A 72,089-nucleotide genomic window follows, 5' to 3' on the forward strand; every position below is an offset into this window, starting at 1 on the left:
CTAATTACGGCTTCGCAGTAACGCAACTTAGCTTTGAACAAAACTTCGTGTATATGTTGTGCTTATAAAATACCGACACGAAAGTTGTATTAATCATTTTACACATCGGTAAGAAGCCACACTTGGTTTCTACTGCAGAAATTAAAGACTACACATCGAAAGGTGGAAAAAATCTGCCCTTGCATGTTGACCTGAGACTGCAGTGGCGTTCCCAGGATTTTCGAAAGGGAGGGGTTACGTACACTATTTTTGTCATCCCTCATTTTGCCATCTTTTCCTACATTTGACGTTCTTTCTTTTTAGGAATACTGGGCCAACGGGAAGGGTTGGGCACGCCAATGCCTGTGAGAATGAAATATTACTTTATGCCAAGTTTGCGTGAAAGCAAAGTTGTACAATATTACATTTCATGTTAGGCAGACTTTGATATATTCGCGGAAACATGTTGTGCACTGAAGAAAAAATACAAGTGCATTGCCTAGTGTAAATATAGCGTACGTAAATGCTCATTTGAACTTTTCTTTTCTGGTATACACAGTACATTATGTTCAACGTACTTGGAAGATGTATCTTGTAATAAATAATAATAACAAGTGGTGTGCGGTATCTAGAAAAGTCGGGACCGGGATAGGAAAGAAAAATCCCGTCCCTATTCCGACTACAGCAAATGACTTCCCTACTTTTCTGGATCCCGAGCAGTCGGGAAATACCGAATGGTCATTTCAAAACGGTATTAATTCTTTTCTTTTCTACATTGCAAGTGCCTGGAACTTATCGGAAATTGTTAGTTTTCATTCCAGAAATACAAAGACAATCACTTAAGGTGAAAATGACATGTAGAATTTGAAATTTCCAGAGCCTCGGAAAATTTCGGAAATTTCCCGTCCCGGAAATTTCCCGACTAGTCGAGAAATTGCGAATATTTCCCGTTCCGAATGACGGGATTTAAAAAAATCCCGTTCCGATCAATAATATTCTGTCGCACATAACAATAAGTACTTATCGATATTTATTTGCAATTTGTCTAAAGCCACAAAATGTAAATTGGTGGAAATGCTCATTTGTGTACTCGATTTCGTGTGTTCAGTTTCTGGTATGGTTTTCCTATCTGCATAGTGCAACACTAGCGCATAGATTTGGAATTCATTTCATTGATAAATTCACTTCTTACCGTCGTTTCGTCATCACGAGTAAACAACGGATTGGCCCAACCTATACTTCTAATATTTATTTATTTACATTTTACTTGGGATTACCGCTAAGCAGTTTTTCCCATATCTATATACATATGTACTGTACATAAACTTACATTTTTTAGTACATTATTATTAAAGGATACTATGAACAATTTTTTTTTCTATTAAATAGTTAAGCCACATTTTCTAAAAAAGATAACAATATATATCCAACTGTAAGGTTAGGTTCACAAATCAAAGATTCCAAACACTGAGGAAAAGGAATTTCACAGTTTATAAGAGTTTTATAGAATGTCTCTCTTTCTTGTGTGTATCTATTACACTCAAATAGGATATGGTGTATATCTTCCTTGTTGCCACATGTACAGTTTGGGTTTTGTACAATCCGGATCTTTTGTAAATGACTTTTAGTAGTTGTATGTCCTGACCTAATACGATTTAGTAATACTATCACATTCCGTGAACCTTGAACTTTTGTAAACCAAGGTCTCATTCTATTGAAATTAGCTATCCTCTGATAAAAGCTGCCTGCATTTTGAAATTCACCTTTGCACCATTCCGTCCAGTTTTCCTTCAACTTTTTCTTCACCCTCGGTAGAAGGTCTGTGTACCAGGTTTTCAGCTCCAGTACAGGTTGAATTACCCTAGCTTGTTTTGCATACAAATCTGCCATATCATTTCCTAAATTTTGACAATGTGCTTTAACCCAGGTTAAATTAATTATCTTTCCCCTGCTCCTTAAATTTTGTAAAGTTTTTACACAGTTTATAATGTATGGGGAGCATTTAAATAATAAATCATAATTGGACTGAATTGAATATAATACACTTTTGGAATCCGTTAATATTAATATATTTTTTTCTTGCAATTTATATGTATATATTAGTGCTTGGTAAATTGCATAAGCTTCAGCTGTAAAAATGGAAAAATCTTCCGGTAAATGTACCATAATTGACTCCTTCTTCTGTACATCATAAACAGCACATCCTACATTTTGACTACTTTTTGAACCGTCTGTATATATAAAGTAATAATCTTTCCATCTTTCCATGTAATCATATTTTGTATATTGTTCAGGAAAATAAATATCTCTATATTCACAAACAGGAAAATCTAGAGTATATATGGGCTTACTCCTTACTTTCAATAATTTTTGATGATCCTCATAGTACTCATTATATAATTGCACCCATCCTATATCTTCGCAGTTATTAATTTTTCCTGTATCATATAATTCAACCAAGTCGAATAGAATGTCGTTAAACGGATGATTAACTTCTGACATTGTTTTCAACAGATATTTAATAGACATTTCTCTTTTCCTATAACTTAAGTTCCATTCGCATGCTTCCATGTATACAGCAACATTGGGAGTACTCTTCATCAGTCCTAGACACTTTCGTAGAACTTTCCTCTGCATTACTTCCAAAGGTCGAAATACACGTTCCGAAATTGTATTAAAGACTATAATCCCGTATTCTATTGTATACTTCTAATAACCTTGTTGAGACATACATGAGAGAAGCAATACACAGACTGATGACAAACAACGTTCAATAACCAGGTCTGGCGTTCACTGCTGACGCAGAACAAGTCCGCCGTATATGTTCAATTGGTATACGACAGAAAGACAGAGAGCAATCAATGTATGCAACATTCACACTCAGACTTCTTCTTTGTATGTGTTTCTCATATTATTCTTAGTAAAGTATGTAAGTCAAAACTAATTGCTTATTTTTATTGTTATAACACAAACTCTTCCCCTCAGAAAATTTTGATGGGGGGTGGATTTTAATAGAACAAGATCATTGGCGGGAAAGTGTGAGATCCCCCCATCCGTCATGGGAATTCGTACCCTGGATGTGACCACCAACTATGGTACTGCAGCTGGATATACAATTGTAGTGGTGCAATGTTATGGACCAACATAACGGGAAAAAAATCAACTCTCTACCTGACCCGACAATCAACAATGCAGTCGCTTACAGAAAAAGGTTGTCACATGGCATACAGCTCAGTGCTTATTGCTTACATTCCATTCTCAAAAGTTTTCGAATAATACAATATTCCTAAATTAAAAATGTTTTCATTTTTCTTATACCACCACCATTTAGCAGCCATGATTTGATTTGTAATAAAGATAATCTATGGTTACGAAGTAATATATTTGTAAATTAAATAGCATGTATTAAGATGATTCTTATAATGAAGAATATATCTGAATGTGAATTAACAAAAAAAATGACATTTTCTCATCAAGACTGCAGTTCGAAAAAATCAGGACAGGAATTAAAAATACTGCACTGTCCCGACCAAATTGGAACGTTTTGTAACTTTGCATCAATGATTATAAAACTTAAATTGATAAATATACTACACTGCAGACTTCTGGAGTCTACCTCTCTCCAGAAACAAGCCATTCATTTATGCAAGAAGAAAATTGATATTCCTGTAAAATCTGTAAAATCGTCATTATTATTTTTATGTTTGCATTAAAATATTTCATGGCCCGAGGGGGGCATGGCCCACTTGCCCCCCCCCCCCCCCCTTGGGTACGGGCATGGCTCCACGCCTGTAATACAAGTTCGGAAGCTGGACGCGAACATTCCCGTCTTGCAGAGGTTGTTATTGCTCACCAGCTTAAATAAAGTTCCCCGTGCCATAAAGGCACATTTGGAGGATGTGGGGGTTAGGGCCTTACACATTCTCGATCTCTGCCATTATGCAGGTGGTGTAATGAGCAGCGAATGGGTACGGGTGGGGGGGGGGGTAAAGGCGGTCTGAGCGTGGTGGTGATTGGTAAATTAAATAGCACTGGCGAGATGGAATTTTCTATTTATGGCCTGTGAAAACTGAACGAAAGGCAATCTTACCAGGTGGCTTCCAGCTCGGGCTGCAAGACGCAAAGTTCAGAAGATTCTCTCGGTGCCTGGTACTGGGTCGCGGCCCGGTAGTTGAGACGGGGGTAAAGGCGGTCTTAGCGCGGTGGTGATTGGTAAATTAAATAGCACTGGCGAGATAGAATTTTCTATTTATGGCCTGTGAAAACTGAACGAAAGGTAATCTTACCAGGTGGCTTCCAGCTCTGGCTGGAAGATTCTCTCGGTACTGGGTCGCGGCCCGGTAGTTAAGAAACGCTGTTAGGTGGCATTATGGCGATATTATTCTTCCTTAGTTTTGGAATTTATTTATTCATTACAAGATAAATAGTACTCGTAAGTTAGTTTTTTTTTAATTAAAGACTTTGGTGTTTTCTTTGAGGTATGGGTAACACACTGGAGGTTTTCTGCTACTTCGATTATCTAGCTTTATTATTTCACAATTAAATTTTCTAATTCCATGTCTAAAGTGAAATTTATATTTCACTTTGGACGTTGAGAGACATTACAATACACACGATTTGATGTTATTACAATTAATCCAACATTGTCTGCAAAGAGAATAGGTTGGGTTGTCTGCTGCTTTACGAAAATGTTTTTTCTACAGCGCTACATGACAGAAATTATTTTCCAGTGTGCTTTCTTCCAGATTTATTTATCGATCTTTGCGAAACAGGGTGATTAGATTTAAGACAAATTATGAACTAGTGTATTTTAATGAGTATTTGCGTTTATATTAAATTTCCCAGATGCACATAATCGTGTACCTTTCACGATGTATGCTATTCGATTTAAAAGATCACAAATTGTGCTCCGGTGTTTTCTTCCTGCGGGTGAGTAAAGTAAGATTATTGTGAATGATAAATTAAAAACTTAATTCGGGCAACCTTCTTTTTTAATATTTTCATTTCTTTTTAGCAAACACAGCCGTGTGTAATTTTCAGATACTTTTTTTCCGTTGCAGATCATAAAAAACAACAGTGTATTAATACAGTCAGCGAAATGATGGTAAATGACAGTTTACATTATTAGATCCTCATAGCAGAAGACACTGTATCAAGTCTCGCCCTCCAGTAAGACCATAAAAAATCTATTATGTATAACTTTCTGTTGATTTCTGAATTAAACATTGATTCTTGAATGCATATTAATTAATTACAAAATGAAGTCATGTGTTATATTTACGACCGGCATCCCTGCTATGTAATTTAGCTCAGCTTCTTGAGAAAGCAAGGCAGGAATATTTGGGATTGTCCTTTCGTCATGGGTCATCTACATCAATATAATTAATGAGAGCGGTGTAAGTACGTATGCTCTGTAAAACTTGTGCAGTATTTTGACCACATAATTATTTATATTATTGTCATCATCATATTGTGTGTATTTGGATATAACAACTATCCCGTCGCTGTACCCTATTTGAAATAATATTTTCATAAATTTCGAGATTTGTTATCTTCTATCTCTTCAGGTTAAATTCTATGATGAGAATGATCAGTGTTGTATGAAATACGTGAAAACAAACACACCCAATCTCCATGAAGGATTCGAACCAAGGTATCAAAGGAGAAAAATATTAAATTGTCCCCCTCAGAAAATCTTTAAGTTCATATTATATTGCAAAACTGTTAGGTATTATTCTAGTTTTCATCTAAATATTCATTGCATTTGAGCAATTTATCATTGTCCATGATAATATGGAGAAGCAAGATAAGATTAAACTCATTCACTCACTCAAGATTGTTACAAATGCTAGTAAACACCTTTTCCATTAACATGCAGTTTTATATACATATCCATTACTAATATCCCCAATTCTAACAATGTATTTTGAGATAGCACACCTTTTATCATAGTTGGAATTAATTTGGGGGGAGTGGTGTAGTTAGTTGTTACTACACTGCATCAGTAAGAAGTCTTTGGCCACTTGTAGTTTTATTCTCTACCAGCAGGACAAATTAAGGCCCAAGTTCCTTTTGTTTTATTTTGATTTTATCATGCTACAAATGCAATTTTTACATGGATCAATTTCAATTTACGTCTGTTAACACATACTGCGGAGTTTTAGCGATTTCTTAATATTTTGTTCAATATATGCTTTCATGGTCAGGTTAGGCAGGTCAGGTTTGGTTCTCATAGCATTGAAGGTATAATTTAACAATACAGGGAATTTCTCCAATTTGTTTGAAATTTCGGATACTTACTAATTTGGGTCTCCTAATCACGAATCTGCACTTAAAATTTGGCACTCACGTATAGAAATTCCTGAATTATGGCTAGCCCCACGGACCATTGGCACTAGCCCCACGAACCATTGGCGCGTGGTTAGGTTAGGTTAGGTTAGGAAACATAGTTAAATTTTAGGGTCGTAGTAATATCAGGAATATATATATATTTCGTTCTTTAAGTATTTGAAACGGAATATCTTGCGATAATAATGAGCAATTGTGCATTGTCAGTTGCGATGACTGACCCTCTTATTTTGCAAGTTTGACATGTGAGCACCAAATTTTAACTTCAGATTCGTGATTAGGAGCCCTAATTTAGTGAGTATGCCGAATTTCAAACAAAATGGAGAAATTCCCGGTATTGTAAAATCGCTTCGCATTGAAATAAAGTCCCAAAATATGCTCTACAAAGGTTCCAATTTACTTCTACATTCATTCCCACTAGTCAATGATACTTACTGTCGCTTGTCAACAGAGAATACCTTGTCCATGGGAAGTGCTTGCGTAAGGTAATTTTTAACTTTATTTTTTCAAGATAAATTACTTTTTTTTTCGAATCCAAACAGTGCCCATTACTTTAAGGAAGGTTCAAATTTCGTGTAACAATGATTTCCAAAATTCAATGATAATTAGTCTTTCTGCTACGAGAGTTTGAAAAAAAAAATAATCATAAAACAATCGGAACCGTTACCGGTTGACCCCCAACAACTTCTCTTTGGCATGCCACTGTGTGCTGTGCTAGTTAATTCACTTCATCTGTGCTCTTTGAAACCATTTTAAGCAGAAGAAAATTGCTTACTTGAGTGTGAGAGATGGAATAAGATAAAAATCACACTGAGGGTTATGCCCCTTTGTCTGGTGGGGAGGGTCAGTACACTTTTCGAAAGAAGTAGTAGATTGCTTGATAGTTTATATAGCTCTGCTTCATAAGAGTATACAACCAGGTGTGCCCAGGATTTTCAAAAGTTGGGGTGTTACGCATATTTTCTTTAATGGTCAGCCCCATTTTGCCCATCTTTTTTCTTGCCTGTGGCTTTTTTGGGGGAATACTAGGCCAAGGGAGGTTATACCCCCCCCCCCCCTTTGGGCATGCCACTGAACTCTGTACCCACATTTGTATAGGACTTGCTATTCTCACTATTACATAATTATTGGTGTTGTAATATATTTTTTAAAAATTTGGATTAACTTATCTATAATGTTCTTCTTTCAGATTATGCAGTTGTAAATATTTCTATTCAACACCCTATAGATGGATTTCACATATCAGAAGTAACAATATTGAATCAATTGTAGGAGCTACTTATCTTTTCAACAATGGAAGGTTCTAAAGAAGATGAAATAATAGTACCAACTGGTACAAAATTAGGAGATCAGGTTGATCCTATGGAATTTGTTGAAATAAAGATAAAAGAAGAACCTGTTTCAGAGTCAGAATGTGATGATGACATTTTAACCGATAGATTGAGTTTGCATATTCATGTAGATATCGAAGAAAGTGACGATAAATCTTCAGTGCATAATAATGTGTTAACTAAAGATGAAGCTTATGTATCAGACACACGAGTATGTGAACCAGAGTGTACAATCACTGAATGCATGTTACCCAGTGTGAAAGTAGAGTGCGAGCCAGAATGCATTGTTCCGGATGAATGTAATTTGTCTGCTGTGAAGGAAGAACCAGATTGCATAATACCAGACAGATATACATTCACTAGCTTTAAAGATGAATCAGAAAAACACAGTTCATGTCTTTACGAACGTTCCAGCTCTTCACACCAAAGTAAAAGTGGCATCGAGGGTGATGTAAAGGAAAATTGGGATTCTGATTCACATTTCCAGGTGAAACAGGAATCCGATTCTTTGACAGGAAAGATTAAAACCTGCAAGGATGATGAATGTGTACAAAGTAGTGCCGATGAAGCAGATATTACACTGTGCTTTGAATGTAAATTTGAAGAAGTAGATGAACCATATCAGATAAAATCCACTGATGATGAAGACGAACGGAATTCCATCTCAAGGTGAGTGTGGCCATATTCATCAGTAATCTTGATGTAGTATTAATGTTAATATTTTTTTCTTCAGTAGCTGAAATTCTTTAGTTAACTTAATTTTGATGTACAAGTATATTTTTCAAGAGTCAAGATTCATTGAAATCTGCAGTATCTTTTTGTCTTAAGTGTTTGCACATCCTTGTCAAATGTATCAATTTTAATTTACTTAGAAATGCTTATAATCTTCCTAATGATTTATCATTATTGTTGGGAGATGATGACAATATTTTAGCTAATGTTTTTAGCTTTTTGAGAAGAGCTGGCCTTTTCCACTGTTTCTGAGGAAGTTTTTAGTATATCCTTACCTTTTCAATGTGTTGTGTATGTCCTGTGCAGTTTCCTTAATTACACCCCATTTTTTAAACTTTGAAGGATGCAAAATGCCAATAGTGCAAAGACACCAAACAATTTTAACTCATTCATTCATTTAACTCATACATTGAAATTTAATGTCAGGTACAAAAGGTATGGAAGATACAGGACTAATAGGGTGGAGGCACTAGTTATGGCCATCTTAAGGAAAATTTACAATAGTATACAACTTTTAACATGATAATAATTTTACTGATGGCTTACAAAAATTATGAGCACTGGTACAGAGTCTGTACATTATGACTAAGCATTAACAAATACAAACAAGTTAGTCAGAAAAAAGTTTTAAAAATATTAACCAAACGTGACACTATTCTTCAGTTATGTCCACTTAAATTCACTTATGGCCACCTTGTCTATGAACAAATAGTGAAGTAATACAGACGAAACACAATATGTTAAAGGTAAATAACATAGTTTTCAATAAATGAACATAGTGTAAATGTAGTTAAACAACATAAATCAACATTTCCAGACTTCTCAGGTCACTCCGTAGTTAACAAAACAACAAAATGTCAGTTCCAAAAATAAAAATAAGAAGAAAAAGGTTTTCACACATTAGATAGTAGCTTCATATCACATGGAAATTATATGTTTAATGCAAGTTCACTGGCAATAATGTTATACAGAAAATTACTTTTTTTTCCAGTGTGTTAACAGGACCAGGAAATTTTGTTATCAAGTGTCACACCTCTTGCATTAGGATAGGCTCCGGCAGTTTTCCCATAATGTCATTCACATTTATTGTTGAAATATCATTTTCTATATAATCAAAGCAATCATTTTCTGCAGTGGCCATAATCAAAGAATCTTTACAAACCTACATCTAGTAATGGCCATGTGGTCTACACATACTGTTTTGTGGTTATTTCTATTTCAGGATATAAATACTGCAATTCTAACATTTAAACTTACCTCTGAACAAATTATATGTTCCTAACATATATAACAACTGTGGAAAACATTATTGTAGCTCTCTCTTTTCTTATGAGAATGCATAAGAAATTCTACTCTAACAAGCAGTTTCTTCCTTACAACAAGAAAGAAAAACATGGATATCCAATTGGAAAGCTTATTTTACACTGATTTACGTAAGCTGTTCTCTGATTGGCTTTAGATCACCTGGTAGCTACTAATTAAATATGAACAGCAAAGTGGCCATAAGTAGGGTAGTGGCCAAAACTAATGCCTCCACCCTAATATGTAAATGTAAATTGCCAACAATAATTTCTTTCTCGTGTTTCAGGAGTTGTTGGTTTAAATGTACTAATCTTTTTCCTACAGCGATGAGAGATAAATCAGTACAGTTTGGTAGGCATGCACAGTGCATCTACTAAGTCTTAAGACAGTTGGCACTGTGTAACTGTCAGGCCGGCCATCTACCGGCCAAGTACGGAAGCGTTCAATAGACATTTTTTTTAGTTTTGTCTACCCCTGGTTGTAATTATGTATATTTTTTCTTGTATGTACACATTGCTTGCATTGTAGAATTATTTCTCGTGTAGTCTACGGTTATTGCAACCATAAATACAGTTTTTCCTTGTGACGTTTCAGAACACATGCTGCTTCCTTCATCAGACATTTATTTTTAGTTTGATTAAAGATACAGTTATAAGAATGGTTAAAAATATTTAACAAAAAAGAATCAGTTATACAATGGATGTTGTCAATATTACATTGTTGTAATATAGCAACTTAACTTGAAACAAGCAGTCAGTTTTATTTTTATTTCAGTTAAAAAAATTGATCACATTTTTTTAAAAATTATGAATCCCAAATATCATCAGGCAATTCAAAATCATCATTGCTATCACAGATGTTCTTGATGTTTTCTATTACATTAAATTTTAAAGATGGCGCCCTACTCCACTTGTGAAAAAGGAAACTTCATAATGGGTCTACGTTACCATTTTCATTATGCTGGGTGATTTTTTTAACCTGAATCATTTGAATATCTTGAAAAAAAATCATCCTACAAAAAAATGTTCCAAATAAAAAGTTGATAGTTTGGAGGGGGAAGTTTAGTGGTGCAACAGAAGAACACCCCTCTTGTAGGTGGGGCAGGGGGCAACTTCGAAATTTCAAATATAAACCCTTATTTTTTATTACAGATTCGGATTTTACGGAAAAAAATACATAAGTTTTGTCTGAAACATTTTTTTCGATTCGTGATAGATGGTGCTATAATCGACAAATTTTCATTTCTTGAATGTTTACACTTTAAAACCAATGTATTTCATTTCGCAATTTATTTAAATTAAAAAAATAAAACATTCTCGTGCATGAACTTTGTACTAATTCTTGACAAATCTTTTGAGATTTCATTAAGCTGGTAATTCGCCTATTTACAACATTTAAAAGTTAGATTCAATATTTGTTTAATTTTTTTTTTATTGTTGTGTCAAAGATGCTTAACAAAGCTACAACAGAAAAATAAAATAAAAAAATAAAACAATTTCAAGAAACAGTTCCTTTTTAGACTTTTCCTGTTAAATCATTGTTTGTTTTTCTTTGTTTTTTAGATCACAAGAATGCTCCGAGCGATTAATTTGACTAAGCTGTTGATACTTTTTAATATCAATGGATGTATTAACTGTAGAATAGAAAATTGAAATGGTTCTCGTGTATGGAGAATCTGGCAGGAATCTCCGTCAAGCTGTCATTGTTTATGCTGAGCGTTTTCCAGGCAGGCTGCGTTCTTTCGCTTCATTTCAACGTACAGTCAGTAAATTTACTACTGAAGGAAGTGTTAAACCTAAGCAAAGGAATTTGTTTTACAATAATTTCAAGTCCTGGAACAAAAATGTTTTATTTTTTGAATTTAAATGAATTGCGAAATGAAATACATTGGTTTTAAAGTGTAAACATTCAAGAAATGAAAATTTGTCGATTCTAGCGCCAACTATCACGAATCGAAAAAAATGTTTCAGACAAAACTTATGTATTTTTTTCCGTAAAATCCGAATCTGTAATAAAAAATAAGGGTTTATATTTGAAATTTCGAAGTTGCCCCCTGCCCCACCTACAAGAGGGGGAGGGGGTGTTCTTCTGTTGCACCCCTAAACTTCCCCCTCCAAACGATGAACTTTTTATTTGGAACATTTTTTTGTAGGATGATTTTTTTTCAAGATATTCAAATGATTCAGGTTAAAAAAATCATCCAGTATAATTTATTCCTTCGCCTTTTAATCAAGGATTCCCGGGTTTGATACCCGGTGGAGGCACAAGTGGTTCGGATCCCACTTTAAACTGTAGGTCCAGTCCCGATTAGCCTTACTGTGCATAAAGTGGACTTAAAACAACAAATCAACCAACCATATAATTTATTCCAATCTTCTTCCGCAATGATCGAAGCTTCCCAGACATTCAAATCTACGCTATGTGATCAGAACAGGGTGGCTACTCACCGGAAATTCCTTGAATTCCAGGAATTATGCATGAATTATTGGGTCCGGGAATTATGCATGAATTATTGGGTCCGGGAATTATGCTTGAATTCTACTTGAATTTTTCTCCGTAGACGTGAAAAATTACAACTTTTTCTAATCCAAATCCTATTCACATTTTATGCAAATAAAAATTATTTTTGTAAAATTTTCTTGCTTGCTTCGCTCGCAATTGCTGCTCTTCTTAGTCTTGTCAAGTTTATAACCATAGCTAGGAGGTGGCGGGAGTCGGCCCTGGGCACTGAACTATCTAAATGAAAAACTGATTGATTGATTTGTGGTTTTAAGTCCACTTTATGCACAGAAAGGCTAATCGGGACTGGGCCTTCAGTTTGAAGTGAGATCCGAGCTACTGTGCCGTGTGGAGAAAAAATAATTGAAATCGTTTGTTCAAACACAAATGCTTTAGCACCAACATCTACCCCCATTTTGCATGATTTACGAGGATAATAACGTCTTTGATACTACTACTACTAATAATAATAACAACAATGTTGGTCCCAGCGGATTCAAATCCTGGCTTAGGCATGGATGTTTGTTACTGTCCATTCATCAATTTCATCATATCACTCATCCCCATCTTTGCAAATTAGCCAAACGTGGCACAAGAAGCGAAGTAAAATAAAACAAATCAATAATAATAATGTTATAATAATATTATTATTAACACTATTATTATTATTATTATTAGTATTAGTACGTTTATCCTGGCACTTTCTACCCGCCCACTCAGACGAAAATTCGTGGTTGAGCCTCGGAATTTGTAAATAAACTCTGCACCTGAAATTAAATATTTTAATTATATTATGTATACCGTTTAATTGAATCAGAATTTTTGGATGTTGGAATCACATAGACCCTTTACATTATTAAGATATTTGTGTGTGGATGTTGAGAGGCGGTAATACGTAAGGTTGAAATAGAGAAAACATCTGCTTGAATTTTTGGAAAGTTTGCCTTGAAAATCGGGAATTATACTTGAATTTTATCATGGTCCTAGAGTAGCCACCCTGTCAGAAGTATCTGGACACACAGCTGAAAATGAAGTACAAGTTGGAGCCACCCTCCATTGGGAACCCTGGCAGTCAATACGGTGTTGGCCCACCCTTAACCTTGATGACAACCTTCACTCTGGCAGGTATACTTTCAATCAGGTGGCAGAAGATTTCCTGTGGAATGGCAGTCCATTCCTCTCAGAGCGCCAAAATAAGAAGAGGTATCGGTGTGGTCTAGCACGAAGTCGGCGTTCTAAAACATCCTAGAGATGTTCTGTGGGATTCAAATCAGGACTCTGCGCAGGTCAGTTCATTAGTGATACGACGTCGTCAAACCACTCACCCACAAGCCCTGCAGTATGGAAGGGTGCTCTGTCATGTTGAAAGACACAATGGTCATCCCCGAACTCGTCTTCGAAAGCAGTTAAAATGTCAACGTAAGCTTGTGCCGTGACATTGCCACATAAAGCAAAAAGAGGGGGGCGGGGCAAGCCCCCTCCAAAAGAAACATGACCACACTGTAACCCCGACGCCCCTGAATTTCACTGTTGGCACTGCGCAGGCTGGTAGATGTCATTCACCAGGCATTTGCCACACCCACACCCTACCATTGTTATCGCCACATTGTGTACCGTGATTCATCACTCCACACAACAGTTGTCCACTGTTCTATGATCCAGTTTTGATGCTCCTTGCACCACGCAAGGTGGCATTTTGCAGTTGCCTGTGCGATGTTTGACTTATAGGCGGCTGCTCGTCCGTGGAAATAAAGTTGCTGCACCTCGCGCAGAACAGTCATGGTGCTTGGAGTAGATCCTGATGCAGTTCGGAATTCCTGTATGATGGTGGCGATGGATGATTGACCATTACGCTGTACGACCCTCTTCAACACTCGACGGTCTCTGGAGCTCAATATGGGACGTCAGCCTGCACACTTTTGGGTTGTACATATCCCTTCACATTTCCACTTCACTATAACATCAGGAACAGTGGACATGGAGATGTTTAGGAGGGTGGAAAGTTGCACCCAACCACGTTAAAAGTCCGCGAGTTCCTCAGACCGTCCCACACTGCTGTCTCACGCTTCTGCAGAGTACTGAGATTGCTGACCATGTGTTCCACATGGTAGATTTGCCGGACCCTGTAACTGAGTGGTTAGCACATTGTGCTGCGAAGCCAAGGGTCCCGGGTTCGAATCCGACTCGGGCTTGGTTGTTTGTGAATGTCCATTCATCAATTTCATCATTTCATCACTCATTCCCAACTTCGCAAATTAGCCCAGAGGCACAAAACGCGAAGTAAAATAAAATCAATCAATCACATGGTAGATGGCAGTACTGTGTCGCCCTCTATGATAAACACATGTTTCGAGGTGTATCCGGATACTTTTGATCTCAGAGTATATTTCCTGTCACTCTTTTTAAAACCCTTTTCTTTTTAATCATATGCTTCTCCTTGATGATGTGAGGTGACAAACCTGTTCATGGGTATAAATTCATAATGTCCAAACCGTGTTTGTTCCATCTTATTGCCATTTTCCTTTGAACATAGACAACTTATATTATATATTCCTGGTACAGATTTTCTCATTTTGTATTAATTAAATGTACATTCCAAACTCCTTGGTGATCTAAAAACAATTTTGAAATTATTTTTTTTAAAAATTTTTGCGATTTTATGTGAGAATTTCCTGTGGAATGGAATACAAACAAATTTCTTTTCAACAGATTTCTCATCTTTGTCCACTTTTTTCTTTTCCTTTAGTTTTCTTTTGACTTGTTTTTTGATTTGGTTTATTCTGTTAGTGTGAAAACCATTTTCTTTTGCTATATTAAAAAGCTTCTCTTCTTCATTTTTGATATCCTTATTAATAGAACATACGAGGGTTATTTTTTAAGTAAGGTCTGTTTTGCAATAAAAACGAAGTAAGTAAATCTTTTTTTTAAAAAAAAGATTTATTTTCTGAATTTACATACACTTCTCTATTTTTCTACACAATTTCCTTGCTGGTTTACACATTTATCATAACGAACTTAGAGTTTTTGAATACCCTCCTCATAGAACTCTGCTGCCTGTGATGATAGCCAGTTACTCACAGTCGTTTTCACTTCTTCATTAATGTCTAAACGCTTGCTGCCCAGGAAGGTCTTCAGATGGCGGAAGAGGTGGTATTCGCTAGGTGCAAGGTCTGTTTGTGAATACCATTTGAAATTGCGCATGAGCGTGGGAATGAGTGCGTGCGCAGGCTCCCGGCATTCTTTGAACAACATCATGGCAACTGTGTTTTGGAACACGCAGGGTGTTTTGTTAGTGGACTTCATGAGTAACTGGCTATCATCACAGGCGGGAGAGTTCTACGAGTTGGGTATCCAACAAACTCTTAGTTTGTTACGATAAATGTTTAAACCGGCAAGGAAATTATGTAGAAAAAAAGAGAAGTGCATGTAAATTCAGAAAATAAATGGTTTCTTGAAAAACATTTACATACTTCCTTTTTATCGCAAAATGGACCTTACTTAAAAAATAACCCTCGTAGTTTTTGTGCTCTTAGGAAAAAAAATAACAATACATTATCCATTGTTATACAAGAATGTTCTGAATTGGCAGGGATGTATTTTTCCCCTGCTAATTTTTTCCTATGGATTGATGTTGGAATTGTTGTCAGTTGGCTTTATTTTCAGATCCAGAAAAGAAATTACATTATTATTCATGGGTTCACAAGTGAATTTTATGCGAGGATGTGATTCATTCAACAATTGAAATGTACATCCATGATGGTGTTCTCATTTTTAGCAGTAATTAGCTAATAATTCTCTCAATCAGATCTTGAACGTACAAACTTTTTTTCCTCAATATTATATGCTCTTTCTCCCGTTCTGTGTATTTTGGACCTCTGTTATTTCTTCTGTTGTATTGAAAACTTAACCGTTCATCAAGAGCATCATGTGTGAAACTTCGTAATGTTCTCTTTTCTTCTTAATCATTTAGAAATTCAGTGCCTTATGTATATAAGCATTACCAACTGAAAATTTCATCAGGTACTTGAATATCTGTAAGATTTATAAAAAATCTCTTACCAATATTTTTAGTTTCCATTTTCCCACCTTCATCAACTTTTTCCCTTCCTTCATTGTTCTTGTATATAATTTGTTCCTCCTGAATTAGCTGGGAGAATTTCCTATCAAGTCTCCTGTCTGAAACTTTGCTGTAGTGTTCTACAACTTGTTGTGTAGCTCTGTTTACTTTATCCCATATGAGTGGATGCAAAGAATTTCATAACGTTAAGTCCCTAATTAGTCTCTCTATCATTAACTTTCCTTTAAAAGCTGTGTTTTATGGTTGTAATAATTGTAGACTACAAGAGAAATGATGTAATTATATAACAATGTTGTAACAAAACTAAAAATAAATGTCTGAAATTTCACAACAAAAGCTTTTTTTTATGCTTCTAACAACTGTAGAGAAATGATTCTACAATGCATGCAATACGTACATGGAAGAAAAAATTAGGTTTCAAGTATTGTTTTTCCTAACTTCACCGGTGGAGGCACAGAGTGGTTCGTATCCCACTTTAAACTGTGGGTCCAGTCCCGATTAGCCTTAATGTGCATAAAGTGGACTTAAAATACCAAATCAATCAATCAATCAATCCTAACTTCATGGCATTTGTGTGTGAATTCAAGTGTACCAAATGTAGAGTTGGAAGTGGTTTTTTTGGAAAAGAAACAGAGTTTTCTTCCGCAGCTTTTGTGGTTGGGCTTTTTTCATAAAAGTGTGTCAAATCAATGAAAATACAGGAGTTGGCAGTATTTTTCCTGTTCCATGGTTTTCGTTTATCTCCTTACTGTAAAATACACTCATTTATAAATATAAAATACAATTTACAATATGAAATTCGTAGCTAGACATAACCAGTGCTTTCAAAAAAGCTGGCTGTTTTGAATGGGCTGTTCCTTCCAAGTGTTATCTTCATATTTTGGTAGGCTTATTAAATATATCTATGTAGTATAAACATTCACATAACTAGAGTATTTTGTGTGTGTAAATTCAAAGTTTGAATTTATTATACAAACACGTACATGAAGGAAAAAAGAAAATACTGCTCTACCTTTTGAAAATCTAGTAACAAATCGCATTATATTAAATTTTGTGTTCAGTAAAATATATTTGTATTCTGGCTTTCCAGTACATCATGTGTATAATTTGGTTAAATGGCCACTAAGCCTGGTCACGGAGCAACTAGTGATGTATTTTGGCAGCTTGTTGCAGTGGTTCACAACCTTTGAGAGACCACAGCCCAGTAAATTTATTTCTTACAAGTCGATGCCCTGTGTCCCAGCAATTTTACTCGTAAATACATTTCTGATCTTTAAAGTTTATATGGAAATTAATATGCACCCTCAATTAATATTAATATATCAACTATGACATAATCAGAGTTCAATTATGTATAGACTTGCTGTCAAATATAAAATAAGATTTAAATTAGTCGTCAACTCCTGGGTGCAACAGACCTTTTGCAGTTCGGTGGTTGAGACATAGGCACTAAAACTGAAGCGGAAGCAAATAAGATTGGCCGCAAATGGCAAAAAAAATAAAAAAAATAATCTATTTAAGAAATCTGGACTGGACCTACAGTTTGAAATGAGATGCAAAGCACACTGTCTCCATTTAGTATTGAACCACAAACACCTTCTTATTACAAGACAACAGCATTACTGCAGAGGCACATTCATGATTGTAAAAGGAACCATCTATCAAAAAGAAAAAGCAAGACCTTTTTCCAACAGCAGTACTTGCAATTTGTTCTCTGTGATTTACAGGCTAAATTAAATCTTAATCTCTCATGAAGTAGCAAACAATCTTGTTATGTATAGAGAACATTCAGACCGAAACAACAAATGACAGTGGGGGGTGTCACATTCAAGTGACGACCTCCCCTATGGCGTAGTGATAGCGTCGTCACCTTGTAATCAAGGGGTCCCAGGTGCGATTCCTGGTGGAGGCACATAGTGGTTTGGATACCACTTTAAACTGTAGGTCCAGTCCCGATTAGCCTTACTGTGCATAAAGTGGACTTAAAACAACAAATCAATCCAATCCAACATTCAAGTGACAAGTGGCATGGGTCCCTTCAGTCTGTAAGCAAGCATCCACCACACATGCACAAACAACGAGGTGACATGAAGGAGCTTTCAGACTGAAGTCACAGATTACAAGTGACACAGTCTCCTTCAGTCTAAAGCAAAACATTCACTCTGCATGCAAGAACTATGGACCGAAGCGGCACAATGCACACCATTGAGAAAACATTATAGTCCGAGCAACAAGCAAGTAACATGTTTAGCTCGTTGTCGCACTTCAGTTCAAAAGGTTGAATGGATTACTGAGGGTCTGCTTACAAGTATCACATGCCACTTGTTGCTTCGGTCTGAAAGTTCTCTGAGAAAACGGTACAGGCCAAGTGACAAGTGGCACTTGCAGCTTATGTTGCTGGGGTTCGAAAGGTTGCATTTACTTCTGAAGGTTGGTTTACAAGAGCCATATGTCGCTTCCATCTCAAAGCTCCATTAAACAGGATATATACCTTGTCATATCATAAATTCTGTTGCCAAGTTTAGACAGGGATGGCAACACTGGTTGGCAAGGTAACCCCGCAATGTTGGATCAAACAACAACCAGTATGTGTGTTTGGCTGTGGTAGCGGAAAGATGAATTTAACTGCGAGTCGAATGGAGTGGGCGTGTATACGAGCAGTAATTGCACTGCACAAAGTTGGCAAATCACCATCGGACATTTTCAACACCCTGAAGAAGCTGAATATCAGCAGGATGTTCATGCATCGGACCATCAACAGATACTGTGACACAGGGACAATTGAGGACCGCCCCAGGAATGGTAGACCTCGTAGCGTGAGGAGCCAGAAGCTCGTGAAAGGAGTGGCGGCGCGGATTCGATGAAATCCTGTCAGGAAACAAGCAGTGATGACTCGAGAGCGGAACATTTCGAAAATGTCGATGTTGCATGTGCTCCGAAGTGACCTAGGACTCCTAGCTTATCGGCTTATCATTGCTCCGGCTGATTGGCCCTTCAGCAGCCCATTGGACTACAGGTTGTGGTCCGTTTTGGAGGGCTTGGTCTGCAGGAAGAGGCATCCGAACCTTGCGAGTGTCAAGCGTTCTCTTGTGAAGGCAGTGGCGGACTTGCCCCTCGAGACCATGCGTGCTGCAATCGATGACTGGCCTCAGAGACTTTGGGTCTGTGTGAAGGCCAGAGGTGGCCATTTTGAACAGTGATTGGTGCTCTGTGTTGGCAAGACCTGTACCTTTGTAACATCCAAATATTAATACATTAGCTTTCTCACTGTGCCTGTAGTTCAGAATTTATGATATGACTAGGTACACACATTCATGTAATACGTATACATCTGCATATTGTTGTGAACAGTAAAGATTTTTAATTGTCCCGAAGGATTGAATATTTTGATATTAATATTTGTTTCATATTTTATGACATTAACATTTAAATTGAGACACAAACATGTAAAAGCTTGTTTATATGGTCAGATGTGCTCATCAGGACTACACGTTTAGTTTTAACCCTAGCTTACCCGTGCCATACAAGAAACTTACATACTGGGGGACAGCTAACAGACCCACACTTTTCTTTATCACTAAAATTCAGGAAACCATTTTATTATTGAATCACAACTTCCTTTGCTGATTATATATGTGCAGTTATTTATTAATTATAATAATTATATTATTATAATTAATAATATAATAACAAACTAACGCTCTAGCCTTCTTAAACCCAAAGGTTCATGGCTGCAGCAACACAGGCCTTCCATCTGTCCCTATCTTGAGCAAGATCTATATACACTTTTCCATCCCTACCGATTTCCTTTAAGTCTATCTCAACGTTGTCCCTCCACCTTCGTGTTGGCCTTCCTACAGGTCTCTTACCATCAAGTTTCCCAACAAGAATCCTGTAAACTCCTCTTTCCTCTCCCATTCGTGCCACATGGCCTGCCCACCTAAGTCTTTTTGATTTAATTATTCTAATAATATCTGGATATGAATACAAATTATGTAGTTCTAAATTATGTAACCTTCTCCACTCACCTGTCTCCTCATCCCTTTTAGGTCCAAATATTTTCCTAAGGATCTTATTTTCAAATACTCTCAATTCATGTTCCTCTTTCAATGTAAGGGACCAAGTTTCACACGCATATAATACTACAGGCAAAATTACTGTTTTGTATATTTTAACTTTTAGTTTCTTAGATATTAAACGAGAAGACAAAAGTTTATGAAGAGAGAAGTAACATGCATTTCCTGAATTAAGCCTACTTTTTATTTCCTCTTTAATTGAATTTTCACTTGTTAATATTACTCCTAAGTATTTGAATTTGGAAACTGGTTCAAACAAGTTGTTATCAATAATTAGATTTTGATTATTACTAGGGATGTGACGAAGCTGAAAATTTACCGATGCCGATGTACTCACCGATAATTTTTATAACCGATACCGATGCCGATATTTAACCGATTCCGATACATAAGATTATTAAACAGAAATGGGATGTTATTTTCAGCATGACAAAAATAAATTTGCTTTGTACATTTCTATTGCATATCATATGTATATACATATATATTCTCAAGAGATGTGAATGTACATTTGCATCTACAAAATGTTATGTGAACCCTTAAGAAGAACATGGATTCTCAAGAGACTAAACATTAGTACACAAGCAGTTCTTTGAAATGCAAAATGAATTCCTGTTCTGCCAGATTCAACTTCAGAAACATGAGATTTGGAAGCACTTCAGGAAGTAACCTACTTCTTCTCTTATCTCAAATCTGTTCAACAACACTGAACACTCAATCACTGAATACTGATGCAGCAGGTATGCCCAAGTATTTTCTCAGCACATGCTTCAGGTTTGAATATTCATTTTTGAATTACCAATACAACAGCAGATCTTGGTTCAGCAATGTACTGTTTTATTTCCGATTTATAGTTAGGTTGATCCTCTGAATGAGTTTGCAATAATTTTATTACAAAAACTCTACAATAATGACGAATCATAACAAATTTTCAATAAATCTTACAAAACTAGAATATAAAACTTATTTGAAGGTAAAAACTCTAGTATAACCTGTACCGGTTTAAATATCGGATTTTTGCTGATTCCGATACCGATGCCGATGTGTCAATTTCGGCCGATTTTCATACATCTGTAATCGGCTTCAGCACATCCCTAATTATTACCTAACACTTGGTTTCGGCCTGTAAGTATATATTTAGTTTTCTCTTTGTTAACTTCCAAACCTATCTCTCTAGCAGTTTTGAAAAATGTTTTATAGCATTATTCTTAATTGTATTTATATCATCCCCTAATAAGTCTACATCATCTGCATATGCTAACAACTGAGTCACACCATTTAATTTTAGTCCTTCGTTAGTTTCTTTTACCTGCCTAACAGCATATTCTAAGGCAAAATTAAAGAGGAATGGAGATAATGCATCTCCTCGTTTTAACCCATCATGAATTGTAAATTTGTCACACATTAATACCCACACGAATTTTACTTTCTGTTTCACTGGTGCATACGTTTATCATACTAACAAGCTTCTTAGGTATTATTTTCATTTTCTTGACGTACTTTGCACATTTGGTTAGAGTTGCAAAAAAGCTGGCTTTTTTGAATGGATGGTTTTTTCCCGATTATTAGGTATTAATAATATAATATATATATATATATAATGTTAATAAGACTAGGAGAGATAAAGTGAGGAATGAAAGAATAAGAAGAGAAGTGGAACAGGAGTCGCTAGAGAAAATAATTGAAAAGAGACAGCTAAAGTGGTGGGGACATGTATTCAGAATGAATGAAGAAAAAAAGGTAAAGCAAATTCTAGAAGTAAAGGTGCAAGGTAGGAGAGGTAAAGGAAGACCAAGGATAATGTTTGAAGACAGAATGGAAAAGATTGGAAGAGAAAGGAATAAGACAATAAATATGATGAAGAGAATGATGAGAAACAGACAAGAATGGAGGAGATGGATCGAGGCAACCAACCCTACGCTATGATGGCAGAAGGGGACTAGAGGAAGAAAGAAATAATATAATATCATTAATAAAAAATTATAACCAATTGTTGCATGAGTGTGTGTCATATATTTTATCATTCACTAAAACTAAAAAAATCCATATTTTTTTTTATTAATGCTTTTTTGTTTTCAGAAGTGCGGTTGTTTACCAATATTACAAACCAATTGTACACTGTCACTGGCATGTGTGTCTCGAATGAGATGCATTCAAGGATGGCGCCTGATAAGCCCACCAAGTGCATTTTGCCTCCTCATTACATTACATTTAGGTTTTTATGAACAAAGGTAATACAGAAATATTGGGAACACCCTAGGCAACAATGTAATTTATTTTAAAACAGTTGAAAAATAAAAAAAAATATATAGGTGGGCCTGCTGGTGCTTCCCCCATCCCCTCAGTAAGCTAGGCTTAAAATTGTATCTGAACAACTATGCAAAATGTGTTCACTGGGATTGGCCAATATATGTCTCTTGGCTGCGACATCATGTATTTTTTTTAACTATAGTTGTAAAATGTCACTACAAACCTGTAAACTCATAACAGCATCTTCCAAGTGAAATAGGTTAGCTGTAATTACTAAAAAGCCAAAATTTCCATTTTTTCCCCCAGAAAAGCCGGCTTTTTATCGGAAAAAATCCGTCCATTTAAAAAAACCAGCTTTTTTTGCAACTCTAACCAAATGTGCAAAGTACGTCAAGAAAGTGAAAAGTTTCAGACATCGAAAGTATATATCTATAGTTTGTTAGTCTTTGATGAATACAGTGGAACCCTGATTTTACGTTCCCGGATTTTACATTTTCCCACATTACACATTCAATATTGATGGTCCTAATATAGCAAAATATTATGGAAATTTCCCCAATTTTATATTTTCCTGTATTTTAAGTTTTTCCAGCTTGGTTCCCTGAATAATGTAAGATCGAAGTTCCACTTTATTTATTTACAATACCAAGAACTAATCTTGGTAACATTTTCGTTTAGTCAAAACGGATTTCTTCATTTTTACAGAAGAAACTACTTAGACGAATCACTTTCTGTAACATTGTTGATTTTCCTGAATGTATTTTCTGTCATAGTTTCATCTTTTTTACTGGTAATCCATGTTTTTATGTATAAAAATATTGCAATTGCCGTTGCTTCCATGTACTTCCTGTACATGAAGCGGATGTTCTGTGCGTTTCATGACGTAACCCCCTGTCAGTGTTTCCAACCACGCCATTGTTTTGCAAGATGAAAAACCAAATACGACCCCCAATTTTAACTGTTTGCCTAACCTAACTGAACCTAACCTAACCTTCCGTGAATGGTTTCTGGGGCTATGCGTGAATGGTTTGTGGTGCATTTTTGTGTTAAGACCCCAAATTTTAACGTTTGCCTAACCTAACCTTACCGTGAATGGTTCATGGGGACTATTTGCGAATGATTATACGACCCCAAATTTTAGGTATTAGTAGGTATTTTTTTTTTGTTTCGAAGGTTGGAAACACTGCATAACCACTCCAAATCGACAAGCACGACGCACAATGATCCAGAACACTCGTGCCATATTGTGTGTCATGCAATCGAAGAAAACTAACAACAATAAGTACTCGTAACATGAAAAATTGAAATTATTTTTGTGAGAAATTCATAATTGCACCTTATAGAATGTTCCGCAATGCAGAATAAGTAAGTAGCAATGTTAAAAAGGAAGAAATAAGTGAGTTATAGCTGTTTTGACTAAACTGAAGTAGTACCCTAATCTTTAATACTATTATAATGTTAGATATAAATCGTTTATAAGTGAAACTTCATAGAGGACTTGTATTTTTAAAGGCACAATTGCCACAGTTTGGCATACTATCACTTCATTGAAATACATGAATTCTTTTTGTGTATGTAAACAAGGGATGGCCAGATCTGGATCCTGGCGGATCCGAAATCCGGATCCGGTTGGTTCCGGATCCTGATCCTAAAATTTTTTGGATCCGGAATTTTCTGATACGGATCCGGTATCTTTGGATCCAAATCCGGTACTTTTGGATCCGGATCCAGAACTTTCGGATCGGGATCCAGAATTTTCGGATCTGGATCCGTTTCTTTTGGATCCGGAATTTTCAGATCCAGATCCGTTTTGCCATCCCACATGCGCTTCTTTGGAAAGTAAGAATGTGTTTATAACATATTGTTACCTGTTAATATACATATATATATAATATACATACATACACACACACATATATATAGTGTGAGTGCGCGCATGCGCGATGTGTAATTAATTAATACACTTACAAGGGAGGTCTAAGTCTCCCCTTCCGTTTTTCATGAAACTTGGCAGGTGTATAGAGGCCCCCCCTCTCAAATGTCAAGATGAGGAGAAATTGAAGTGGAGATCTGACCCCGAAACCACATAAATATGGCATAGGAAGAAACAGGGGGCATAGGGCCCCTCTATACACCTGCCACGTTTCATGGAAATCGGAGGGGAACACAGGGGTCAGATCCCCACTTTAATTTTTCCCCATCTTGACATTTGAGGGGAGGTTGCCCCCTAGAACAGATTTTTAGCCGAAACAAAAAAAACACGTATTTCTTCAATTGGGCCCGTTTATACACACCCTTGCCAAGTTTCATGGAAATCGGAGGGGGGCAAAGGGGTCAGATCCCCACTTCAATTTGTCCTCATATTGACAATTGAGTGGGTTTTGCCCTGTAAAACAGTTTTTTAGCTGAAACAAAAAAAAACAACATGTATTTCTTCCTTTGGGCCCCACTATACACCTGCCAAGTTTCATGGAAATTGGAGGGGGACACATAGGTCAAATGTCCACTTAAATTTGTCCTCATATTGACATTTGAGGGGGTTTGCCCTTGGAAACAGTTTTTTAGCTGAAACAAAAAAAAAATCTTCCTTTGAGCCCGATTATACACACACCTGCCAAGTATCATGGAAATCGGAGGGGGACACTTAGATAACCTCCCTTGTTAGTCTTACACTTTGTAATTATATAACACTGCATATATTATAATGTTTTATTTTAATTTGTAAAACTGTAACTGTAGAACAATTGTATAATTTTTGTATAACATTTCTATCTTGTTATATGTTTTAAAGGTTTCATCCTGGAATGGAATGTCTCACATTTATGTGTGTTTTCATTTCCAATACATTCGAATGAATACATATCTGTTTTAATGGCATTTACAAAATGACCTCTGACATTTTATGTTAAACAAGTAAGATTATTTTTGTGCACGAGTGTGTTAGCCGAAGCATACCAAAGTATTTTAGGAACAACGCTTGAAAAAAATTCTTGTAGGACTAACTAATGAAAATTTTCTTTGTAATCGAAGATCATAATACCTTTTAAGGTGTGGTAATATTATAATGGGATTGAGATACGAAACTCTTGGATCCGGATCCAGATCCAAAAATATCAGACCCGGATCCGGAATTTTCGGATCCGGATCCAGATCCGTAACTTTTGGATCCGGATCCGTTTGGCCATCCCTAGTCTGTATGTGTGTGTGTGTGAAAGGGGTGATGGAGCATGCTTTAAAGATTGTAACCCTTAATTCCTGCCCAAAGCATTGAGGCCACTACTCCATTGCCCATCACTGTTGTTATTAGTAATCAAATCTGAGGAAAAAGTATCCATACATTACAGTCGTGTCTCTTCACTATAGATATTTTAAAATATACTGGACCTTAATTTGGTGGATGTTTAGATCTATCAAATGCTTCCCGAGTTCAAGAGAAATTTTCCTGACCTACATGTGCCCTCTCCATATTGTAGAAACTAATAACATTTCTGAGATATTGATCACTATGGAACATACTATACCTAGACATTGTCATCATTAATAAATGTGTCAATAGTGTGAATATGTGCATATTTTAAGTTCTTAATTGATTTTAGTATCTTTTTAGCTATATAAGAAGTCTTGTAGTAATACAACCATAAAACAAGATATGTTTCCCTAAGATTTATTTTGTTGGCTTATATTAAATTATTATAAGTTATAATTTTGGTACTTTAGTAATATACCTCATTTGTCTGTGTGACGGGGAATGCTTACGACGTTAGGTTAGGTTTCATTAGCATAAATACAATAAGAAATTATTATTTAGGCTGTATTTATACTAATGGAACCTAACCTAAGCTCGTAAACATTCCTCATCACATAGACAAATGAGGTGGTCCGTATAATACTAAAGTACCATAATTTCCATTCATGGTACTTTTAAACTAAACATTCATTGTATATGTGCTTATGGTTTCAGGTTTAATAGTGAACCAGTTCCTACCGGTCCTATCTTCTTTGGAGGTGACATGATACGTAATCTGCAAGGGTTCATGAAGGAGAATGAGGTATTGAAGTGCCCTCAGTGTAGCCAGACATTCACCACGGGACCCGAACTGACGGAACATGTTAAAATACATGCAAGGAAAAAACCATACCAATGTCTAGAATGCAACAAATGCTTTGCCGAGAAATATTTGCTCACGAAGCATATTAATCGAACACATGGATACAAGCCACATTGTTGTGAGTACTGTGAAAAGTCTTTTGCGGAGAAGAGATTCTTAGAAGCGCACGTCAGGACACACACAGGGGAACGTCCATTTATTTGTGAGTTTTGTGGGAAATGTTTTTCCGATAAGAGCGTTCTTTGCAAACATGTAAGGATTCATAGCGGAGAAAAGCCCTTTACCTGCATGTACTGCAAGAAGTCATTTTCACAGAAAGGACATCTGGTTGTTCATGAGAGAATACACACAGGTGAACGCCCCTTTGTATGTCCTCAGTGTCCTATGACGTTTTACATCAAGTGTGCACTCACAAAGCACCTGAGGACACACACTGGTGTGAAACAGTTCACATGTGAGTACTGCAAGAAGTCATTCAGTCACAAAGATTATTTAGCAAAACACACGAAACAACATACGGGCGAGAAACCTTTTCCGTGTCCTCACTGTAATAAATTCTATTACGAGAAAAGTGATTTGAAAAAGCACTTAGTCATTCACTCGGGCGAGAAACCATTTTCCTGTGCTCATTGCGAGAAACGGTTCTATTCTAAAAGTAAACTGAACAGGCACGCTTTTATTCATATGGGGAAACGCCCTTTCCAGTGTGACCAATGTAATCGGTCATTTTTCCTCGAGAGCCATCTTGAGAAGCACAAACTTATTCATATTGTCGGAAAGCCCGTTTCGTGTCAGTGTTGCGAAAAAACTTTTTTATGGGAGTGTGAACTTGCAGTTCACATGAGATCTCACACTGGGGACAAACCATTTGGGTGCGAGCTTTGCGAGAAAAAGTTTTCACATAAAGCAAATTACGTAACGCACAAAATGATGCACACTGGTTACAGACCATTTGCGTGTCCTGCATGCCCAAAATCCTTTTTCCAGAAACAGAAATTGCAGATTCACTTGCGAACTCACACGGGCGAAAAGCCTTTTTTGTGCCAATTGTGCAACAAAGCTTTTTCGCACAAGAGTACACTAAATTTTCACCTTAAGGTACACAATGGCGAGAAACCGTACTCTTGTGAATATTGCGAGAAATCTTTCTCGCGGAAAACTCACCTGACGACACACGTCAAGGTCCACATGGGCGAGAGAATGATTTTTCCATGCCAGCAGTGTAGCAAAGTCTTCAATCACCGGAGCAATCTCGTAAAGCATCTACGAACACATACCCAAGAGAAGCCGTACACTTGCACATACTGCTTAAAAGCATTTTCGGCAAGTAGCTGTCTTAAGAAACATGTCCGCATCCACACGGGGGAGCGACCGTATTCTTGCGATGTGTGCAGTAGATCGTTTACGCAAAGCCAGTCTCTTAAAAACCATAACAGAGTCCATATGGGAGAAAAGCCATTTTCATGCCAGCAATGTGGGGTTTCATTTTCAAAGAAGTGTGGTCTTATACAACATGAAACTGTTCATTCGGTTGATCACGTAACGATGGAAGTAACTGATACCTAGCTTTTTTAATTGTGATAGTCTGTTGCTGTATATAATATGTGTGTTTGATAGTCATATGCATTTGGACCAGTGTTTAAATTTTTAAAAAAATATCAATATTCTCATATAGGGCTGTGTTGTGTGTACAGTGTATTTTCTTTTGTACTTGTAGATATGTCAATAATATTGCAGATGTTTATTTACAATTTCAATGAATATTACATAGCTTATACAATGTATTAAATCTTTGTTTATTGAATCATTAATTTTGGTGCTACAGTGCCAATTTATTTTGTTTTTCTAAGCCAAAAAAAGGATAAGTTACTTGGCAACTGTGATACTTCTGAGCACTGTAAAAAAAGTCATAATAAATATTATTATTAATGTGTAATGTTCTAGAAATAGTCCTCTGAACATTGATTACATGTTTTCACTATTATGTTTCTAGTACTGAAATGCAAGCATATCATGATGTTATGATGCTTCTTGCTTTTGGTTTATTTTGTGTAGCAGTATGATGCTAATGAAGCTCTTGATATAGCATGAATAATGTTTTATGCTTTTTCCTCATATTTATGGCAACATTTTTTGCAAAATTAATATTATATGATTATTTCGTAGACATCAATTAATATTTTCTTTTGTGGATCATTTCTCTTAATAAATAAATATATATATATATATATGGACCACATACATAGATAACGACCAACTAGATTAGATCCAGTATTTTGACCCATTACAAATTTATATCTTGTGCCATACCTTCAGAGTTACACATATGAAAGTATAAATGAGTGGATAGTTTTAAGAGATAACGTTCTTTATAATAATAATGCTTTAAAAGTCCAGTGATATTTTTGTTGTTTACTCTATTATCTAGAAAGCAAAATGCAATCATGGGAACTCCTTTATATATAAATAAAAAAAAGCATAATTATGTGTATTCTAAGTAGATTAATATAAAGGGCTTGACAGATGTTTGTATGTTTCAGGTACAGCTTACGGATAATTTCATGAAATTTCTAGAATTTTGATGAACTTTTAAGGTATATTTGTATCAGGGGTGTAAGCAAGTGGTTGTTTTGTAAAAATGCACAATCAAGAAAAAAAATTACTTAAGTTAGTATTCCATTGTTGAACTGTAAGAATGTTTGAGTATATTATCCTTATATTTTGTATATTCGTTACGATATTTCATTGTTTTAATGCACTGATTTCATCTAAATTGCTACTTTATTGTAATATATTAAATTTCTGACAATGAATTTGCATGGACTTGTTCCAGATAAGTGTATTGTTGTATTCTTTAAACATGTGTACAGTCAGGAGAATATTGCCACTGTTATGGAATAATTAAAACAGAGTATTTTTTTTATAATTTCCAATACTTTTGGACACATGAACTATGAAACGTTAGGGCATACTTCTGATTTGTTGCCACTGCTGAGCACAATGCTAGGTTGCTGATTTTCACACTGTGCTTTTATTATGTTCACTACAATTTTCAGGATTGACTTTTCTGTAAGCACACAAACGTCAGCCTCTCTTCCATGTCCACCCTGGACTGCATTTGTGCAGATGAAGTAGTCTCCTGCGTCTGTGGACTCTCGGCTAGTATAATGCTCTGTGGGACTTTGTTGGGGTGTGCTGCTAATGTGTTTGTGATTGTCATTCTATCAGTCTCATGTTTTCACTTTTCATCCCCTTCTTCATCGTCGTCACCTTGTAATCAAGGGGTCGCTGGTTCGATACCTGGTGGAGGCTCATAGTGGTTCGGATCCCACTTTAAACTGTAGGTCCAGTCCCGATTAGCCTTACTGTGCATAAAGTGGACTTAAAACACCAATTCAATCTATCAGTCATCCCCATATTCATGATTAGCCAAAAGTGGATTAGCCAATTAATGGAAAAGGATTAACAAATGCCAACCTTCAAGGAGGAGTTGTTAGCACACTTCAATGCCAGGGGCCCCAGGTTCGATTTCATTCTGGCATTTATGTTCATCAATTTCATCATATCATCACTTATCTTCATCATTGCGATTAGCCAAAAGTGGCAGAAAAGTGATGTGAAATGACCTAATTCAATAAATAAATTAGTCAAGAATTAACAAAGCTCTTCTTTGAAATGAAGGAGAAGTAAATTAGATCAAATACCTCAATTCCCAACTCAAGTAACTTAACACGTTTTACCACTTTTCTTCCATCTGAAGCTCTTCCCTGGGGAAAAGACCTCCTAGAAGCACTACAAACACTAACACTGCAACATAGAAACAACCCCTCCATGCCAAATTCTATTTTGAGCCTAAGAGCAATGCCATGGAGTCCTGACATGCATAGGTCATTGACCTTGTAATAAAGTGTATGGCAGGGGTTCCCAAACTTTTTCATTTCATGGCACCCTTAGTGTTTGATGATTTTTCTGCAGTGCCAAAATCAGAATCAGAAGGCCTATCTATCACTTGCAATGCTCAGTCAGTGTGGTTAGGTTGCTTGCCTTAAGTTAAAAAATAAACATATATTTCAAATCCAGAAACATTTTACGTGTAAAAAGTATTAAATAAGCACATATTTGGAACAATCATATCATTTCAGTGAAAATGTTGAAACATTTCGCGGTGCCCCTGTAAGCCTGCCACGGTGCATACTTTGGGAACCAGTGGTGCATGGTAAACCATGGCATTTTGGTGACAAATCGATGGGAATGCTTAGCAGCATCACAAACACGCTAAAACATAAGCACTAATAGATAGTTGTTTACACCAGCCACTCCATACTTACCTATTGTATCTTGAAACCAGCTCACAGTAGACCCATCTAGTTCGCTGCACTTTTTGACTCTGCACTCATGTGTGTAGATGATTATAAAGTGCAACACTGAGTTGTCTACTTTGTTGATTTGGTGTCTGAATCATTTGCACTTCTTTCTGGAGTGGTGGTGGATAATGTGCTAACCAATTACATGAACATTTTACCCCCTATTTTTGGGTACAGGGTCTACTTTATTGAACACAATTTCCTTGCAACAGTCTTGACACTGAGATACACCTACACTAAATCTAGTGTCAAAGAGTGCAGCAAACTAGATGGGCCCAGTATGTGCTAAGAACGCTCCTGCCTCGTGGTGACAATACCCATAAGCAATGATTATATGATTATAAAATAATTACATTTAGTTCATGGCACACTTTTATGCTGAACACGATATAAGATCTTTGTCGCCTTGTAATCAAAGGGTCCTGGGTTCGATACCCGGTGGAGGAACATAGTGATTCGGATGCCACTTTAAACTGCCGGTAATTGTTTCATATCGGCCCAACGTATTTCTTCATTTTTACAGAAGAAACTACTTATGGAAATGAGTTTCTGTAACATTTTCAAAGTTCATGGAGGTATTTTCTTTGATTGTGGAATGTATTTGACCGGGAACTCATGTATTTTTCAAGAGAAATATCTCACCGACGCACAATTGCCATTGCTTCCCCTACGTCAACCGGATGCTGCGTATGTTTGATGACGTAACCCCCTATTAGTGTTTCCAACCCCCTTTTTTTAACTATGCATGCCTAACCTAACCCAACCTTACCCAAAATGGTTTTGGGGCTATCTGTGAATGGTTTTTGGGGCTATCTGTCGATGGTTTGTGGTGCTACCTTTGCATGCAACCCAACATAACAAAACCTTACCGGGAAATGGTTCATGGGGCTATCCGTGAATGGTTCGTGGGGCTATCCATTAAAGGTTCGTGGGGCTATCCGTCAATGGTTTGTGGGGCTACCTGTACATAGTTCCTGGGGCTATCCTTGCATAATGTACAATTTGCACACGTGACGAACACAATAGTAGGTATTTTTCAGTTAAGAAGGTTGGAAACACTGCATACCCACTGATGATCCACAACGGTAGTCAAGCTGTGCCCGCCATATTGTGTGTTACGCAAGCGAAAATAAGAAGAAAAAAATATATTTTTTTCGTGAAAAAAGCAAAATGCAACCTTGAAGAATCTTTTGTAATGCAGAATATGTAAGTACGAATGTTATAAATGATGAAATAAACGAGTGAGAGGTGTTGGACCCATATGGACCTGGTAATAAACTGCCTTGTAATCAAGTGGTCCCAGGTTTGATACCCGGTGGAGGCACATACTGGTTTGGATCCCACTTTAAACTGTAGGTCCAATCCCGATTAGCCTTACTGTGCATAAAGTGGACTCAAAATACCAAATCAAACAAACATGATATAAGGTCTGTTCAGCATAGATATTTTGAAATATTTTTCAGTAAGTACTTCAAATTAGCAATCTTCTTCTGACTGTACAAACTGTATCAAATAGAAGCAGATCAGTTCAAGGGTCTCAAATTACATTCAATTTTAGTTCTCCACATGCCAGTCAAGTTTTGTGTTTATGAATGATGGTGCTAAGATCATGTATCAGAAGTAAGGTTTAATATGAAGCTAGTCTAAAATAATATATCCACTTGAATAAAGGCTTTACAATATTAATTCGCTTCAACTATTTTCTATTGAGATGCGCTATATGCACTGTTTTAGCATATCGGCAACAAATATTTGTCAAGATTTCATCATTTAAACATTCCATAACGTAATATATATATATAGAGTGTTACTTTAACAAATTATAATACCATTGTAGTAGATGAAAGAAACCAAATGTGCCATTTTTGTTTGAAATAAAGAGTAATTAATTGAAAAGGAATTATCATTTAATGTTTGTACTTGTTCATGCCTATTCTTAAGTAATTTTATTATTGTAAGTATCTTGTGTTGTTCTGTGAACATAGTGCTGCCAATTGCTAATTTAAACATTGAAAAACTTAATTGTCTTTTTGTTGTGCTATATTTGGTACTTTATTATGGAGAATACCTAAACAGGAATGAAAAATCTTCTAGTTAGATCACTTTAAGCCTCCATTGGTCGCACCTCAAGAAGTAACACAATTAGTTGTGGTGTATCTGAGAGGTACTAGTACGGTTTTACTAACATATGCAGAAATACTTTTTAATTTTCACTTATTTTATTTTGGTAGTACATATAATGATTCTTAAGCAAGTTAAAAACATTACTTTAAGACTACATATGCTATTTATTGTAACCTTACAGCAAATTTAAATGTGTCACTGACATTAATTGCAATCGTCATCACATCCCAGTTCAGTCTCCGAATTACTGTATCTTACCATTGCATTATCACAATTACCGACAGACCCTTATCAATGATGATATTGTATTCATTGTCACTGCTGCAGAGCATGGAACAAATGAATTCAGCATTTTTCCGGATTCTAATGGTAGATTCTACAAGTTAGCATTAACCCAAACAAGATTGGTCGCTCTGTATCTCACAGATACAAAGAGCCACCATGTGGAGACTGGTCATCTGTATTCAAAGAAGGAAGCAGCTACTGGGAAGCTTAGAACTGCACGCCTAATGGTTTCCCGAGAAAATAAAACAATTTTAGTCTTGTATCTCAGATGACACAGCATGACCGATGGAGGGTTAAGTTGATTGGTGGTGGTTAAGAGGGATGCAGTTTTTGCCTCCCCTTTATGGCCTCTTAATGCTAAGCTTTGTCTACCAAGAGATAGCAGATTTTTCATTCACTTTGGTGATGCAGATGTTTATATCATGCAAAAAAAAAAAAATAAATAAAAAATAAAAAAAAAATTAAATCAGTGCCTACCGTATATTTATAACCCCGGCAGAAGCAATAAAACTACTCTTCCTTTCCAAAGTGTGGAAGGAATGGATGATGTACAGAGGAGACCTCAACAGGGGCAGAGGACATTTAGATAAAGAAGCTCTCCTATGAAAGAACTTTATAAAGTCTAGATAATTTTCTAAATACTTGCCCCTACTTCTGCTTATAAACAAGATGAACAAATGTAATAACTGCCGTTCATATTCTGTGATTTATGCCTGACCAACTTGTGCAAAATAATATCTGCTGTCTACATTTTCACGCTTCACTGCATTCAAATTATGCAAAATGCTTTTATACCTAATGTCAAGGGGCTAGCAACCCCTGCCCCCTGCCTGGCAGAGATGTATTTATAGTTCTTTTGGCATTACATTATTACATTTGCATGGGAAATAGGAATAAACTCAACAGAGCCGACTGTAATTTGGAGGACAGATGGATCAGTTTTCTTAAAAAATGGGATAAGGCAGTGAAAACTGATGCTAAAATAGGTTTCCATGTTACTTCTGAGGTCATCAAAGCAGCAGAAGAAGAACGAGAATTCACTTTGGATTGGTGACGTAAGAGATAAAGGAGGAACGGTTTATAGTAGGGGAGATAGCTTTTTCCTTACGGTTGAGGTGGGGGCGGCTCACCTGAGTAGGCCTCACAACCAGCCTGGGCTCGTAACGGCCATGTGGGATTCTTTTTAGTTATTTTAATATAAGTGTGGAGTATTTTTACGAAGTTTTTAACATGCTGAGATTTTTAAGTTGGAATATGGCAGAGTTTTTGTAAGTGTTTTTAACCTTAACCCTTAACCACCACCATAAAAACCTGTGTGCCTGCATTCATAACGGAGGTGCCCACTTTGAGCAAGACGTGTAATGTTCTTTAATTGTATTGTTCATTGATTCCATTCACATGAAGGTGAATGAAGTATTATTTCTTGTACAAAAATGTGAATGTTAGCAACATTTGTGCCTTCTTGGATAGCAGATGACACAAGGAAGTAATTAAAGTAATTTGTATGCTTCGTGTCATACCATTTTTGTTATTAATACATTGCCAAGTAAACTAAGAGTGCATTTTTTTATCATCACTTTTTAAAAAAAAACATTAGAAATTCGATTGTCTCGAAAACTACAAATTTTTGGACGGGTTATTATATGGTCAAATTTATTGCAAATTGTCTCTACTTTAACCCCTTTCAGGGAATACATCTAATTACAAGTCACAATGTATATTGTATTGTGCCTGTAGTTTTATAGATGTATTCTAATTGTACATGTACAGAGTAAATCATTAATAAGGCCTCACTGAGGCCTCACCTTTTACAAGAAGAAACAAACAAAATCCGATATTGAATTGGAAACACTACAGCGTCAATGACGAAACTCTATGCAAGATAAGGAAGAGCTGCACAGTTGTCAGTCGTGAACACCACACAGAAGAGCAATGTTAACCATGAGTCATCAAGGAATTAGCACAGCGTTTCTTTCTGTGGTAGTTCGGCCTTGCAAGAAATATTTGTTGTCCATGTTGAGCTCTCAAGAAATCAGGCTCTGAGCTGGCGATTTTTTTCCTTAATGAATGAAAATAGGTTGTTCATTTTTTCGTTTCTTTTCTGTCTTTTGTCATTAGCTCTAAAACAAATATAAAATGAAAACGAGCACAGAAGGTCGTTTCTTTCGACACGTACACGTAACAGGCATGTGGTAACTTTGCTATTTTTACAACCATATTATATCCCTCTTGTTTACTTTCAACGATAAGGACGAATGTTGAAGTGACCAGAAAAAAATGAACGAACACAATAAGCTCTTAAATATTACCCAAGCTTCGAAACTTAGCCAGCCCCAGTGGTGGTTATCACATCACGCTACGATGCCAGGGGTCCCGCATTCGAATCCTGGCCTGGGCATGGATTTGTAGGTGTCCAATCGTCAATTTCATCATATCGTCACTCATCCCCATATTTGATTGAGTTTGTGTTTGAAGCCCACTTTATGCACAGTAAGGCTAATCGGGACTGGACCTACAGTTTAAAGTGGGATCCGAACCACTATGTGCCTCCATCGGGTATCGAGCCCGGGAACACTTGATCACAAGGCGACGATGCTACCACTGCGCCATTGGGAAGGCCTCCTCCATATTTGCAACTTAGCCAAAAGTGGCGCAAGAAGCGAAGTAAAATAAAGCAAATCAATCAATCGAACATAGGGTCTCTGGTTTCATAGAGCAGTATGCAAAGCACTCGGCCATATAGACCCCCAAAATTGAAATAATAAATGGAACAAAAAACCTGATATTAGAGTATTTTAAGAGTTTAGGCAGATTAACAGTTCACGTCAACCTACAACAATTTCACCTGTATTGTGTGATATATGGTTCTGCCCTAATATAATTGAACGTGTTCTTGCGATAATAGTTACACATTTCCGTCTTGCAACACACAACCTCGACTCGGCACGATATCTGCATTTCCTTGCCCCTTTTCTGTATTTTTTTCTATTTAGGATATATTACCAATCTCTGATATTACGTTGCCTTTTTGCCTCTTGGTTAATCCGTGGCGATGAGAATGATTGACCAATTGATAACATGATGTGATGGGACAAACATGCCTTTATCATGGTTCGAAATTAAGACCTCTGTCTTCAAAGCACGTTACAATCTGCCACGTGTATCTTTTCATCTCCAGTCACCATTAATTTCAAGAGGTAGAAAACGACGTTACTCAAACAAATTGTATAAATAATTTCTATGACCATAAACATTTGTTGCACGTGTTGAGAGAAATCCATACCCTCGTAACGTTATAAGTTAACGTCGACCTAGTTGATGTCCCAGAAACACTTCCTTGCACGAAAATCACACTGTGTCCACAGGATTTACGACTGAACGCTTACTAAAGTAATAGAAATGTGCATCCCCATTTCCATTAATTGTTCACTGTTCATATATTTTGAGGTCAGCTAATTCGAACATACGACCCTAAGACAGCTACACACTGCCAAAAAACTGCAGTGTCATCAAAGTAATTACTGTATTTTATATATTTTATTTTTGGTAATGGAATAATTTTCCTTCAGCTTCTTATTTATGTTTGATTTGGTTTATTTTACTTCGCTTTTCTGCCACTTTTGGTTAAACGGGAGGATGAACTGATGAAATTAATGAAGGGACACTCACAATGGACACCGAATGAACACAATGCCAAGGTGGTGTTTAAGCAAGCTGTGTTAACCACTCTACCACGGAGGCCGGAATACTTTTTAGTTAAGAGAAATCGTTCCTTGACAGCAAACTAAGAACAGTTAATATGCGTCACGTCAGAGTTATAATATTTTACATTTCTAACAATCAATTGGGATTTACTCTTAACCAGTAGCGTACGCAGGATTTCATCAAGGGGGGGGGGGTTATATCTAAAACTTTTTCCAAATTCACATTACCATTGTTTTATTATACTTTAATTAATTAATAATATTCATAATTAAATAATAATGATAATTAATTAATTGGTTTAATTACTACTAATAATACTACTAATGCAGCTGCTGTTACTACTAATATCACTACTATTATTAAGTAGTAGAGATCTACATAAATATATTTATGAAAGCAATAGGACAAAATTATTTTCTAGTCATTCGATTGTCAACAAATCCTTGGAGTTTTTGTCAACAAATATTTGGAGTTTTTTGTTTCTTTGTTACGAAATAATTGTCTAGTCAATGGTTATTTATTGATGATAGTCCATAAAAACAATCAAATATATTAAATTAATTGAAATAATCAAAATATGAAACTCAGCCAAGGAGCCGCGGCATGGAGCCGCGCTAGTCTAGTCTGAAAACCTCGCGGGAGATCCCTGGAATTTGTTGGAATTTATCCAGCCTTGTCCCCGCACCCAGCATCATATCAATGGGTACCTGAGAGCAACCCTGGGGGGGGGGATAAATGCTGCTGGAGCATGGTGCTGATCACATCACCCGCAAAATGGCCAAGATTGAGAATGTGTGGAACCTCACCACACTACTACACGTGCTTTCATGACACGGTGCTATATGCATGGGGGAATATACATTACCTTTACCTATGGGAACTCACCCAGGATGATGATGAGACAGGAGAATACATGTTGCTAAATTCCACTCCACTGAGTGTATGTTTTTGTTCAAAAGTAAGTTTATAGACATTCCAACACATTTATCACTTTTAGGTGATTCACAAAGCACTTCTTCAACATTATTGAACTTTGCGGCTGCTTAGATTGTTTAGACATATCGACGGATCCCAAACTACACTGTAAAGATTTATGAGAAACATGCCAATACCGCTCTCAAAATCTACTATGCACGGGCACTATAATTCACACCTGGTTGTTTCGTTGTTCTTACCAACAAAATATTTCACAATAGTTAAGCTTATTGTAGTTCGATTTCAGAAATTCAAATGTACCTAGCAAACAATGGGAAGGTGGACTGGTGATCGTGTGTTCTTGTAGGCCTAGCATTTGTCTACATTAGCAGCTTACAACGAACCAATAACTTTATTTAGTTAAAGCTCATTGTTCACAGAAAAAAAATGCATGTTCTTTGAACATTATTGCAGCTATGTACAAAACAACTTTTTTCTTTTAAATCATAATTGCCCTCATATTTAATTTTCAATAATTTGTGTTTATTTTAAAGGCATTCACTATTAAAGATGCGTGTATTTGAAATGTTGTGCTTTTCTTCATGCTGCATGCGAATAATAATTCAAATTATTATTATTACTATTGCTAATAGCCTATTATTATTATTGTTATTATTACTATTTTTATTACTGTTGGAGATTTTTGACTGATAAATTAGCCATTTTTATTTTTTTCTACAGCATTTTCCATAATATTTCAAATGCTCAAGGGGGGGTTTAAACCCGGTAACCCCCCTTGCGTACGCCACTGCTCTTAACCATTTTTTTGCCTACATGAAAACTTCCGCACAGTTAAGAGCGTTTACACTAAGGACAACAGCGTTAAAGTCTATGCTTTAAGGAATGATTAAGCACACTATGATGACGGAAAATAATAATTCACATGCCTATAGTGATTCATTACATCGGCGAAACATTAATTTTTGATCAGGAAGAAATATTGAAAAACCCAGGGACACAATGACCAATTTATTTATTTATTTTACTTCGCTTTTCTTCCACTTTTGAGTAATAACATAGATAAGGATGAAAGGTGTGTTAACATGAAATTTGTGAAAGGCAATCACAAAGGTAAGACACATCCCAAACTCCACAGACCATTATACTGGCCTTATGTCTAGGGTAGTGTCTGCTGCCACGTTCTCTTTCTGCTGTAACCTCAAAAAAGATGCGCGTGGCAGTAGACTCGGTCTTTGTTTTATCGTGATTTCATCATGCTATGTATGCAATTACGTCCGTAACATATACTGTGAAGTTGTAGCGATTACTTTTACAAAAATGTTTTAAGATTAGGTCCCTCAGCATTCTTCTAATAATAAACCTAAATGCTCTCGTAGTTAGGTTAGGTTCTGTTAGCATTAAAATAATATCGCTAAATGCTTTCTAAAGAAAAAGGTTCTAAATTACCTGTACATTCATTCTCACTAATCATAAACTTGCATTTCTCTCGTCTTAATCTGTTCTTAAGATTTGTAACATCCTCTTAGCAGACGAATTACGTGGCAGGAGCAAATTTGACGCTTATTCTTGCTGCTGACACGTGCGTGGCAGCAGACTCGGCCTATATCTAGACGCCAGATCCTCGTTAGTCTGCAAAATACACTCCATGGTCACAATGACGTAAGCATTCGTAGAATAAATTTGTATATCATTCTCCCCACCTCCCCCAAGAAACGTGAGCTAAACTATTGCGCATTCTGTGATATGTTCATTACTTCTCAGGAACCACTCGCGGCCTTCAACTAGTTTATCCTGAAAAACATTTCTACTTTCTCATTTCTACTACAACCCTGGCGAAAAAAGGCGGCTGGAGCGTGGTGCTGATCATATCACCTCTAAAATGGCCGAGCTCGAGAATATGCGGTGCCTTACTACCACATCCCCTAAATGTGCCTGCATGGCACGTTGCTATACGCACGAGGAACTTTACCTAACCTTTACTACTACTAACTACTCATGCCAGGAATTTTGGTATTTTTTATACTTTTTTATTTGCCCATTGCTAACCTGGTTCTTTCCCAGCCATGACAGCAATTAGTCGATGCAATAAAAATACGCCAAACTTAAAAAGAAACAGGTGTCGTCGCGCTTCCGCGCGCGCGCGCACACACACACACACACACACACACACACACACACAGAGAGAGAGGGGGGGGTTAGGAACACAAAAATCTTCCACAAACTGATCATGCCTGACAAGACTCCATCAGAAAGCTTTCCGGAAACAAGTTTACGTGCGCATAGGGTTGTGATGGCCTTGTCTGTAACTGCCTTCCAACACTTTCTTATCTAATACAGGAGTAATGAAGTGTTTCCAACTACCTTCCAATCTAACTAAGAGGAGGGAGACCTTTTTTAAAGTTCGCCAGTGTACTACTTTTTTTTAAAGTTGATGCTAATAAATCAATCAATCATGGCATATTTTGTGATGCACAGGAATCACAAAGTGGCAAGGGATAAAACACTGCTTCTAGTCGTCTGCTACTTTGCAAAGTCAGAAACGGAAATATCAGCTGATCTTGCGTTGTGGACGAATTTATACGAGAACAGACGTTCCAAATAGATATACATTTCTCGTTGCCAGTATACGAGAAACCATGTAAAGAATTTAATTATATAGATAATATTGTGTGCGTGTGTCTTCTTAAAAGTTGTTTGAAAACATTCTATAAGCTTCATGTTAACAACCTGTGCATATACAGTACCGGCTTTTCGATCATGATGAATTAATTAATTGTCTTGTCACTTTACTGCCTGTTAGATAAATGGTTGTTGGAAAAGTTTTGGTTATAAGGTAAATGTGCAACTTTCACACTAGTTTTATTTGTAAACTGAGATCGGTACCCTTGGCCCTCTGTACCCCCTTGTTAAAGTGAAATATTTTGCATGGTTTATGAAGATTTTGTTGTTATGTAAGTTTTGTGTTGTTTTTAGCTCATGGAAATGTGTTATTATGAAGTAAAGTACATCTGTTATCTTACAGTGAAGCAGAACAGCCTGTAGACTTGGCGCGAGTGAACACCCAACAAGACATTCCACAACAGCAGCTATAATTTTACGTCGTTAGGTTAGGATATTTTGGTTTGCGACTGATAATTATTTTGAACGTGTTCTTTCGCTGTTTGAGTGTGCATGCAAATTGTTTTTACTAATAAAAAGCGGCGAAAATACTCCGAAGTGGCAGGTCTTTACTTAACGCAGGCCATTCTTTGGGCTCAAATATCTCGGTTATTTGTGTTTCCCGCGCACTGGAACCAGTTTTACATTGTGTAAAACGTCGAATCTCTCGATTAAAAAAAATAGTATAATTCTGGAGGAGATACAGTAGGTCAACCGCAGGTCCGAAGTCAGAATTGATCTCCAGGGGGCTCATGGGTTATCAGGGGGAGCTTTATAAATCAAGTCCATTTTTCAAAAGTTTAACAGTGTTAAATGAAGGTAAAATGTGTGTGTGGGGGAGGGGGTCATTAAGTTACATAAAGTTTAGGAACAAGTTTACAATACCGGACCACTCTCCAATTTCTATGAAATGTCGCCTACTCACTAATTGTGAACTCCTAAACACGAATCGGCATGTAATAATTGGCGGTCAAGTATGGAAATCGAGAAAAAAAACGAAATAAACTATGTTTTCTTAACGTAACGTAACCCTACCATAAGAACAATAACTCCACGGTAGACGCCATTTTCCCAACATGAAGAAATCAACAGGCAAGACAAGGTATAGTTCTCGTAGCTAAAATATTAATTTTTCTTTGTATTTATGCTAATGGAACCTAACCTAACAGGCCTAACCTAACCTCATAGGCATTCCTCGTATTACGTCAGCAAGATTGTTGTGCATAAAGGAAGACCATTAACGAATTGCGAAAGAAAGATGGTTCCGAATTGCTGTGTAGGGACAATCAGCGTGGTAAATCGCAAGGTTATTTTACAATTTCTAGACGTAATGTACAATTTTAACAAGCGACCGCCAAATATGAACTACAGTTACGTCATCAGGACACCGAAATTAGTAAGTAGACGAAATTTTATAGAAACTGGAGAGTGGTCCGGTATTGTAAACTCATGCCAAAGTTTATAAATATCACACAAATACTACAATTTTCTATTATCATTTAAAATATCACTTGAAGTGTTAATTGGCTGCTACTGAAATCATCCCTTACTACACATTCCATACTACGTTTGATGATACAGATATTTATATTACACAGAAAAAGATGGACAGTATTCAATCATAGGGTCTACTGTACATTCCACTCCCCGGCCGAAACAATAGAACTCCCCTTCGTTCCCAAAACTTGGGAGCTGTTAACCTTTGATGCAGATGCGGAGGGAATTTGCATAATGACATCAAAGTCACAGATTTCTGTATAAATGGAAGGTCGCAACATGGGCAACGAAGGTACAGATAAGGAAGTTCCCCTGTGAACAAACTTTCTGAAGTCTAGAGAAGGGAATCTCCTAAATACTTACCGCTACTTAAGACTTCTTGTTATAAATAAGATGAATGAATGTAATAGCTGCTGTTCATGCTCTCTGAATTTATCCTTCATCAAAGTTGCGAGGAAAATAATATCTGCTATCTACATTTTCACTCTTCACTGCAAACAAATTTCACAAAATAGTTTTACCTAATGTCAAGGGGGCTGACGGTAGTTCCAAGGGGAGGTCAGTCCACCTGGCTATGGGCCTGGGTCAAGGGCACCCCGAGATCTGCACTTTGATATCACTTCTTCACAGTTGTCTAACATTGGCTTGACGCTTTAAATTTCATGGGGGTTTCTATTAAAAATTAAAGCAATCTTCTTTCCTGCTTGTTTAATGAATCATTTTAACAGTGTAATAATAATAATAATAATAATTTTTTTATTGTAGAAACATATGAGAACATCACATGTATTACAATCGTCAGAAATATAACCTAGCCTTTTACTAATAAAGTATATATAAATCTTACAAACAAACATCCCAGCAGCATCTTAGACACGTAACACAACTTACATAAATTTAGTAGTTAACATTATTATCTTACAAGCATAACTATTTTACCTAACAAAATTAATTTCAAAGAGTGCTTCTGCCAGTTTTCGTTTGAATTTTAAAAAGGGTAGTTGCCTTAAAGACAAAGGGGAGAGCATTGTGAAACTTAACCGACCTGTAGTAAAAGGTTTTTTGTGTCTTGTTGTAATTACATCTAAACAATCCCTATTTCTGGTTTGATAGGTATGTGAACACCCTAACTCCTCATAAATGTGAATGTTTTCTTTTATATAAAGCAGGCATTGGAATACAAAGATAGCAGGAGCTGTCCTAATACCTAGTCTAACAAAACTTAACTTACAGTGGCCACGGCTTGGAAGACCACACATTAATCTTAGTCATATCTTTTGCAAATTTAATAACCTTTTTATTGAAGGCTGATGACCCCAAAGTAAGGTACCATAGCTTAAGTGACTGTGTATCTGTGCATAATAAACAGTTTTTAGAACATCCAAGCTTACACACAATCTTAACCTACGCATTAAATAAACCCCTTTGCTAATTCTGGATTCAATTCTACTGATATGATCCTCCCATTCCAAATGATTATCTATTAAAAGTCCCAAAAAGGTGACAGAATTCTTTTCATGCTCTGTATTATGATTGTTACTATTATATGTAAGTTCCAAATTTTGGATCTTATCAGTGTTTATGCAAAGCAAGTTAGCAGTACACCAGTCCTGAACAATATCGGAAGTAGATTTTAATGAGGACCTTAAAAGATTATTAGAATCTGAGTTCAAACAGATATTGATATCATCAGCAAATACGTAACTACTGACCAAGGGTGTTGAAATGTTATATGGCAAATCATTTATGTAAATAATAAAAGAATAGTGCCCAGAATAGATCCTTGAGGTACTCCGTTTAAGAGGTAACAAATTTCACTCCTTTTCTTCAAAAACTATTCTCTCAGATCTCCCTCTTAGATATGATTGCAAAAGTGACAGCGCTCCATCCTCAAAACCATAAAATCTTAACTTTTTTAGCAGAAGAGAATGAGATACAGTATTGAATGCTTTGGACAAATCATAGAGTTTCACATTAACAACTTTCTTACTGTATAAACCTAATATACAGTTTTTCAAGAATGAGACGGCAGCCTTAACAGTACCAAGTCCAGTTCTATAGCCAAATTGAGAGTTACTAAATAACTTATTTTGTTAAAAATAATCGACAATCTGATTATTTTGGACAATGTCTAAAACTTTGAGAAGACTGGAACCAATGAAATAGGTCTGTAACTATCAGGAAGAGACTTATTACCCTTTTTAAATATGGGTATCACTTTTACTAACTTGAAATCTTCAGGGAAAACACACCCAATAATACATGAATTTATAATATGAGTTAAAGGTTCCCTTATAAAATTTACTCCATATTTCAATATGATGGAGCTTAAGTTATAAATATCCTCAACATCTACTACTACTAATTTTAATGATTACTCTTTCATGTCTTTTACTTCAACAAGATGGAAATTAAAAGTAGTGGTAGGTTTTAATAATCCATTTAAATAATAACTTGAGTCATTTTTACTTGGGCAAGATGAAACTTTCCTCAGAATTTCTTCAACTTTATTAATAAAAAAAATGTTGAGTTCAGACGTGCATAGTTGGTTATTAAAATATTTTCTATTCACATGTATGGAAGTACTCTCTTTTCTTACAGTATCCCACATAGCTTTTGACTTATTACTAGAGTTATTTATACGTAAAATTATCATTAACCTTAATCCTAGTTTCCCTAACTAATCTGTATAATTTCTTTTTATGATTTATATACAGATTCTTCATGCCATTTGAACCAGTACTAATCAAGGGCGGCACCCGAAATTTTCGACCGGGTGGGCAGAAGCTCCATATTGATAGATTAGGGTGGGCAGTATAAATGTAAGACCATATATAGTATATGTGCATGTAAGACGTATATGTATCCCCCTCTGTCTTACACTCCCGATTCTCCTCTTACTTCTTTTCCCTTTCCTTTTCTTGTTTTCCTCTCTATTCTTTTCTAATCTATTCTCACATCTTGTTCCATTTCCTTTCGCTTTGCCTCTGACGGACGCAATTATTTCAAGGAAGTGTTTACCCATGCGCAGCCATGCATTCTAATCACATTCTTTCAAGCATGTTAATACAGTGAAATAAATGTGAATTAGGTTTAAGCTTGTGTTGCAAATACAAGGCACATACTTGATTTGATGTATTTGGCGACAGTGATAGAAAATGCGATGGTAGACAATCATGAAATTTCTTGTAATTTAAATGCATGTTCCTGAGCCATAGTATTTTCATCCTACGAGTTTTTGACTGAAAGAGTTTTCTTACTCCTTGGGGGTCACTTTTCTTAGCTTAGAAGGTTTGTACACTTCGCAACATCTTATTTGACCGCCCCGAAAGAATTCTAAGTCCCGAAATCGTAAACTTAGCAACATTGCACTTCAGCTCCAGGTGAGAGTAGCCAACTTTGAGTAGGTCCTTCCACTAGACGAAAAACGCTACGGTGATAGGTTTTCAATTTAACACTTTCCATGAACTTGGAAACTATAAACCACTATTATAATACACAATCAAACAGAAATAATAAATTGGAAAAAGAACCTTGAAGGATATTTACGATTCTGTTTGCTCGACTTGAAATTTGGGGGGTTTGAAACACTGAATAGAGTTTTTCTCCACCTGGAGGAAATTGCCATCAAGTTTGTGCAGAAAGAAGCAAATTTGTGAGGAGTTTATGCGACATTTTATTTACAATACCTTGCATAATATCGAACAGTTCTCAAAAACATATATTTTACACGAAGTGTCGAGAAAATGTGCTTGAAAAACAGGAAGGTGGGAGTCTTCATAAACGTCAACATGTTTTTAAGGGTATAACGTCATTAAGTTAACGTAGAGCAGTTGGTTAGGTTCTGCTTTCCTAATTTTTCATCAAGCGTGAAAGGTCGCGGGTTCAAATCCCACCCTCTCCTCTTTCTTTTTTTTTTTTGTTTGCTGAACAGATACCGTTGATATTAGAATATTTTTAAAAAAATGAATCCGATGCACACTTGAGGGACGTCCCTTCTGCACATATTTCCCTTTAGAAGTTGGATATTTCCAGGATTTAAAGTTAAAACATTTCTTTTTAGTTATTGTTCATATGTTGTGTTAACACAAACATCATGATTAATTCACAAATCACATACATGTATTCAGCATGCAAAATGAAATGTTATTTAAGTTATGTATTGCTTGTTCTTCACTGACAACTAAAATATTGATGATTTGATTTCGATATACTAAAAAAAGATATACAGTTATGTTAAGTAGTGATGTAGTGCAGTACTGTAACGTAGGAGAGTGTTTAATGAGTTCAAATTGCTAAGATTTGTAATTTTATGGCCGTTCCTTCGTAATGACTGTTGTCAATCCCCTCACCACCATCTTACCATGCGCCTAAGACTAATAGTAAATCGCTAATTAACATAAATAAATTGTTATTGCGACGAAGGCCGATTCGATAAGAAACTACTAATAAGTATTTATATAGTGAGTGACAAAAAAAAATTCAAAACCTCATAATGATCGTTAATTCGTCACTGCTTTGTATCTAAAATATTTGTCTTCTTTGAACAGAAAGTACGAATATCAGATATAACAAACTTTCCGCACTAACTTTGCAATATTCAAAACCACCATTACAGACTTAGCTCTATGTAACTTGATTCTGCGCATTCCTCGTGGCATGTGACTTCCTCCTATCATCGAAATAACTTTCTCTTACTATTTCCTTTCCTCTCGTGAAATACAGAGACCAATGTTAACTTCTTAGCACGGTGGATAAACTTTACACCCAACGATATACTCCTGAAAAAAATCCTGCCTAGGTGGAGAATCGAACCTTCGACCTCCTTCGTAGGAGTCAAGCACGCTACCTCCTCTCCAGGTAGCTCACGTTAAAATTTGCTACCAGTTTGAAGAAACCAATTCACACATAATGTCATATCTATAATTTCCTCATGGCAATTTTCATGAGGAAACGAATTCAGATAAAAATCGAGAAACGCTGAAAGGGAAAATGATGAACATGTATGTTGGCGTTTTGTCATATTTTGTAAATTGTGGAAAAACTTCCGTGTTTTGAACAAGCAATCGTTTAGTTACGAAGTATTTTGTTGTTTGTTTAAAGTGGGAACAGGAGAGCGAAAAGGAGTCATTTGAACCAGACCCCGTTTGATAAGAAACTTCAGCTTTTTTCCAAAGACTGTATGAAAAGAGAGAGGAACGTATGAAATATAAAATATGTGTGAAATTAAAACAATTGAAACCTTGAAAGATAATACTAACGAACTTCAAACTATGAAAAACATATTTTCCTGGTGGAAAAATCCAAGTCATTTTCGAAATATAAACTTGATGTTTTTCTTTATTATGAAGTGGAGATATGGGACGATACGATCCCTCAGCACGAAAATTTTAAGTAAGTTACCTCCAACTTTTTCAATGGTCATAATTACTACTTAGGGTCCGGAAGTTGATGAAAAATCAACTTTTTTCTGACCCTTAAAAACAATGCTAAACCTGATATCATGTCCGTTTCCCTTCAGTTAGAGCCGGAAAACACTTTCTATTTTACATTTTTTTTGTTGCATTTTTCGGCCTTTTTTGGCTTTTAGTTTATTTGTCAGTATTTTTAACAGTTTTTGTTGCATTTTTACTTATTTTTGAGGTTTATTTTTCTCCTCCCCTGTTGTTTCGTGCATTTTAAATGCATTTACTAGTAAAACTTACATATTTAGATTTCTTGACATGGTCCTTTTAGCAAATTTACCACAAATCGAAAATACGGTCAATGGAAAAGCATAATATTATTCTTAACTGAAACGTTTGGCAATGGATTAAAATACTTTGTGTGAAGATCTACTTTGAGGTTCTTTTTCTGGACACTATTATCGCTTTAATCTGTAGTTTTAAAGTAAAATTAGTCACAATATTAAATGCAATTACACTCTGCTATACGCGAAGCAGAACTGTATTTTCGGATGCTGGCCGACTACAATATCATAGAAGTCCCACTCTCAAAGGAGATGAATTGGTTGATTTGGTGTTTTAAGTCAACTTTATGCATAGTAAGGCTAATCGGGACTGGACCTACAGTTTAAAGTGGGATCAGAACCGAGTGCATAAAATAATGTGAACCGCGTGGTGTAGGGGGATCGATTGCTTATGGAATGGAAGGTCATGGGTTCAAACCTACTTCTTTGCAAAATCTTTTTTTGGGAAGTATATGGCTTTGGACGAGAATGCTTATCTACGTTTCTTGGATATTTCCGTTGATATTTATGCGATTTATGTCCAGCATTTCCGGATGCAGAAAGTTGACATGTAAGTTTTAATATGTGTTAACTTATAACAGCTGAATGAAAGAAAAAGTATTTCCTAAAATCCTACCAATCACTGAAAGATTAAAAACATTAGTAGAAGCATTACTTGAGGCATGCACAGTTTCGACGATTATGGAGTATGGAGGGGCAGATGACCCAGCACTATGCTAAACATTATCTACCAAGGCAAAGAAACTGTCCTTGCCCTCCCCCCACCTTGCCCCATTAGTTTTGAAACCCAATCGCCGCCACTGAGCATGCATCGCATAAATATTTACAGTAATATCATATAATATTATATTACGTTATTAGAACAGTTCGTACACGGTAAATAAAAAGGAAAAAATAATAAGGAAAGGGTGGGATTTGAACCTACGATGTTTCGATCTTGACGAAAACAGTAAAAAAATGAAAGTACTGTCATCTAACCAACTACTCCAGGAGATTGCTAACAGAAATCTCAGTAAAACACGTTAATCTCAGTTGAAGCAACATTGTGCCGGAGTTTCGAACCATTTTTCGCCAAGAACCAAGGAAAAGATACATTTTGCAGAATCGTTTGGTGTTGTGCAAGGTATCTTTACTAAACATTTTGCATAAAATCATCATAAATTTGCCTCCTTGCATTCAAATGTGACTGCAAATTTCTCCAGGTGGATGAGAACCTGTTCAGTGTTTCACAATGCACATACATTTTCCTATTTTCAAATTCAGAACGAAGAATCTTGAAATATTTTCAACATTCGTATTCATTTTTTTGTCTACTCATATATTTTATTACTGATTTAGGGTATCTTTACTTTATGGAATGTGAAAGAATGAAAAAAAATCAGGAGCGTTTTCATTCAGGAAGAAGAAATGTTGCAAAGTTGGCTACTCTTAGTTGGCTCTGAAGCGCTATGCTGCCAAATTTATGAATTCCGGACTTTAAAATTTTTCAGGGTGGTCAAATAAGATGTTGCGAAGTGTACAACTGACAAATCTATCTGAATGTTTGTAGTAGCGGTGATTGGGTGCCAACATTTGAGGGGTAAGGACAATATACTTTTTCTTGATAGAAATGACTTAGCATAAAGAGGGCATAATGTGGCAGAGGGGAACTGCATCCCCTACTTCCCGCTTAGCCTAATGGCCACCACTGAATGTTTGGATTAAAATGAACGTCTTATTAGGAATGATTTAAAACACACGGAAAACGAATTCTTTGTTCATTGTCCATGAAGTATTCCTAGGCTAATGAAAGGCTATTTTGACAAAATATCACTCATAAGTAATAAAGAAGTAAGATTGAAAAATCTGTTCAGAATTGAAGAGATTATTAGCTAAGTTGTTATTCGTTTTTTGAACTGTCATGTTACTAATGCGGGAGAAGCCACACACGTATGGTTACATTAACATATTTTTTGAGGTAACAAAATTATTTAGGGCACAAGGAATTCATCGAAGTTGATCACCATACCAGTAATAATTCATCTATTTTTTATAGATGACTTGGCGTGACCATTTTGAATACACTAGAATGTCAACCTGTGCAGCATACCCTGGAAACTTTATTCTTTCAGGGAAATGAGTCCCTGGTGCCTGGAACCATTGTCAAAGTAATAATTTATTGGGATACCATCTTGGTATTTGAAGATGACAGGTATATAAAAATTGTAATGAAATAAAGAAAGGGACACTTCTGAAATTTCAATGCACAGCTAATTAAAACTATACTACACTCTGTAGCATACTTAAACCTGAAGGTTTATGGCTGCAGAAACACACGCCTTCCATCTGTCCCTATCCGTGGCAAGATCAATCCAATCTTTCCCATCCTTACAGATTTCATTTAGGTCCATCTCAACATTATTCTTCCATCTTCGTCTTGGCCTTCCTACTGGTCTCTTACCATAAGGTTTCCCAACAAGAATCATGCAAACTATTCTTTCTTCTACCATTCGTGTCACATGCCTCCCCATCTAAGTCTTCTTGATTAAATTATTCTAATAATAATAAAAATGTTGAAATAATTTATTGTGCTGCTGGAGGAAGTAACGCTAATATGATGTTTTTATTTGCTTATTTGGAGATTATTCTAACCATACCCAGCAGGCCGAGATTTATATATGTATGTGGAGGCCCGGAGCATACAGCACCAAGACTTCACTCCAATCCCCTCTACACAGTTTCAGTTATAACGTCTCGACAAGTTACATGGTGTGCTTTGTTATTATATTTTTACCACATCCGAAGTACCTAATATTTTCATTATGTGGTACTTTTCAAAAGCAGTCTTTCCCATTAAAGACCCGGAGCTGCAGTCCTCAAGTTCACCCTAAATTCTGATCTAATCTTGATCATACCCTGCATAATTTTGAGCCTCCTAAGCCTACCTACTAGCTGCTTTTAGTCATAGAAGTATTCATTTGATCACAGTTTTTGTTACAATAGCTCTAGTAATTACTTTCACTTTCTAATGACAAAATTGGCTTTTTATGTGTTGATAATTAATATGTGAACATTTCTAGCATAGAATATTCACAAGTAAAATATACAAGTTATGAACACCAGAATACACTTATTTATGGAATATATCCCCAAGTATATGTACTTACTGAATTTGATTGGGTGGCCACAGGAATTTTCGGAATTCCTTTACTTCTAACTCTTGTAGGTTTGGGTTTAGTAAGTTTGCCTATAACATACTTTAGAGGAAATGCCCTTTCAGCTGAATTAGACATTTCAGACATTAAAAATTTCACTTTGTCATTTATCTTATTTACAGAACGATACATAATTTTCCAGTTAATAAATGATAATTCATCGTGAAATTTTAAAATATTTTTCTCTCTCATTAGTCCCACCCTTAACTTGCAGTTTTTGGTATCAATTTTAGATGTGACTTTAAAAAAGTTAGCCTGAGACTTTAGTAAAACTGCCCAATGATCAGATACAACAGTTTTAACAATTGAGCATTGAATTATACCATCCATAACAGCAACTATGTTATCAAGATAACTACCACCTCCGAGTTTGGGCCTAGTAATCTCAATTGTAGTTATAGCTAGATTGAACGAGGAAAATAGATTATTTAACATAACACCATCTAGATTCTTTACTAACCTAAAGTCAATATTGAAATCTCCACATAAAATAATCTTAGCATTAAATGTACACAAATGTTCTAAGGGGTTGTGCATTCTATCAATAAATAATTTAAAATCTTAAGACTCAACATTTGGCCTATATACAGCAACTAAACTTGTGTTTATGTCTACAAGAAAAGAGGCCGTAACCTCAAATACCATTTCAATAGACATGATGTTTACACTGTGAACAGGGCTATGAGAAAAGATTTTCTTGATGAACATAGCACATCTTCCATGTTTTCTGGTGGGTCTACAATAACTACTACTCAAGTTGTAGCCCTTAAAATCGTAAAGATCAATTTCACTGGGACATAGCCAGTGCTCAATTTTACATAAGAAATCTGCATTCAATGTAGAAACATAGTCTTCAACAATAGTATATTTATTTGAGAAGCCTTGGATATTCCAGAGAAGAGTTACAATTTCATTAGTCTTATATTGATTATTAAAGCTACAACTAACAACTTCCACAAGCTTGATTTTTGAATTTCTTGGATGATCTTCAAGGGTATTAGACATAGGCCTATATTGATTATTAAAACTACTGAGACTGCTAATAACAACTTCTATCTGCCTGACATCTGAATTCTTTTGATGATCTTTCAGAGTATTAGACATAGGCCTACCTAAGGATCTAAAAAAGTATCAGTATTGAAACTTAGAGGGATAGGCTTAGAAGGAGCACACTTATTTTCTAACTCTAATATCTTATCACTAACAACATATTTACCTACTCTATTAACATGAAGACCGTGTGCGGTATGAAATCTATTTCCTAAGTTACTTATGTCTACATAATGAACATTTCTAAAATGCTTACATACCTTGTACATTTCACTATTTGCTTTGTCTACTGCTCTGTTGATGATGGACTACTGCGGCAGATCATGTCGTCGAGGCACAGAGAAGTCACACACTTGCCTGGCACTTCGAAGTTCCTGAAGTTTACTTGTAAGGGAAAACGGAAGATCCTTGGTTTCATTTCTGGTGACATAGTTTGTTCCTGCTAACAGAACTGAGCTGTTTACTAATGCCTTGGCTGTAGCATCACAGAATTTTGCCCCGGGCTTTACAATACTTGTAATTTTATGATAACTATCTCTTAAGATATTGGACTATCGGAATATATGCAAATGTTCATAGGCCTAGTTTTGTTCTTGGACTGTACTCCCTTTCTTTCACTCCGAGGTGGTTGTTCACTTTTTCTTCTTCCTCTATTTCAGTGGGCAAATCTGATAGAGGTTCAAATCTATTATTTAGAACCGGAAATGTCCTATTTGATTGTTCTTTCTGGCTTCATAGCGGACAGTTTCCCATCGTCTTGAACTTACTTGCACTTCGACTGCAGCACAAAATTCAATCAGCATATAATACGAGGACATGTTGTTCCTCCCACATTTTATACGCTTCTTTTTCACCATAGAAATCACATAGCATTTTCTAAATGTTCTCATGCAAACATTTTCACGCATTAGAAGCACTTCAACCAACAACTTGCTGACTACATACCTCTGTGATTTCAAACAAATGAGCAACAAGTCCACGAATCAAGTACTCAAGAATGCAGCGATGCATGCTCTGTGCTAAGGTCTTGATTGCTTGTTTAATTGGAGCTTTTGAACTGTACTAGGTAGCGTCAATTTCAACAAGACCATACTTCAAGTCTTCTCTTTATCATTCAGACACAGCCTGTAATCAAATTTGACCTCCCGGATGGCATAATGGTAACATTATCACCTTGTAATCAAGGGGTCCTGGTATTTGATACACAGTGGAGGAACATAGTGGTTCAGATCTCACTTTAAACTGTAGGTCCAGTTCTGGTTAGCCTTATGTGCATAAAGTGGACTTAAAAACAAAAATCTCACACCTTATTGTCAAATGGTTTGTCCCAATTTAGATATGTTACAGTACTCACTCTATTCGATTAGTTTCTTTACGGTCTGATTATTTTACAGTATTCATTACTACAATTGCAGTGTATCTGTGTTTTTCTCTTTTTAGGTAATCAAGTTCAACATTGACGACTGCAACAAATGAACATTGATATGGTAGATATTGGTTATTAAGGATGAATTCAGCTGAACATGACCCAGAGTGTGATGATCAGAGATCACATTTTGAATTTGTTGAGGTGGTGGTTAAAAAAGAACCAGTAACAGAAGATGAGGCAAATGGTGATTACTCCTGTAATAATAGCAGTACCACATGGGCAGATATGGACTCTCAATACAGTACTGCAAAAGATCAGCAGAAGGTGTATGATGTGTGTGACGTAAAGAAGGAAGAAGATGACAGTGAAGTAACAGCTAACCCAACAGATGAAGATAAAACCGAAACAAATTCAGTGACAGGAAGGACCATGTGGTCCAAGGATGTTAACGCATTCATGAACCAAGCATCAAATGAGTGTGGATCTGATTTTTATGAGGAAGAAGGGGCAGAAGAGCTTGTTTTAAAATTTGAAGTTAATTTAGAAGAAGGAGATTATGTTGAAGGACCCAACTCTATTGCATCCAAGGAGGATAATTCAATAAGGTTAGTGTTAAATTGTACCATATGATGCATTTTACTTTCTTGGTCTGATTGACATTTTTATAATGCTATCCCCATATATTTAATTCCATAGCTATAGACAGGGTTAGAGAAAACTAAAAGATTCAGGTGCCAGCCCTTTTTTATCAGGAGCAGAGGCCTGCACAAGACCTGGAGCAGACCCGTTCGCGAGACATCGCTCCTAAAATACCATGCAACCTGCGCAACACCCTCGCTTGAGCAGCTTGTCTGGCCACCTGCCCAGATCGTTCCTGGCAGGCATTGTAGACCCGCCGGGTACCCGCAGTCTTACGATACCTAGTAGGTCTCAGTTAGTTCTTTCCATCAACTGCAGGCCCCTCCCTCTGCGTGACGTAGTTACTTCAAGTAGAAACTGCACCGGACCCACACCGTTCTGCAGTGTTGCCAACTGCAATAGATTTTCACTACTTAAAAAAGGGAACTCAAAGCTTCGTAAGCCACATCACCAATGAAATGAGATTTACGACGATTGTTGCTAACCCCCCCCCCCCACACACACACATTGAAATAGGTTTTCCGTGGCACAGGATCCATAAGTATATGTCGTAAACAACCAATATACGTGTATATAGTGATATAGGGCAGGACTGAAACATGTCACGTTCGACGCTGAGGTCGCGAGTCGAACAACACACTCTTCTACTGCGAACACCAGGGTCGTAGCCAGCCAGGGGCATTGCCGTTACCCTCGTTTGGGGTGGGGGGCGGGGGCAAGTACTTGGATAAACGTGCCAACAACAACAATCACAATAATAGTAATAAAGTAGCATGAAAGGCATTATTATCTTCATAAATCATGCAAAAAGGGGGTAGAAGTCGGTTCTCACGCATTTGTGTTGAAACAGAGGATTGTTAGTTAATAATGGAAAACAAGCACACAAACTGTTTTTGAAAGAAAGAAAGTGCATGATAAATGCATTCCGAATGTACATACATATGGCATGTAAAATTTCCATCTACAATATTTTCTTTTCACATGGAGCGACGTATTACATAATCAATTCATCCAACTCGTAACAAACCAACATTAATAGCAAATAATATCACGGGCCGCCATAGCATTCTGTTTTAAAACTTTTCTCACTTAGATCGTTCGGCGCTCAGGACCGTCTCCCGCTACCCCTTTGCTACGGCATTGAACTTGATGAGACTGTATAATATTTTATAATATATTTCTACTTTCATAAAATTTGAAATCAAGGGGTTGCAATTACCTCTCCATTCCCCCTCTGCAGGTGCCCTTGGCCGTCTGGAAGGAAAATGCAAGAAAAATATGAAATTTAATTCCATCTTGAGTACCCTTTAGCCCTGCTACTCTTTAATTCTGCTAGCCTGTTTTTTCTTGTGCTTTAATGTTTGACCCCCACCCTGACCCCTCCGCTAGACTTAATTTCCGTCCAAGGTTGTGAGCAATGCCCCCTTCCCCCCCCCTCTGGTTGCGCCACTGCGTGCCTGGTTAAGGCACCATGCAATAAAAAACAATTAGTTTTCAGTGAAAAGATTTTTGTTTGCTCGATCATTCATTTAAATAAATGAAGCTGTAATATTGCGTGCATTTCCTGGCAATAAGATAAAAACTGCTTACAATGAACTGAAATCACTAAGTATATACTGTAAATTCTCCTTAAAACAGAGAGCTCCTCCTAGGACTTCGTAGGATTTAGGAGCTACGTAAGTAGGCAACACTGGCTGCAGCCGTCCACGTGGTGATGAAACACCTGGAGCGACACGCTGCCGGAGGGCTGTTTCCTTCCAGCAGGTTTTGCAGGTGCCCGGGTCTTGTTAAATGCCCAGTTACCTTGTAAGCGCAGAGCGCCTTGAAGACCAAGAACCCGGGTAAAGACGCAAGTCGACTCGTTGCCGTGGGCAGGCGAGCAGGTATACCTGTCCTAGCGAGCAAGCGGGCGTGGGTAGGTAAAAGGCACACAGTGCAGCCCTTTGATCAGGAGCCAACGTATTTTTTTTCATGCAAATACTAACTAACTAACTCTCTAGCCTTCTTGAACCCGCAGGTTCATGGCTGCAGCAACACAGGCCTTCCATCTGTCCCTATCCTGAGCAAGATCTATATACTCTTTTCCATCCCTACCGATTTCCTTTGGGTCCATCTCAACGTTATCCCTCCATCTTTGTCTTGGCCTTCCTACAGGTGTCTTACCATCAGGTTTCCCAACAAGAATCCTGTAAACTCTTCTTTCCTCTCCCATTCGTGCCACATGGCTTGCCCACCTAAGTCTTCTTGATTTAATAATTCTAATAATATCTGGACATGAATACAAATTATGTAGTCCTAAATTATGTAACCTTCTCCACTCACCTGTCTCCTCATCCCTTTTAGGCCAAATATTTTCCTAAGGATCTTATTTTCAAATACTCTCAATTTATATTCCTCTTACAAATACACACTAAGAAAGCCTGAATTCAACTAAGATAGAGCTACATATTTTGAAATGTGACCTTAAAACATTTAATTTATTTATTAATGCAAGATTGGATTAAAAGTAATTAATTTTTGCATCAGACTGGCCATCCTAAAGAAGGCTTGGAGTGAATGAGGAATATAGAGAATATCTCCAATTTCGTTAATTTTTGGTATACTAACTAAATTTGCCCTTCTAATCATGAATCTGTTGTTAAAATGCAGGGATCACATGTGGAAATAGGGAAGAAAGCCGATATAAGTGGATTTTTTTTTTACAGCTGTATCTCATTGCTTTAGGAACAAAATTTTAACTAAGCTTGCCTAACCTAAGCTAACTTACCTTACTGGAAATGGTTCATGGGGCTATCCTTGAATGGTTTGTGGAGCACTAGCTTCCTCACTGCGCAAGATATAATTTTTGTAAAAGAACGCTTGAACACCATTGCCAAACTTACCTCTAATCGAAGTCTGCATTCCACATGCTCTTCTACCTCATTGAAGTAACAAAGCAACAATTAATACTCTGCATTAACAGTGTGGCAATGCTGTAGACAGCGCAACGAATGCCGATGTCACTAGTTCATATCACCAAACATGGTTCCTATGTTTCTGTATGGAGAATGATCCTGGTAATGAACGTAATTTTGCAACGTATATAGACGTAAGTGTACAATTTTTTCACATGACCCCCAAATCTTAACTCCAGATACTTTATCAGGACTGCATATTTAGTGAGTATAAGAAGTAGGAAAGAAATTGGAGACATTCTCTGTACTCTTCATTCATACCGAAGGCACCAGTAAGAGCATAAATAACGATGCAATACATTCTGATGCATGGCCAAATCTACCCTATCGTTCCAGATATTAAAGTTCTCCTACGAACAGCGCAAATATTTGTAATGACATGTTTATTGTTTTGATTTAATTGTACATGGTGCAGAAAACGCCCAAATATGAAAACAAATTGATAATTTTGGAAATGGAAATTTTCATCAGTAAACTTGAATTATTGAAAAATAAAGATAAAAGTTATTTTAGAACTCGATTTGAAAATTAATGTGTCTGCTGGAAATTTTCAGGTTGCGCTGTGACCGGGCACCCTGTGTTTGTGTACCCCCTGGTACCCCTGACATTTTGAATTTTTTAACCCAAGTCTTCTTTCTTATAAGATGTAATGTTAACTTTTAGACTCTATCAGAGGTGCCTCCCTGGTTGTAGTGAGGGGCGAACCCAGTCCTGTAGTCGAAAAATTTTCTAAGGGTATATGTTTCCATTTACTTTGGATTATATTTTCATAAAATATATGCATAAAATCATTTAACTTCTGCAAAAATAATCCATTGATGGTAGAATATTAATGATGATGATATACCCACATTTGGCCTAAATGAGGCAGATTACAAAACTGCAATTCTGTATCAATTGGGCAATTTTGAATAGGAAAGATGGGTCATATGGGATGATCCCAGGCATGCAGTGTTCTGGAACTTCTGATGAAAAAAACAATAGATTTTAAAACTTGTGGTACAAGTTGTTGACACTTTGCAAATTACTGTACTGCGAAAATGCCAGCCTCACGGTCACACATAGCCAGGGGTGCTGTTGTCATATTGGGCTGATGCTGATGTTATAGAGTGGATGCAACAGAGCTTCGATGCTGGGGACTGCCATTTTGAACTACTGTAACGTTTTCATCATAGAGTGCGAAGATACACCTTCAAAGAAATTAACTTTTTACTGGTGTCTGTTTGATGGTGTTGCAAATAGTTACAGTCCCGTGCGAATTAATCGGAACAAGATATTTTTATGCATGATAGAGTCTCAAACTTGACTATGGTTTCATGATGATGAATCTATGACAAATCATGTAATACAAATTATATAACAGAAAGAAGAACATATTAGCTATTAAGAAATATTACGAATATGTAATTTATTGTTTCTGAATAGTGTAATTGATGAATTAGGGTATAAGTACAAAAAATACATAAAGTGTGTAGTTATTATCGTATTTCAATTAATTTGCACGGGACTGTACGTGTGTGTGAATTCGCCCACTAATGAATGTATGAACGTTGAGAAAATATTTCAAATAAAGTAAGCCAATCAGAAATGAGGTCTACTATAGTCCCGTGCGAATTAATTGAAATACGACAATAACTACACACTTTATGTATTTTTGTACTTATAACCTAATTCATCAATTACACTATTCAGAAACAATAAATTACATATTCGTAATATTTCTTAATAGCTAATATGTTCTTCTTTCTGTTATATAATTTGTATTACACGATTTGTCATAGATTCATCATCATGAAACCATAGTCAAGTTTGAGACTCTATCATGCATAAAAATATCTTGTTCCGTTTAATTTGCACGGGACTGTACTATGCATGAATTCTGTGTGTATTTATATTATATTTTATATATTGAATATTTCAGTGCCACTTTGGAAGCAGAATCATTGAACTTGAAATCCACAGATGAATACGATAGGAAGGAAAATGGATTTGTAGCGGAGACTGTCTCGGTGCTAGAGCAAACACAAGGCATGCTAGGAAAGGTTTGTGTTGGTTGTTTAAATCTGAGCCAGGATGCAGTGTGCCAACAGTGTGGAAAACGCTTCCGGTGTAAGTACTGTAAGAAATCCTTTTCGAAAAAGTGCTTTCTGGATGTTCATGTCAGGACACATACGGGTGAGAAACCCTTCTCGTGCAAGATTTGCGAGAAGGCATTTTCAGACAGAAGCTCGTTTAATAAACATATTCGTGTACACAGTGGTGTAAAACCATACACTTGCAAGTATTGCCAAAAGTCATTTTCCCAGTCAGGTCATCTCAAGGTCCATGAAAGGATCCATACAGGTGAAAGACCTTTTCCTTGTCAAGAGTGTGGATTGTCATTCTACCACAAAAGCTCTCTAACAAAACACTTGCGGATCCATAGTGGCATACGGCAGTTCCATTGCAATTATTGCAACAAATCCTTCATGCACAAGGACTACCTTACGAAGCATATACAGTTGCACACAAACGAAGCGCAATACACCTGCCCAGATTGCAATAAAGCATTTGTGCAGAGACATGATTTTCAACGACACTATGCAGTTCATAGTGGAATTAAACCATACTCATGTCAACTGTGCGATAAATCTTTTTACTCTGCTAGTAAACTAAAAAGGCACTCTCTAGTGCATATAAAACGGCCATTTTCATGTCAGCATTGTGATAAATCATTTTGTGAAGAAGATGAGCTGAAAAAACACACTATAACCCACGTGAACGGGAAACCGTTTCAATGTTCAGAGTGTGAAAAGGCGTTCCAGTACGAATACGAGCTCCGCACTCACATGCACTCACACTCAGGAGAGAAACCTTTTCCCTGTAAATTTTGCCAGAAGAAATTTTCTCGAAAAGACTGTCTGCGGCAGCACACCAAACTTCATGAAGGAGTGAAGGAATTTTCGTGCCGTTGGTGTGTGAAGTCATTTTTCAAGAGACACGAACTGATTTCGCACGTGAGGACACACACCGGTGAGAAACCGTTCCTTTGTCACTTGTGCTCTAAGACATTCTCTCACAGGTCAACGTTTAGGTTCCACATGAATACCCACAGCGACATCAAACCCTTCTCTTGCAGCCACTGCGATAAATCATACTCCAGGAAGACTACGCTCATTCAGCATTTGAGAATGCACATGGAAAAGGGATTTACGTGTAAGACATGTGACAAAAAGTTCTACCATCAAAGTTCCCTCATAAAACATTCACGAACTCACAATAGAGAAGGATCTCCAAATTATAAAGTAACTCTTACAAATAATTATAGTCTCCCAGAGTATCCGGCAGGTAATGCAAACAGTAATATTTTCCCAGTTTGTGAAGTGCTTGAAATTCCGAAGACGACGTATCCGTGCCCTCAGTGTGGTGAGACGTTCGACCACAGTCAAACTCTCAAAGCACATATCCGGACACATACAGGGGAGAAAAGATTTTGTTGTTCACAGTGTGGAAAATCTTTTTCTCGAAATTATAGGCTGAAGAACCATGAGAAAACACATGAAACTGGAGATAATCTGGTAGATAATTTTAATGAACGATCTGTAGAACACGACGAAGAAGAACATTTCACTGCAATGTAATTCTTAATGAACATTTTTTTGACTCTTGTATTTGTATAGTGTTGAGTATAACAAGCTGCTTCAATGAAATCATTCTTATAAATTAGACAGTTCTGTTGCAAGGTGTCTGGAGTAGAATACAAAACTTGTTGGTATTTAGGTGAGTTTATCTCTGTAGGTACCGATCTGGTTAGCTCAGCGTGCTATAATATCAGAGGTTCTGGGTTTGAATCCAGCATGTGTGTGATTGCCCCTTTATATAATCACTCATCTGCATCTTTGCGATTAACCAAAATTGTCAGAACAGCTAAATAAATTATAAACAAAATCAATCAATATCTCTGAAATCAATCCAGTACATTTTAGAAAAGCTGGCAAATAGGTTACAAACATCTTGAAAACATCTTGAAATTACTTGTTTAGTCAAAATAATTAATGTAATTAATATAATATCACATTATCACTGCATTGTCTACAGTCGAATTGCTCAAAGTACTTTTGATAATAAGTAAAATAATTTAAATGATATAAGGAAATAAATAATAATAAAAAGTATCAGAAGCATGTACATGAGTCCTAAGTGGCTCAAGTTTTGAACCTAATATTAGTCACAGTCAAAATTGCAATAGAGAAGAACTAAACAAATAAATTAAATTCAAAACCTGAAAGCCTAGTTTTCACATATATATCTTCCAGAAATTCTCGCCATTAAGATCTGGCCCAAGTAAGAAAGATTAGGCAAAGCAGACAACATACCCTTTGAAATAACTTGCGTAGTTTTGCCAAGACTAGAGCAAATCTGTCTTTTACAAACCATAAGCGACCCATCTATAAACAAAATAGGGTTTTCGTTTGAATCTAGGTTCTTACGTCGAGGCAAGGACGTTTAGTCAAACAACATCTGGAGTGAGTGGGTTCGAATCTTACTTACACCATGAATAGAACCTGAAAATAAAGTGTAACACCTACATGGGAGTAGTGTTTTGGTAACGGCCCGGAATCTGGCCAAGGGATAGGAAATGTTTAAATTTCTTATTTCATGGTCTTCGATCACAAGCCAAGCCTGTAATTCGTTGTTATTATATCAAAGTAATCAGGACACGAGAAATAATGTAAAGAAAATATTTAATAGAAACACTGCATGCTTACAATACCTCACCACACATTACACTTTCACCTTCTTCACCTTCACTTGTCAACAAACGAGTTGACTACCCATCGTGCACTGGTTCAGAACAATTTAATAACGCGAGCCCCTGATAGCAAGCGTTGTGCAAGAAAACACCAATTTCGTGAGTTGAGTTTAATGAACTAACTTAACATCACAGTATATAGACAAAGACTTGTAGCACAATATGAGTTCCAGTGAGGAGAAAATTCTGTTCCCCTCCGAGGTTGAAGAAAGCTGTTGTGAGAGTCTCCCTTGAAGTTCTGTTTTTTACCCCCGTTTTCTGAGTACGCTGTTACGGAGAGGGATTGTCCTCGTTCCTATTGGTCCATACACTTTAACTCCTCCCACATGTGACTCCATGTTTACACTGAAGGGGATGATTGCGTGTTCGCCAAGTATGTGGCTCTAATTAGATTAAGTTCCTCGTGAGTCCACTGCGAGTACTTTCCGTTGACAAGGGGTTAAATTTAAGCTTTTCTTGGCCGTCATATCTCCAGTGGCGGAAAGAAATATTCTCGAGTAAGGTCGCAGTTCAATTTTTCATCTCAGTCACTTTGATAGGGAGATGTTCAAACTGTAGACTGGCTGGCACGCTCACAGTAGCTATGTCATCTGCTCCGGTCTGTTATGTGCAGACCTGTTGTTTTGGTTATGTGCCTGGGCAGCTGCTTACTCCCTCGAGAACAGAGGATCGTTGTTCAGGACGAGGGCGAGAGTCACGTTGGGGGTTTTAAATTTTAAAATGCTTGATGCTTCGTGATTAGCTGCATCTCACCGTTGGCCCACTGATTCTCTAAATTTCAACCATCAAGCCGAACGTGAATTGATGGTGACATGAGCCGAATTTAGACTGGATGGATATAAGAGTTTATTGCTGGCTTCCTTCTCTTGAAGTAAGTTTGGGCTTCGTGGGAAATAATGCTGGTTCGTTTGAGACGGCTGTGTCCTTTTCTCAGAGAGCAAAAAATGAGATCTTGGGGAAGTGCGGAGAAAGACCGATGGTAATGGTAAATGGAAATTGGTACATCGGTCATACATCCTATCCTTGCATCATAGGAAGGTAGAGTGCAATGCTGCTACGGTTCGAGTTCTAACATCCAAGATCTGTGAGGCAGTGAGGAATCTTTGTCTTATTTTGGCAGAAGCCAATGGCTGCAGACCTAGCCTCATCCTTTTACCAATTGAATTCTGTAAAATTTTAAAACTTATTGTTTTCTGTTTTTGTTACTGAAGTGCAATGATTATATTATAGTAGATAGGCCCTAACCTGTCTCTATTACCATTGCCAAAAAAAGTTCTTGATTTTAAAAAAAACATTGAGCTGTTACTAAAGTAAACAATATTAATTGCAGCTAAACCAGACATGCTATTTGCTTTATTTCTGTACTAAAGTTTGAAAAATCTTAGGTAGAAGACTGATTTTTCATTTTATAATTTGTCACATTAATATTCAAATTTGTGGTGTGCTTTTACATTTGTGCATATCATAAGCAAGATTGTACAGTGAGTTGCAAAAGTAATAGTTGGCGAACTGTCTATCACAAATTCCATCCAATCTGTTTTCTAATGTTGTAATCTTGAATTGAAATGAAAACGTCAATAAGTAGAGGACAATATCTGTTTTGCACCAACAGATTTCCATTCTTTAAAACAACACAGGATGTGGAATACAAAGAATGAAAATAGTGATGTGTAAATTGCCTACTATTAGCTTTGCCTTGAACTGTGCAAGTTATTTCCATAACAAACCAGAAGTACTGCAGTCTCTTATTTCAGATAGAGGAAATATTGGTGTATGCATTATCGAGTAGAGAAGTAATACTGGAAAGAACAATCAAATATGTTTTGGTTCAAGATGTACATATTTCATAAATTTTGTTTTCTCATACTAGCCATATATCTAGGCTAGAATGATTCTCTGTTGTTGTTGGTTTGAATGCTAGGAGCTTTTGCCACACATTTTTACTGTATGCAGGTGGCTATACTGTATGGTTTGTATCTAGTCATGATAGACAATGTATAAGATTTTTGTAAAATTATTCAAAGGGATAGGATATATTTGCTTATGATAAGCAAAATGTTAAACCGTACAAACTTATGGAAACTTATATATATTTATTTTCTATGTAATTAGTAATTTATGTTGTTGTTATTGTATTCCAGGCATATTGATACACTAATAATATTTTTCTGGTCTCTGAAGTTAATCCAAACATCTCAGATAAATTGTGAATATTTCCTTACATGTAATTACGATGCAATGTCGAATGAAGTAAAGAACTAACTATGTTTTATTTATTCTGATGTCACAAATATCTTCTAGCCAATGTGGATTACTTTTTAGTTTATTGTATTTTGTCTTTCAAAAATTTTTAGGCCAGGTGCTTAGAGAGTTTTATTTCTTTCAGGATGTCTCCCAGTCTAGAAAACCTGGTAATTGTGGAAAAGTCAGGGAATTTACTCTTTTTCTGGAATAGCCATGGAAATGTCAGGATCTTTAGAAAACTAAGATTTTTTTGAAGTAATGCACTAAAAGCATTTTAAAGAAATTTTAAACTGTATTGGAATATATGGTCAGTAAAGGTCAGGGTGTCTACCAATCTGGAAAACCTGAAAAAGTTAGGGAATTTACTTTTTCTCAAAGTCAGGGAAATCTACGTTTTTTCTGGAGAAATCAACGCTTAACATAGGTTTTTGAACAGAGAGAAAAGGACAAGCAAGATATTTTAAATTGGTTGTGGACAAACTATACTGCAGTTTGATATTCTAAGTATTGCTGGTAGCAGTTGCGTACCCAAGGGGGGTTGGTTGGGGTTATAACCTCCCCCCTTTAGTTCAGTATTCCTAAAAACATCAATAGGAAAAGATGGCGAAATGAGGACTGACTACCAGAAAAAGTTTACATAACCCCTCCCTTCCAAAAATCCTGGGCACGCCACTGACTGGTAGTAACAGTAGAAATTGCATATTAAATACTCTAGTCTAGACAAAAAGTGTCACGATTTGAATTATTTTCAAGTAGAAATATATTATTCTAAGTGGCTATTGACATTTACCACTTTCGTGTTGCAATTTTTGGGATGTGTTTGGTTGATATTCGGATGTTACTGCAATTTTCATTATTTATTATATAATTGTTATTTTTTATAAATAAATTCTTCATTTACCATTAGACAGTACATGAAAGGTATTATGTATACAGGGTGTCGCAAAAGTAATAGCGCAAACTGACACAGGTGAAAGTACACAATAATAGAAGCAAAAAAGTCTCAGGAAACATGGGTCTGCAACGAGCCGTTTTCGAGATAATTGCAAATGTGTGATTACAAGCCACCACTGACATCATTGTTTGTAAATGTCATCCTAGTTGGTAAAAATGCTAATAATGTGTATGAATGTGTGGTTACAAGCCGTCACTGATTGCATTTTGTAAACACCGAGTGTTAGACTTCTTGCGCATTCCAAGGTTTGCTCTTTGTTTACAAAAGAGAACATTTCCGAGGGGTGCCGTTGTAATCAAACAGGATGGATACAATTAATCAGGCCCGTAGCCAGGAATTCTTAGTAGGGGGGCGAAGTCAATCCTAGAGGGGGCAAATTTTTATTGTGTTGCATTGACAGATATAGCAAGCAGGGGCGAATCCAGGATTCAGTTTTGAAGGGGCACCAATTTCCAAAAGTGTACACATAAATACTAATGAAGATTACAGTACAACTTTAAATTAAAGTTTACCATGGTGAAACATGTCTTATATACTTTAATATTTCTGTAAGTACCAATTCCAGTCATCTGTACATGCGGCCAAGTTATTAAGAAGAAATATATTTAAAAATTTCATTGTAAAAAAAACAATATATTAAAAATAGCGTATTCCTCGCGAACACAGAAACGCACAAGTTACAGAAGTATTTTCATATTATAAACAGTCTGTTTTACTTCATTTCTTAATTCTTTTTTGCTTTATAATTAGTTTAATGTAGCACCTGAGTCCTTTTCAGTAACATGCATGATACATGATAAAGCTGCTAGTAATTTGGACACCAGTTCAATTTTTCAATCGTCAAATAATTGTAACTTACTAAAGACATTTAACTCACCCTACAAATCCTGTACCTGTAGGAAAGATTTTCAAATACGTGCAAAGAAATGTAACACCTAATGCACGGGGGTGCTCGTACTCACGTAAGACATTGTCTTAAAAAGCTGACAAGAACTTTTCTTCTACATTCAGCTGTTTCTTATAAATAAATAAACAACGTAGACCATTGCATTGTTTGAGAACATTGTTGAATAAGTGGGATCTTAGTTCTGATCACACCACCTGCATATAGTTTTGGGTAGGATAATGCCCTTTAAACCTTACTTTCATGCCCTTTGATTCTTTCATGACGGAACGAAGAACAGGAAAAAATTTTAGAAACGATTTATGACAGAAACATAGTCGATGTTCAAGAGGCACCAACTTTCAACGGGAAACGGAGGCACCAACTTTCAACGATGTTCGGGGACACCAACTCCCAATATTGTATGGGAGGCACCAACTTTCAACAATGCACAGGGGGAACCAACTTCAAATGATGTTCGACACTCAGCAAATTTTTAACGATATACGGGGTGCACCACTTTTCAAAAGTGTACACATACGTAATTCATAATATTTTTTAAAATTAATTTTGTAAATTACATATTACGAGTATAATTTGCTCGAGCATTTTGGGGGGGGGCATGTGCACCTGTGCCACCTTCTGGATCCGCCACTGATAGCAAAGTACAGAGAGGCACTTGCCCCCCCCCCCCTCCAAAAGTAATAAGTAACAGGAAAGGGATGATATCTCGAAACTCCAACAAACGATAAAAGTTGGAGCAACATCAAATAACATATTTCGATAATAACCTTTCGGACTACCAAAGAATACAAAGATAAAGTTTAACATAAATACGCTAATCGGGACTGTATCTACTTTATATTTACAGATCAATAATGTTAATAGACGATGAATATGTACCAACAGCTTTGGGCGCCTCTGCAGAACTGATTAAGGGAGCCCTTTATAATCACGCAATGATTCCCTCTAGTTTCCAGTATGCAAGATTTTTACACACAAAGGAATCTAACAAGAATCCAACAACACCATTGTGTTGTGTTATGCAAGAAAAATTGAAGTAATTAAATAATAATGGTTACATATTATCTAGACTTTGATGAATTGTGTAAAAATTTGCAATACATTTTTTGTAGGCCTACTTGCTATAACATTGAACCATGAGTCCTTTTAATCCACCACGGATTCTATTTGCTTCAAATGAAAGACTCTTGCATCACTACAGACAATGTTTGCTTACTGGTTACGTTAACCATTTTGCAAAATATTGTGTTGTTGAAATACATGTGTTTGACACCTGACAAACAAATAGGAATCCCTTGATTGATCAATGACTTCTTGGATTACAGCGTCATCATTAATATTTCATATCAAGTTTTATAGAGGGAAATGTTGTATCTTCTTTGCATTATGAAAAATACCTTCCTTAATGACTATGGTACGAAACCGAACGATATAAGAGGCCTCCTTCGCCTTACCTCATTTCCGCGGCACGAGGTCTCTGGGCTGCTTGTTGCCACCACTTTTTGAGCAGAAGCGTGCAAACCCCAAATATCAGTTTTTTTAATGCTGATACTGATTTCTGCCAGTCACAGAATGGCTTAAGATAGAATGAATAAAATTAGGAGAATCCACTCCATAGCAGAAGAGTTGACATAATAATTTGTCAAAAAATTAGGTTGTGCCTGAGGTACTTTAACAGACAACGTCTACAACAGACACAATGTAAATATAATATAATTTGAGAGATTTTCAGTCGTATTTAGGGCCTCCCCGATGGTGCAATGGTAGCATCGTTGCCTTGTAATCAAGGGGTCCCGGGTTCAATATCCGGAGGAGGTACATAGTGGTTCGGATCTCACTTTAAAACTGTAGGTCCAGTCCCGATTAGGCTTACTGTGCATAAAGTGGACTTAAAACACCAATTCAATCAATCAATCAATCAATCGTATTTATTTCACTGCAGCTTTTTTCTACTTGTTATTTTCTTGAACCTATATTCATAGGGTGCCACCTGATAACACAGACAACTTTCATGGTGTGTACAAGACATCAAGGCAAGCAACTCTTCTCAGTCACTATTTACTTGTCTAATTCTACTTTCGATGTTACAAGAAATCGAAATATGGCATCTTCTGTCCATAATGTATGCAATCCCATTGATAGCTTCGCAGTTGCAAATGGCATTAATTTTTACTGCCTTTTAAAATTCTGAGAGCAATATATAACATGCTATGGAAACGATATCATGCAAACAGTCAGGGTTAAAACTTAACTTTTCCTTTATAAAATGGATATCATATCATAACACACACCTATGTTGCTTATCATATTTGATGCGTTTGCATAGAGAAATGATTCATAAGATTTGAAATTGATATTTACACTCCATAAGATGCTTAGTGTAACCCTATCAAACTACAAATTTTATCGCTTTCTAACCGAAATAATAATTGTGAAACACTATCACATTTTCATCGTGTTTGATAATAATTTGAGCCAGTAAGCTGTCCTACATCTTTCACTAGCCGACCTCCATGGTGGGATGGTTACATAACACACTACGAAGCCAGGGGTTCCAGGTTTGAGCCTGGCCATGAGTGTTCTTTGTGAGCAAAGGCGAAACCACAAATTTTTATCTGGAGAGGGGGTGAAATACCAGGACAAACGTGCCAATGATGATAATAATAATAATAATATAGTGGTGGTAATGGTAGTAATAATAGTAGCATTACAAGACGTTATTATCGTCGTAAATCATGCAAAAGGGGGTAGAAGTCTGTGCTAAAGCATTTGTGTTTGAACAAATTATTTGAAATATTTTTCCAACAAGTTCAATTCCATATTAGCTAGTAATGAAAACAAGCACACAAACTGTATTTTTGGAAGACAGAATATGCATGACGAACATTATTCTTTTTGTACATATGACACGTATAACTTCCATGTACAACATATATTTTACACATATGCAACATGGAGCAACATAAAAGAAGAAAATACATATGCAACATGTTAATGCTAAATTGTGTACATATTCAAAGTTTCTTTAATATATATATATATATTATTTAAATACAAATCATTCCTCTGCCATTGTCTGTCAAATGTGAATGCTCCATTTCCTCAAAAGAATTGTTCATGCATTTAAGCAGAAACAATCTGAAGTATATATATATCTGGCTTTACTTCTCTCTTGGGTAATTTAGAATGCATTACAGAAAAGAATCATATTGGGATCGAAGCGAGCAGGAAAATCTTTAGAACCAAATATTTGCAAACTGAAAACAATATTTATTTAATAGGGTGCAAAAAATTTCACGGACTCCATGGCATTCTCTTTAACATTTTTTTCAATTAGATCATTTTGACTCCCAAGGCTGACTTCCGCCGCCCACTAGCTATGGCTCTGAACTTGGACTATAAGAATAGCAGACATTTCGCCAGCAAGCAAAGCGAACAACAAAATTTTACGAAATGTACATTTATTTGTATAAAATTTGAAATCGAAGGTGCAGTTGCCCCTTTGTGCTCCCTGCAAGTGGCCTTAGCCATCTGGAAGAAAAGTGCAAGAAACACTTGAAAATTAATATTCCATCTCGAGTATCCATTTGTCCTGCTGTTCTTAGATTCTGCTAGTCATGTTTCTTTACTTAAATGTTGCCCGCCTAGATTGGACTTCCGTCCAAGATTGGGGGGACAATGCCCCTGCCCCCTGTGGTTGCAACACTGTTTGTGAGTGTCTCTTCATCAATTTCACGTCATCACTCATTGTCACGGTTAGCTAGATGTGACAGAAAAACAACGCTAAGTAACAAAAATCAAATATCCACTCCCTCTGTCTATCGCATGAATCGCTATTACCAAAAGGTAGATTTGGGAAACAAAAAATTATGCAGTTCAAACCTCATAGCAACACATCCAAACACATTAGGCACCTTTAATACAAGACTACTCAAACTGTCACAACAGTTCTATATACTGAAAATTGCAAAATCATTTCCCGAAGTCTGAAACTGGAAGGGAAATCATTCCCCCCAATCCTGATAGGACATTATACGGAATACGGAATCCCACACACCTTCATAAATCACAAAATCAATATGTCTTTGTTATGTTGCTAGAGTAATACAGAATATTGTAAAGATTAGTGAGAATTCCAGGTAGGAATATGTTCTGTATTTTTCACAGGGGGGGCAAGGCACCCCCTGCCCCTCTCTAGCTACGGGCCTGCAATTAGTACACAGTCTAATCATATGTGGGAGTATCTTTTCTAACTTTATTATTAGCATTCTATCAACTAGGACGACGTTTACAAACAATGAAGTCAGTGGCAGCTTGTAACCACACATTCGCGATTATCTCAAAAACGGCTCGCTTGCAGACCCATGTTTACTGAAACTTTTTTGCTTCTATTATCGTGTACTTTCACCTGTGTCAGTTTGCGCTATTACTTATGAGACACCCTGTATACTCACCCCTGATGCTTGTATCTAACAGTCAATTTCTATTCAGTTATTACTTTGAACTCGATTCACTGGAATTGTAAGGTGTAGCTAAAATGTAGTGACCTTCTTACATGTATGTGTAACTAAATACATGATTTGCTTTAATGACTTGGTCTGGAAATTTTAGATTCTTGGTCTGAAAAACCTCCAAGTCAGGCAATTTAATTTTGATGAAATTGTAGATTCCCTGTTTTTACATCTTGGTCTGTAAATTTATGAGATGTATAAAGACTGTATAACTGCATTAAGTGTCCACCACAGTTCATTAACTTTCTGCATCTTGCATGTTTTGTACTGGTAGTGTAGAGAAGGTACTGTGTTGTTTGTTTCAACTCTTGAACCTCATATTGTGCAAGGTAAAGTGAATACTTATGTAAGGTATGAGGATGCTGTTTCATTTATTGAATCAGTCTGTTAAGTATTGTTGATTAAAACTCTGCATCATTTTTGTATCCACGCTGTTAATTAACAAAATCAGCATGAATGGATTTATTCATTGCAAAGTTCACACCATAGGATTGGCTTCCGATAATAATCAACATTTTAGTTTACCATTGCACAGTTCTGAACACACATGTGGTTTTGAAACATCCAATCTAACTTTTGAATGCGAGAGGAGGATATAAATTAAACTAGATAGAATTCAAATTAGTTCAGTCTCTTGTCTTCCCCCATTTGACTATTGTGATGTCGTTTACAGGTCAAGAATAACAAAAAGCTTGCAACAAAGATACAGAAAGTTCAAAATGTATGTACAGTAAAACCTCGTTAATCCAGATTAATGGGGGTGGATAAGTTGACTGGTTTCACGAAAGTTGGGATTAACTGAAATAAGCTAAAAGAACAGTAGAAAGTGCATTAAAACTCCGTTAATAGCAACAAAACACTTTTATTATGTTGCATTTAAAGGGCATAGGCCTAAATACACTATACAGTACAGTACAAAGTCTGCGGGAAACAGAATTTCATCAGTGGTTGACTGTCTTTTCTTTGGGAAGTTCTCTTGTTGACTTCTAGCTAAATTTAAAACCTTGCATTCTGCTTTTTTGTTGTTGTTTGCCTTTTGCCTGTCCTGATTAAGCGAAGTCTGGCTTATCTGGTTCCAGATTAACGAGGTTTTACTGTATTAGGTATGTGTATAGAAGAAGAAAGTACAAACATGTTCTCCCTGTGCTTAATGAGCACTGAATTCTCTCCATGGCGTGACTGAGAAAACTGCACTTGTTTTGTACGCTGCACAATGTAATTAATAGCAAAAGCCTAAGCTACTACTTTTTGAAATTAAACTTCAGAAGTAAAATTCACTCTCATTGAACCAGAAACGCTGCCAATTTCAGCTTACCTTATTGCAGAACTTCAGCTTATCAGGCCTCTTTCAGTCACTCATAACCCAAGGCCTGGAATGCACTACCGGATTTCACGAAACATCAAAGCATCAAATGCTTTCGCGATATTCTCAATCACTCAAAATAGGAAAAA

The 72,089-nt window shown here is 36.5% G+C and overlaps 2 protein-coding genes across 3 annotated transcripts; both read left to right on the forward strand.

Annotated features, from left to right (window-relative positions):
• Positions 1 to 4,742: 4,742 nt before the first annotated feature.
• Positions 4,743 to 33,081, forward strand: LOC146003719 (uncharacterized). 2 transcript variants are annotated; one of them, XM_083142107.1, is made up of 3 exons: positions 4,743 to 4,908; positions 7,517 to 8,327; positions 26,557 to 33,081. In XM_083142107.1, exons 2-3 carry the CDS (start codon positions 7,621 to 7,623, stop codon positions 28,268 to 28,270), a joined length of 2,421 nt encoding a protein of 806 aa, XP_082998233.1. In that variant the 5' UTR covers positions 4,743 to 4,908; positions 7,517 to 7,620; the 3' UTR covers positions 28,271 to 33,081. The 2 variants fall into 2 exon arrangements, with proteins under 2 accessions (XP_082998233.1, XP_082998235.1); XM_083142109.1 differs by lacking the exon at positions 4,743 to 4,908 and adding an exon at positions 5,156 to 5,375.
• Positions 33,082 to 40,647: 7,566 nt separating this feature from the next.
• LOC146003720 (uncharacterized) lies at positions 40,648 to 64,255 on the forward strand. The gene is made up of 3 exons (XM_083142110.1): positions 40,648 to 40,951; positions 53,707 to 54,240; positions 59,150 to 64,255. The coding sequence occupies exons 2-3, from the start codon at positions 53,774 to 53,776 to the stop codon at positions 60,846 to 60,848; spliced, it is 2,166 nt and encodes a 721-aa protein (XP_082998236.1). The 5' UTR covers positions 40,648 to 40,951; positions 53,707 to 53,773; the 3' UTR covers positions 60,849 to 64,255.
• Positions 64,256 to 72,089: the final 7,834 nt, after the last annotated feature.

This window comes from Lepisma saccharinum, chromosome 20 (genome assembly GCF_977018435.1).
Source record: "Lepisma saccharinum chromosome 20, izLepSacc3.1, whole genome shotgun sequence".
Lineage (NCBI taxonomy): Eukaryota > Metazoa > Arthropoda > Insecta > Zygentoma > Lepismatidae > Lepisma > Lepisma saccharinum.

What these genes read in the sequence shown, in the direction of transcription:
- LOC146003719 (XM_083142107.1), top strand. Translation starts at nt 7,621, where the DNA reads ATGGAAGGTTCTAAAGAAGATGAAATAATAGTACCAACTGGTACAAAA. An exon ending in GAACGGAATTCCATCTCAAG is followed by an intron (nt 8,328 to 26,556) that starts GTGAGTGTGGCC and finishes TTATGGTTTCAG; the next exon opens with GTTTAATAGTGAACCAGTTC.
- LOC146003720 (XM_083142110.1), top strand. Translation starts at nt 53,774, where the DNA reads ATGAATTCAGCTGAACATGACCCAGAGTGTGATGATCAGAGATCACAT. An exon ending in AAGGAGGATAATTCAATAAG is followed by an intron (nt 54,241 to 59,149) that starts GTTAGTGTTAAA and finishes TGAATATTTCAG; the next exon opens with TGCCACTTTGGAAGCAGAAT.